This window comes from Trichomonas vaginalis (genome assembly GCF_026262505.1).
Source record: "Trichomonas vaginalis G3 chromosome Unknown ctg_88, whole genome shotgun sequence".
In the NCBI taxonomy this organism is placed as follows: Eukaryota; Parabasalia; order Trichomonadida; family Trichomonadidae; genus Trichomonas; species Trichomonas vaginalis.
Genome location: NW_026529175.1, coordinates 1 through 69,670, shown reverse-complemented (window position 1 = coordinate 69,670; position 69,670 = coordinate 1). Strand labels below are relative to the sequence as shown.

Sequence of the window (69,670 nt, the reverse complement as noted above, 5' to 3'; positions counted from 1 at the left end):
AGCCCAAAAGTACTTCGATAGGCAATGGAGGCATCATTTAGATCGTTGGAATAAGCGCTATCGCAACGGAGGTGACGCGACTAATAACGTCAGTGAGTCACATTTCAAAGTTCTCAAGCATTCTTATTTCCCAGAGAGAAGGAATATTCGATTAGACGATTTTGTTGTTGAATTATACACAACGGTTGTTCCAGCATTATTGATTAAATTTAAAGTTCAATTAATCAATAGTGATAAAGTTGTTCGTATATTACGAAAAGCTAATGACCATGAACAAATATTGGAAAACAAAAAAGTCGAATGTTTGAAAATGCTTGAAGCAATATATTCAAGTTTGCAACAAGGACCAATAGATTCAAATCTTGTTTATTGTACTTTAAAGGTACTTTTAAAAAAGAAACAATTAATGTAAAAGATTCAAATAATTTTTTATTATTATTTTATTAATTTTTTAAAATAAGGTTAATAAAAAAGTGACACTGGATAGTTTGTCCCACACTCGAACAAATCAGCATTGAAACTAAAAAATGCTGAAATATTATAATAAATTGAAGAAATACTGTGATAGAATACCTAGTTATACTAGATACTATTATAATATGAATTCATTTGTATTGAATATCGATAATAAAAAATCGATGAAATATTAAAATGAGAATAAATTAATAATGAGATTATAAATTAGAATTATTTCTCTTTTATTTAAAATAAAAACTTAGTTCTATTTAAATTCGATAAAGAAGTACGAAAAAGTTGTATTATACGTATGATGTTGCCCGATGTTTGGTAACACTATTGTAGAATATAAGCATATATGATAGAAAAGCAATATGCTTAATATCGAGTAATTCTAATTTTTTACGAAATTATTCAAATACGTTATTTTTTAGTTTCAATGCTGATTTGTTCCTTAGCTTGTAAACTATAGTTACTTTATATCTTCGGCTATTATCCTATTCAACTTAGACGTAAAAAAATTAAATAACGTATAAATATAATTTTAATGGTAAAAGATTAAATGTTTATTCCGTATGTAATGTGATTTGATTTGGATGGTAAGATAAGTTTCGGTATAGTTTTTGTTAATTGATTAAGAATTGTTGAATAAAATTCTGGAACTTCGTCAATTTCTTTGATTCCTTCTTGAAGCGTTGAAATTTCTTATTGACTCTCTTTTTATAACTTTTGAAAGAAACCGTAAAAATTGTGAAACATGCTTTTTAATAAAAAACAATTTTGATGAAAACCATAAATTAATTTAAAATTGAAATAAATTTTTGAAATCTATGATATTGAATAAAAAAATTTATAGTGTAGATATTGATATAGATATAGATGTTAATTTTAATATGATATTTGATAAATTTTTTTTATCAAAACATACTGATAATAGGTTGACATGTAATATGATATTTTGCCTTGTAAATATATTTGGTCGGCAAAATAACCTAATTACTCTTATTTTGAGTTCACTTCCACCATTTCGTCTTATGATACAACAAATTGATTTATCTTATAGAGAAGTACGCAGATACTTCAAAGAAAATCATTTCACCAAGACGCGATTAGAGCATGCCGGGCCAGAAACAGCAGTAAGATATTGGGCGCTTTCACCCAATCTTATCTGGCACGCAGATGTTCATTATTTTAGGGGTGTTCGTGGCCAGTATATTTATGGCATAATCGACGATTTTAGCCGCAAAGTCCTAGCGTGTATCCAAATACCAGATATGCTGGCAACGACGACAGCGAACGTTGCGGCTTCCGCCTTCATTGAATTTGGCGCCCCTTATTGTTTCTGGACCGACAACGGTTCAGAAAATAGGGGCGCCTTTCAAGATCTACTTGATCTTTGGGGCGTCCAATGGCGGCATACAGACTCTCATTCTCCCTACCAAAATGGGAAGATTGAGAGATTCTGGCCGACATTGGAGCGCTGCCAAAGCATTCAGGCTATTCCTGCCTTTATTTGGGAGTACAATAATAACACACCGCATGAAGATCTCCCAATTAATCCATTAACTGGAACAAATTACACGCCAAATCAAATGTATCAGCTGAAACCGAAATACACAAATGCAGATACAGAAAGGTTGTGGCAAATATGGGATACAGATACAGGCATGACCGCTGTTGACACATTCACAGCGTAATAATAAACATAATTTTTTAATTTCATTTTTAACAAGTTTTTTTAAATGTATGTAATGAATAATTCATTAGAATATGATAATGCACATTGTAACAGAATAGAACAATCACCAAATTTTTTTTTTGAAATTAAAAAATAAAAGTAAAAAGTATAAAGTAATCTAACCAAAAAAGATATTTAAAAGAATTTTGGAAAAAAACAGAATAAGGATAATGATATTATTTTAGATACACAATCGATGTACTGAAGAATAATCCGGTAAAATGATGATATAAAATTAGATTAGTTTACAAGTAGCTAAAAGAATAAAACTATAATATAAAATAAATGAAGTTTAATGAAACAATAAAGGTTAAATAAATAATAAAGATTTTTATTTTATATCAGTATTGAGAAGAAGTAACAGCTGACACTTGGTAGACAACTTCTTTATGTCTAGAAAATTCTATCTTGCCTTTTATTTTTTTCTCGCTGTGAAACGTATTCGGTCATTTTTTTAAAAATTAATTTTTTGTTAGAGATAAGAGCTAAAACTCGGTAAACAACTTCTTTATGTCTAGAAAATTCTATCTTGCCTTTTATTTTTTTCTCGCTGTGAAACGTATTCGGTCATTTTTTTTAAAAATTAATTTTTTGTTAGAGATAAGAGCTAAAACTCGGTAAACAACTTCTTTATGTCTAGAAAATTCTATCTTGCCTTTTATTTTTTTTCGCTGTGAAACGTATTCGGTCTCATTTTTTTAAAAATTAATTTTTTGTTAGAGATAAGAGCTAAAACTCGGTAAACAACTTCTTTATGTCTAGAAAATTCTATCTTGCCTTTTATTTTTTTCTCGCTGTGAAACGTATTCGGTCATTTTTTTAAAAATTAATTTTTTGTTAGAGATAAGAGCTAAAACTCGGTAAACAACTTCTTTATGTCTAGAAAATTCTATCTTGCCTTTTATTTTTTTCTCGCTGTGAAACGTATTCGGTCATTTTTTTAAAAATTAATTTTTTGTTAGAGATAAGAGCTAAAACTTTGCAGACAACTCCCCCATGTCTAGCAAATTTAACATTCGTCTCCCATTTTTATATATTTGGTTTAGAATGTTCGAAAATGCGTAATATGGTCATTAATATTAATTAAAAAGAACCTTGAATTAATTCAATCTGATCTCACAAAATATTTTAAATTACAAACTTTGTAGTTTGAATAGATAATTAGTATTAAACTCAAATAACTAGTTTATTTTTGAATAAAAATTATTTGAATTCATTCAATTTTGTGAATTTCCCTTCAAAAATCAAGTTTAAATATCTTATTTGCCATATAATTATAAATACAATGAAACATATTCGAAATTGAAAAGAATGACTTTTTCTGTTCTTTCAATCATTCAATTTGAATTTTGCAATATTGGATTTCTCATTAAATAGCTATTAAAAACAACAAGCAATTTAACTTACATTCAAATTTATTTGTGTTATATTCAATCTTCTCAAAACTTATAATTTTCGGCTATAGCATGAGTATATGCTATATAATATAATAAACCTATAATAGTATCATTCTTTCAATTATTTGAAGAGAAAACCGAAAAAATCTATTTTCGGTCTATAACAAAAAATAATTGTATTTTAAAAAACGATTAAATTATCCTTTCATTATTTTAAACTTGAATTAGTTTTTATGATTGACTAAAGCAATCATATTTATTCATCATTAAATAAACAAAAAAATAATATTTGAGAGTTATTTCAAAAAAACACATTGAATTTATTAATTTGTCTCAATTTCAGTATTATAAATTTTTATAATTTCAATATTTTGAAATACACTTTTTAATATTTCAATATTTATGATATTTCAATGTATTAAGTGGTCTCAAATTGAGCTTCTCAAATATAAGTTTGCCTATTCAAATAATAAAATTAAATAATATTTAAAATAATAAATAAAAGTGATTGAGGTTATAGCAAAACGGCTGTTTTATTCATTAATTCTTAAAAATAAAAAGGGTAAAAACTAAATAAAATGGGTAAAACTCAATAGTGTCTGTGCTATCATTCAATTTGAAGGTGTCTTTTGAAGCCGCAAGACACATTGAATTTTTGAATAGTGTATTATGGTTTGACAGACACCAATGAAAAAAATAAAATGATATTTATTTTAAATATATAAGATCCTTATATAAAATATAAATATTTTATCGTTTTATTTTCTTGTTTTAGAAATGTTTTTTATTGAAAAATCGATAAAACTAACTCGAAAATAAAATTATTGATTTAAAGACACTATGATGACACCAGGCAAATCTTCCAAGACACCTATCGTCGGGAATCTAGCAACCCTATTAAAATTCAAAAATCCCTTAATTCCTGAGGATTTTGGAAAAAAGTTTTTACATGAACATGTGTATATTATATGAAGTATATTGATAAGGTAAAAATCAAATTTTATTGCATATTCATCGAGAAATAAACTAACGAATCCCTCAAAATTGAGAGGGTAATCCTCCTCCTCTCAAATAAACGTATATACGGGTGCACCTTTAAATCATCTTGTTTCCTATTCCAAAAGAATGTCGTCGTTAGACTAAACAATTATTTTTTATTTAAACTAAAATTATTAATTGAATAGGTCAAAAATAAGAACGCGATTTTTGGGCTAAAATTCAAAAGTTTACAACATTTTGAACGGTTTTTTCCTCTCAATTTGCTTTTCTCGTCTCAATTTGTGTCCCTAGTATACTTAACTTGGCACGATTTGACATACACAGATCGAACATATTTTACAAACTCTATCATAATCCTTTCTAATAATTGTCGAAATAAAAATCGTTTATCAACAATCACATTATTTTTTTATTGTTTTCAAACTTCTTTTCATACCTTTTCTTTATTTAATAAAGTTCAGTTTTTTATTTTTATTAATTTTTCTTTTCAATTTCAAAAGATGTATTCAATTAATTGTGTTATTCGATATATTCAATTGGTTTAAGAATTAGATTAAAGTTTAATAAATTATCATAATTTTTCGGATTGTTTTTTTAGAAAATATGTGTATCGTTTTGAATGATTTTATAATGTGTATATACGAAGAATTAGAGGTGTGAGAAACTATTACAAACGATAGTACTCACACCTCCAATTCCTAGCCAAAATGGCTAAAAATTGGGTGCAATTTTTTACATTGCACCCATTTTTTAGCCATTTTGGCTGAGAACTACGGTCTGCGAGGCACATAAATAGAATCAGTACCTCGCAGACTATAGTTCTCTATATGGCGTCGAAAATTTTAATAATATATTTTTATATCTTGTATTATAACACAACATATTCACATATATAGCAATAGCAAATCTATATTAACTTAGCCTTAAACACCAAACTTCCTACTTGCATTCTCACTCACAAATGTTAAACACCCTTCTCCAAAAATATAAATTCTTCACAATTTTTTTTAAATTGAGAACATATAACTGTTATAATTCAATAGTTTCAGATATTAATTAATAATAACAAATTTAAAACATCACATATTAATGATTTTTTTTAAAAAAAAATAAAATTTTATTTTCACTTCAAATTTTCATCTCAAATAATTTTAATTAGTGTATACCTTACATCATTATTCTCCATTTTTCAAATATGACAAATAGATGTCAAACACTGTCAAATACTGTCACTTTTTATCAGAAGTGAAGTCATGCTATTTTTCATGCACAACAATTTTTAACCATTTTGGCTGGGGACTATAGCCTGCGAGGTACATAGATAGAATCAGTACCTCGCAGACTATAGTTCTCTATATGGCGTCGAGAAATTTTGGCGAAATGTCGTCGCATTTCACCAAAATTTTCTCGACGCCATAGGAAGAATTGAAGGGTGTGAGTACTATTGCATGAAATAGTATCTCACACCACCAATTCTTAGCTTAATATATTTCAATTTTGTCAAAAATTTTTTGACTCCTTATCAAAAATTAATTCAATAATTATACATATTTTTTTAAATATCATTTTATAATAAATATAGATTTATTAAATAGCCTTCTATAATATAATTATATTGATTATATATTTGTGATAAATACCTTATTTTCATAAAATCTGACACGTAAAGTTGTCACTATATCATACCGAAATGCATCACTAGCAAAAGTGACATTTGGCGCCAATTTTAAATTAGTGGATTTTGTGTTTATTATTTAAAAAATATAATTGATAAAATATAATTAACATTAATAGAATAATATGGATAAGATTTGATAAAAAACAATCATAAATTTTTTTTTGGGCGCCATATAGAGAACTATAGTCTGCGAGGTACTGATTCTATCCATGTACCTCGCAGACCATAGTTCTCAGCCAAAATGGCTGAAAATTGCTCACAATTGTTGAAATTGTGAGCAATTTTTAGCCGTTTTGGCTAAGAATTGGAGGGTGTGAGTACTATAGCATGTAATAGTATCTCACACCCTCCAATTCTTCCTATGGCGCCGAAAAATTTTTGGTGAAATGCGACGACATTTCACCAAAAATTTTCGGCGCCATATAGAGAACTATAGTCTGCGAGGTACTGATTCTATCTATGTACCTCGCAGACCATAGTTCTCAGCCAAAATGCCTCTAAAATTTGTATACCTATAAACTCAAACTTCAATATATTCAATTTTATTTTTATAATTAATTTAAATATATCCATATAATTCTAATGTTTTCTTTTAATTTAAAAAATAATAATAATAATTAAAAATAAAAATAAAAATAAACTTTTCTATAATATTTATAAAGCTGATTTGAAATATATAACATATTTAGCTTAACAAAATAACTTAGAAAAAATTGCCGCACAAAATAAGAGTAAGTGTCACTTTTTGTCACTTTTCTAGTGATGCATTTCGGTACGGAACAATCGAACTGTGCACAATTCATATCTTTTGAGGTTATCGTCCGGCCAAACACCACATATCGTTTTTATATAAGGTAGTCACCAAATCTAAGTATAGTGGTTTCGTCATCGTGTCATTTCGGTTCACGAAAAAAATCTGAATGAACTGTTGTAAACAGAAATTCATCAAAAGTGACACCTCAGAAAAGCTAAAATATTGAATTTTTGGAACTTTTGATAGAGCACGTTTTTAAATATTAATTAAAGTAAATGTATATTTTGTAAGGATTCTTTTGAATAAAAAAAATAAAATTTTGAATAAGAACACAAAATCTTCTGAAAAATAATATCACATAAACTCATATTATTTTCTAATATATAACTATTTTATGTAAAAATCAAATTCAATGATCTTAAAAGCGAAGATAAACCTTGTTATAGACCGAAAATAGATTTTTTCGGTTTTCTCTTCAAATAATTGAAAGAATGATACTATTATAGGTTTATTATATTATATAGCATATACTCATGCTATAGCCGAAAATTATAAGTTTTGAGAAGATTGAATATAACACAAATAAATTTGAATGTAAGTTAAATTGCTTGTTGTTTTTAATAGCTATTTAATGAGAAATCCAATATTGCAAAATTCAAATTGAATGATTGAAAGAACAGAAAAAGTCATTCTTTTCAATTTCGAATATGTTTCATTGTATTTATAATTATATGGCAAATAAGATATTTAAACTTGATTTTTGAAGGGAAATTCACAAAATTGAATGAATTCAAATAATTTTTATTCAAAAATAAACTAGTTATTTGAGTTTAATACTAATTATCTATTCAAACTACAAAGTTTGTAATTTAAAATATTTTGTGAGATCAGATTGAATTAATTCAAGGTTCTTTTTAATTAATATTAATGACCATATTACGCATTTTCGAACATTCTAAACCAAATATATAAAAATGGGAGACGAATGTTAAATTTGCTAGACATGGGGGAGTTGTCTGCAAAGTTTTAGCTCTTATCTCTAACAAAAAATTAATTTTTAAAAAAATGACCGAATACGTTTCACAGCGAGAAAAAAATAAAAGGCAAGATAGAATTTTCTAGACATAAAGAAGTTGTTTACCGAGTTTTAGCTCTTATCTCTAACAAAAAATTAATTTTTAAAAAAATGACCGAATACGTTTCACAGCGAGAAAAAAATAAAAGGCAAGATAGAATTTTCTAGACATAAAGAAGTTGTTTACCGAGTTTTAGCTCTTATCTCTAACAAAAAATTAATTTTTAAAAAAATGACCGAATACGTTTCACAGCGAGAAAAAAATAAAAGGCAAGATAGAATTTTCTAGACATAAAGAAGTTGTTTACCGAGTTTTAGCTCTTATCTCTAACAAAAAATTAATTTTTAAAAAAATGACCGAATACGTTTCACAGCGAGAAAAAAATAAAAGGCAAGATAGAATTTTCTAGACATAAAGAAGTTGTTTACCGAGTTTTAGCTCTTATCTCTAACAAAAAATTAATTTTTAAAAAAATGACCGAATACGTTTCACAGCGAGAAAAAAATAAAAGGCAAGATAGAATTTTCTAGACATAAAGAAGTTGTTTACCGAGTTTTAGCTCTTATCTCTAACAAAAAATTAATTTTTAAAAAAATGACCGAATACGTTTCACAGCGAGAAAAAAATAAAAGGCAAGATAGAATTTTCTAGACATAAAGAAGTTGTTTACCGAGTTTTAGCTCTTATCTCTAACAAAAAATTAATTTTTAAAAAAACCGAATACGTTTCACAGCGAGAAAAAAATAAAAGGCAAGATAGAATTTTCTAGACATAAAGAAGTTGTTTACCGAGTTTTAGCTCTTATCTCTAACAAAAAATTAATTTTTAAAAAAATGACCGAATACGTTTCACAGCGAGAAAAAAATAAAAGGCAAGATAGAATTTTCTAGACATAAAGAAGTTGTTTACCGAGTTTTAGCTCTTATCTCTAACAAAAAATTAATTTTTAAAAAAATGACCGAATACGTTTCACAGCGAGAAAAAAATAAAAGGCAAGATAGAATTTTCTAGACATAAAGAAGTTGTTTACCGAGTTTTAGCTCTTATCTCTAACAAAAAATTAATTTTTAAAAAAATGACCGAATACGTTTCACAGCGAGAAAAAAATAAAAGGCAAGATAGAATTTTCTAGACATAAAGAAGTTGTTTACCGAGTTTTAGCTCTTATCTCTAACAAAAAATTAATTTTTAAAAAAATGACCGAATACGTTTCACAGCGAGAAAAAAATAAAAGGCAAGATAGAATTTTCTAGACATAAAGAAGTTGTCTACCAAGTGTCAGCTGTTACTTCTTCTCAATACTGATATAAAATAAAAATCTTTATTATTTATTTAACCTTTATTGTTTCATTAAACTTCATTTATTTTATATTATAGTTTTATTCTTTTAGCTACTTGTAAACTAATCTAATTTTATATCATCATTTTACCGGATTATTCTTCAGTACATCGATTGTGTATCTAAAATAATATCATTATCCTTATTCTGTTTTTTCCAAAATTCTTTTAAATATCTTTTTTGGTTAGATTACTTTATACTTTTTACTTTTATTTTTTAATTTCAAAAAAAAAATTTGGTGATTGTTCTATTCTGTTACAATGTGCATTATCATATTCTAATGAATTATTCATTACATACATTTAAAAAAACTTGTTAAAAATGAAATTAAAAAATTATGTTTATTATTACGCTGTGAATGTGTCAACAGCGGTCATGCCTGTATCTGTATCCCATATTTGCCACAACCTTTCTGTATCTGCATTTGTGTATTTCGGTTTCAGCTGATACATTTGATTTGGCGTGTAATTTGTTCCAGTTAATGGATTAATTGGGAGATCTTCATGCGGTGTGTTATTATTGTACTCCCAAATAAAGGCAGGAATAGCCTGAATGCTTTGGCAGCGCTCCAATGTCGGCCAGAATCTCTCAATCTTCCCATTTTGGTAGGGAGAATGAGAGTCTGTATGCCGCCATTGGACGCCCCAAAGATCAAGTAGATCTTGAAAGGCGCCCCTATTTTCTGAACCGTTGTCGGTCCAGAAACAATAAGGGGCGCCAAATTCAATGAAGGCGGAAGCCGCAACGTTCGCTGTCGTCGCTGCCAGCATATCTGGTATTTGTATACACGCTAGGACTTTGCGGCTAAAATCGTCGATTATGCCATAAATATACTGGCCACGAACACCCCTAAAATAATGAACATCTGCGTGCCAGATAAGATTGGGTGAAAGCGCCCAATATCTTACTGCTGTTTCTGGCCCGGCATGCTCTAATCGCGTCTTGGTGAAATGATTTTCTTTGAAGTATCTGCGTACTTCTCTATAAGATAAATCAATTTGTTGTATCATAAGACGAAATGGTGGAAGTGAACTCAAAATAAGAGTAATTAGGTTATTTTGCCGACCAAATATATTTACAAGGCAAAATATCATATTACATGTCAACCTATTATCAGTATGTTTTGATAAAAAAATTTATCAAATATCATATTAAAATTAACATCTATATCTATATCAATATCTACACTATAAATTTTTTTATTCAATATCATAGATTTCAAAAATTTATTTCAATTTTAAATTAATTTATGGTTTTCATCAAAATTGTTTTTTATTAAAAAGCATGTTTCACAATTTTTACGGTTTCTTTCAAAAGTTATAAAAAGAGAGTCAATAAGAAATTTCAACGCTTCAAGAAGGAATCAAAGAAATTGACGAAGTTCCAGAATTTTATTCAACAATTCTTAATCAATTAAAAAAACTATACCGAAACTTATCTTACCATCCAAATCAAATCACATTACATACGGAATAAACATTTAATCTTTTACCATTAAAATTATATTTATACGTTATTTTTTTTTTACGTCTAAGTTGAATAGGATAATAGCCGAAGATATAAAGTAACTATAGTTTACAAGCTAAGGAACAAATCAGCATTGAAACTAAAAAATGCTGAAATATTATAATAAATTGAAGAAATACTGTGATAGAATACCTAGTTATACTAGATACTATTATAATATGAATTCATTTGTATTGAATATCGATAATAAAAAATCGATGAAATATTAAAATGAGAATAAATTAATAATGAGATTATAAATTAGAATTATTTCTCTTTTATTTAAAATAAAAACTTAGTTCTATTTAAATTCGATAAAGAAGTACGAAAAAGTTGTATTATACGTATGATGTTGCCCGATGTTTGGTAACACTATTGTAGAATATAAGCATATATGATAGAAAAGCAATATGCTTAATATCGAGTAATTCTAATTTTTTACGAAATTATTCAAATACGTTATTTTTTAGTTTCAATGCTGATTTGTTCCTTAGCTTGTAAACTATAGTTACTTTATATCTTCGGCTATTATCCTATTCAACTTAGACGTAAAAAAATTAAATAACGTATAAATATAATTTTAATGGTAAAAGATTAAATGTTTATTCCGTATGTAATGTGATTTGATTTGGATGGTAAGATAAGTTTCGGTATAGTTTTTGTTAATTGATTAAGAATTGTTGAATAAAATTCTGGAACTTCGTCAATTTCTTTGATTCCTTCTTGAAGCGTTGAAATTTCTTATTGACTCTCTTTTTATAACTTTTGAAAGAAACCGTAAAAATTGTGAAACATGCTTTTTAATAAAAAACAATTTTGATGAAAACCATAAATTAATTTAAAATTGAAATAAATTTTTGAAATCTATGATATTGAATAAAAAAATTTATAGTGTAGATATTGATATAGATATAGATGTTAATTTTAATATGATATTTGATAAATTTTTTTTATCAAAACATACTGATAATAGGTTGACATGTAATATGATATTTTGCCTTGTAAATATATTTGGTCGGCAAAATAACCTAATTACTCTTATTTTGAGTTCACTTCCACCATTTCGTCTTATGATACAACAAATTGATTTATCTTATAGAGAAGTACGCAGATACTTCAAAGAAAATCATTTCACCAAGACGCGATTAGAGCATGCCGGGCCAGAAACAGCAGTAAGATATTGGGCGCTTTCACCCAATCTTATCTGGCACGCAGATGTTCATTATTTTAGGGGTGTTCGTGGCCAGTATATTTATGGCATAATCGACGATTTTAGCCGCAAAGTCCTAGCGTGTATACAAATACCAGATATGCTGGCAGCGACGACAGCGAACGTTGCGGCTTCCGCCTTCATTGAATTTGGCGCCCCTTATTGTTTCTGGACCGACAACGGTTCAGAAAATAGGGGCGCCTTTCAAGATCTACTTGATCTTTGGGGCGTCCAATGGCGGCATACAGACTCTCATTCTCCCTACCAAAATGGGAAGATTGAGAGATTCTGGCCGACATTGGAGCGCTGCCAAAGCATTCAGGCTATTCCTGCCTTTATTTGGGAGTACAATAATAACACACCGCATGAAGATCTCCCAATTAATCCATTAACTGGAACAAATTACACGCCAAATCAAATGTATCAGCTGAAACCGAAATACACAAATGCAGATACAGAAAGGTTGTGGCAAATATGGGATACAGATACAGGCATGACCGCTGTTGACACATTCACAGCGTAATAATAAACATAATTTTTTAATTTCATTTTTAACAAGTTTTTTTAAATGTATGTAATGAATAATTCATTAGAATATGATAATGCACATTGTAACAGAATAGAACAATCACCAAATTTTTTTTTTGAAATTAAAAAATAAAAGTAAAAAGTATAAAGTAATCTAACCAAAAAAGATATTTAAAAGAATTTTGGAAAAAACAGAATAAGGATAATGATATATTTTAGATACACAATCGATGTACTGAAGAATAATCCGGTAAAATGATGATATAAAATTAGATTAGTTTACAAGTAGCTAAAAGAATAAAACTATAATATAAAATAAATGAAGTTTAATGAAACAATAAAGGTTAAATAAATAATAAAGATTTTTATTTTATATCAGTATTGAGAAGAAGTAACAGCTGACACTTGGTAGACAACTTCTTTATGTCTAGAAAATTCTATCTTGCCTTTTATTTTTTTCTCGCTGTGAAACGTATTCGGTCATTTTTTTAAAAATTAATTTTTTGTTAGAGATAAGAGCTAAAACTCGGTAAACAACTTCTTTATGTCTAGAAAATTCTATCTTGCCTTTTATTTTTTTCTCGCTGTGAAACGTATTCGGTCATTTTTTTAAAAATTAATTTTTTGTTAGAGATAAGAGCTAAAACTCGGTAAACAACTTCTTTATGTCTAGAAAATTCTATCTTGCCTTTTATTTTTTTCTCGCTGTGAAACGTATTCGGTCTTTTTTTAAAAATTAATTTTTTGTTAGAGATAAGAGCTAAAACTCGGTAAACAACTTCTTTATGTCTAGAAAATTCTATCTTGCCTTTTATTTTTTTCTCGCTGTGAAACGTATTCGGTCATTTTTTTAAAAATTAATTTTTTGTTAGAGATAAGAGCTAAAACTCGGTAAACAACTTCTTTATGTCTAGAAAATTCTATCTTGCCTTTTATTTTTTTCTCGCTGTGAAACGTATTCGGTCATTTTTTTAAAAATTAATTTTTTGTTAGAGATAAGAGCTAAAACTTTGCAGACAACTCCCCCATGTCTAGCAAATTTAACATTCGTCTCCCATTTTTATATATTTGGTTTAGAATGTTCGAAAATGCGTAATATGGTCATTAATATTAATTAAAAAGAACCTTGAATTAATTCAATCTGATCTCACAAAATATTTTAAATTACAAACTTTGTAGTTTGAATAGATAATTAGTATTAAACTCAAATAACTAGTTTATTTTTGAATAAAAATTATTTGAATTCATTCAATTTTGTGAATTTCCCTTCAAAAATCAAGTTTAAATATCTTATTTGCCATATAATTATAAATACAATGAAACATATTCGAAATTGAAAAGAATGACTTTTTCTGTTCTTTCAATCATTCAATTTGAATTTTGCAATATTGGATTTCTCATTAAATAGCTATTAAAAACAACAAGCAATTTAACTTACATTCAAATTTATTTGTGTTATATTCAATCTTCTCAAAACTTATAATTTTCGGCTATAGCATGAGTATATGCTATATAATATAATAAACCTATAATAGTATCATTCTTTCAATTATTTGAAGAGAAAACCGAAAAAATCTATTTTCGGTCTATAACAAAAAATAATTGTATTTTAAAAAACGATTAAATTATCCTTTCATTATTTTAAACTTGAATTAGTTTTTATGATTGACTAAAGCAATCATATTTATTCATCATTAAATAAACAAAAAAATAATATTTGAGAGTTATTTCAAAAAAACACATTGAATTTATTAATTTGTCTCAATTTCAGTATTATAAATTTTTATAATTTCAATATTTTGAAATACACTTTTTAATATTTCAATATTTATGATATTTCAATGTATTAAGTGGTCTCAAATTGAGCTTCTCAAATATAAGTTTGCCTATTCAAATAATAAAATTAAATAATATTTAAAATAATAAATAAAAGTGATTGAGGTTATAGCAAAACGGCTGTTTTATTCATTAATTCTTAAAAATAAAAAGGGTAAAAACTAAATAAAATGGGTAAAACTCAATAGTGTCTGTGCTATCATTCAATTTGAAGGTGTCTTTTGAAGCCGCAAGACACATTGAATTTTTGAATAGTGTATTATGGTTTGACAGACACCAATGAAAAAAATAAAATGATATTTATTTTAAATATATAAGATCCTTATATAAAATATAAATATTTTATCGTTTTATTTTCTTGTTTTAGAAATGTTTTTTATTGAAAAATCGATAAAACTAACTCGAAAATAAAATTATTGATTTAAAGACACTATGATGACACCAGGCAAATCTTCCAAGACACCTATCGTCGGGAATCTAGCAACCCTATTAAAATTCAAAAATCCCTTAATTCCTGAGGATTTTGGAAAAAAGTTTTTACATGAACATGTGTATATTATATGAAGTATATTGATAAGGTAAAAATCAAATTTTATTGCATATTCATCGAGAAAATAAACTAACGAATCCCTCAAAATTGAGAGGGTAATCCTCCTCCTCTCAAATAAACGTATATACGGGTGCACCTTTAAATCATCTTGTTTCCTATTCCAAAAGAATGTCGTCGTTAGACTAAACAATTATTTTTTATTTAAACTAAAATTATTAATTGAATAGGTCAAAAATAAGAACGCGATTTTTGGGCTAAAATTCAAAAGTTTACAACATTTTGAACGGTTTTTTCCTCTCAATTTGCTTTTCTCGTCTCAATTTGTGTCCCTAGTATACTTAACTTGGCACGATTTGACATACACAGATCGAACATATTTTACAAACTCTATCATAATCCTTTCTAATAATTGTCGAAATAAAAATCGTTTATCAACAATCACATTATTTTTTTATTGTTTTCAAACTTCTTTTCATACCTTTTCTTTATTTAATAAAGTTCAGTTTTTTATTTTTATTAATTTTTCTTTTCAATTTCAAAAGATGTATTCAATTAATTGTGTTATTCGATATATTCAATTGGTTTAAGAATTAGATTAAAGTTTAATAAATTATCATAATAAAATTTTCGGATTGTTTTTTAGAAAATATGTGTATCGTTTTGAATGATTTTATAATGTGTATATACGAAGAATTAGAGGGTGTGAGAAACTATTACAAACGATAGTACTCACACCCTCCAATTCCTAGCCAAAATGGCTAAAAATTGGGTGCAATTTTTTACATTGCACCCATTTTTTAGCCATTTTGGCTGAGAACTACGGTCTGCGAGGCACATAAATAGAATCAGTACCTCGCAGACTATAGTTCTCTATATGGCGTCGAAAATTTTAATAATATATTTTTATATCTTGTATTATAACACAACATATTCACATATATAGCAATAGCAAATCTATATTAACTTAGCCTTAAAACACCAAACTTCTACTTGCATTCTCACTCACAAATGTTAAACACCCTTCTCCAAAAATATAAATTCTTCACAATTTTTTTTAAATTGAGAACATATAAACTGTTATAATTCAATAGTTTCAGATATTAATTAATAATAACAAATTTAAAACATCACATATTAATGATTTTTTTTAAAAAAAATAAAATTTTATTTTCACTTCAAATTTTCATCTCAAATAATTTTAATTAGTGTATACCTTACATCATTATTCTCCATTTTTCAAATATGACAAATAGATGTCAAACACTGTCAAATACTGTCACTTTTTATCAGAAGTGAAGTCATGCTATTTTTCATGCACAACAATTTTTAACCATTTTGGCTGGGGACTATAGCCTGCGAGGTACATAGATAGAATCAGTACCTCGCAGACTATAGTTCTCTATATGGCGTCGAGAAATTTTGGCGAAATGTCGTCGCATTTCACCAAAATTTTCTCGACGCCATAGGAAGAATTGAAGGGTGTGAGTACTATTGCATGAAATAGTATCTCACACCACCAATTCTTAGCTTAAATATATTTCAATTTTGTCAAAAATTTTTTGACTCCTTATCAAAAATTAATTCAATAATTATACATATTTTTTTAAATATCATTTTATAATAAATATAGATTTATTAAATAGCCTTCTATAATATAATTATATTGATTATATATTTGTGATAAATACCTTATTTTCATAAAATCTGACACGTAAAGTTGTCACTATATCATACCGAAATGCATCACTAGCAAAAGTGACATTTGGCGCCAATTTTAAATTAGTGGATTTTGTGTTTATTATTTAAAAAAATATAATTGATAAAATATAATTAACATTAATAGAATAATATGGATAAGATTTGATAAAAAACAATCATAAATTTTTTTTTGGGCGCCATATAGAGAACTATAGTCTGCGAGGTACTGATTCTATCCATGTACCTCGCAGACCATAGTTCTCAGCCAAAATGGCTGAAAATTGCTCACAATTGTTGAAATTGTGAGCAATTTTTAGCCGTTTTGGCTAAGAATTGGAGGGTGTGAGTACTATAGCATGTAATAGTATCTCACACCCTCCAATTCTTCCTATGGCGCCGAAAAATTTTTGGTGAAATGCGACGACATTTCACCAAAAATTTTCGGCGCCATATAGAGAACTATAGTCTGCGAGGTACTGATTCTATCTATGTACCTCGCAGACCATAGTTCTCAGCCAAAATGCCTCTAAAATTTGTATACCTATAAACTCAAACTTCAATATATTCAATTTTATTTTTATAATTAATTTAAATATATCCATATAATTCTAATGTTTTCTTTTAATTTAAAAAATAATAATAATAATAATTAAAAATAAAAATAAAAATAAACTTTTCTATAATATTTATAAAGCTGATTTGATATATAACATATTTAGCTTAACAAAATAACTTAGAAAAATTGCCGCACAAAATAAGAGTAAGTGTCACTTTTTGTCACTTTTCTAGTGATGCATTTCGGTACGGAACAATCGAACCTGTGCACAATTCATATCTTTTGAGGTTATCGTCCGGCCAAACACCACATATCGTTTTTATATAAGGTAGTCACCAAATCTAAGTATAGTGGTTTCGTCATCGTGTCATTTCGGTTCACGAAAAAAATCTGAATGAACTGTTGTAAACAGAAATTCATCAAAAGTGACACCTCAGAAAAGCTAAAATATTGAATTTTTGGAACTTTTGATAGAGCACGTTTTTAAATATTAATTAAAGTAAATGTATATTTTGTAAGGATTCTTTTGAATAAAAAAAATAAAATTTTGAATAAGAACACAAAATCTTCTGAAAAATAATATCACATAAACTCATATTATTTTCTAATATATAACTATTTTATGTAAAAATCAAATTCAATGATCTTAAAAGCGAAGGATAAACCTTGTTATAGACCGAAAATAGATTTTTTCGGTTTTCTCTTCAAATAATTGAAAGAATGATACTATTATAGGTTTATTATATTATATAGCATATACTCATGCTATAGCCGAAAATTATAAGTTTTGAGAAGATTGAATATAACACAAATAAATTTGAATGTAAGTTAAATTGCTTGTTGTTTTTAATAGCTATTTAATGAGAAATCCAATATTGCAAAATTCAAATTGAATGATTGAAAGAACAGAAAAAGTCATTCTTTTCAATTTCGAATATGTTTCATTGTATTTATAATTATATGGCAAATAAGATATTTAAACTTGATTTTTGAAGGGAAATTCACAAAATTGAATGAATTCAAATAATTTTTATTCAAAAATAAACTAGTTATTTGAGTTTAATACTAATTATCTATTCAAACTACAAAGTTTGTAATTTAAAATATTTTGTGAGATCAGATTGAATTAATTCAAGGTTCTTTTTAATTAATATTAATGACCATATTACGCATTTTCGAACATTCTAAACCAAATATATAAAAATGGGAGACGAATGTTAAATTTGCTAGACATGGGGAGTTGTCTGCAAAGTTTTAGCTCTTATCTCTAACAAAAAATTAATTTTTAAAAAAATGACCGAATACGTTTCACAGCGAGAAAAAAATAAAAGGCAAGATAGAATTTTCTAGACATAAAGAAGTTGTTTACCGAGTTTTAGCTCTTATCTCTAACAAAAAATTAATTTTTAAAAAAATGACCGAATACGTTTCACAGCGAGAAAAAAATAAAAGGCAAGATAGAATTTTCTAGACATAAAGAAGTTGTTTACCGAGTTTTAGCTCTTATCTCTAACAAAAAATTAATTTTTAAAAAAATGACCGAATACGTTTCACAGCGAGAAAAAAATAAAAGGCAAGATAGAATTTTCTAGACATAAAGAAGTTGTTTACCGAGTTTTAGCTCTTATCTCTAACAAAAAATTAATTTTTAAAAAAATGACCGAATACGTTTCACAGCGAGAAAAAAATAAAAGGCAAGATAGAATTTTCTAGACATAAAGAAGTTGTTTACCGAGTTTTAGCTCTTATCTCTAACAAAAAATTAATTTTTAAAAAAATGACCGAATACGTTTCACAGCGAGAAAAAAATAAAAGGCAAGATAGAATTTTCTAGACATAAAGAAGTTGTTTACCGAGTTTTAGCTCTTATCTCTAACAAAAAATTAATTTTTAAAAAAATGACCGAATACGTTTCACAGCGAGAAAAAAATAAAAGGCAAGATAGAATTTTCTAGACATAAAGAAGTTGTTTACCGAGTTTTAGCTCTTATCTCTAACAAAAAATTAATTTTTAAAAAAATGACCGAATACGTTTCACAGCGAGAAAAAAATAAAAGGCAAGATAGAATTTTCTAGACATAAAGAAGTTGTTTACCGAGTTTTAGCTCTTATCTCTAACAAAAAATTAATTTTTAAAAAAATGACCGAATACGTTTCACAGCGAGAAAAAAATAAAAGGCAAGATAGAATTTTCTAGACATAAAGAAGTTGTTTACCGAGTTTTAGCTCTTATCTCTAACAAAAAATTAATTTTTAAAAAAATGACCGAATACGTTTCACAGCGAGAAAAAAATAAAAGGCAAGATAGAATTTTCTAGACATAAAGAAGTTGTTTACCGAGTTTTAGCTCTTATCTCTAACAAAAAATTAATTTTTAAAAAAATGACCGAATACGTTTCACAGCGAGAAAAAAATAAAAGGCAAGATAGAATTTTCTAGACATAAAGAAGTTGTTTACCGAGTTTTAGCTCTTATCTCTAACAAAAAATTAATTTTTAAAAAAATGACCGAATACGTTTCACAGCGAAAAAAATAAAAGGCAAGATAGAATTTTCTAGACATAAAGAAGTTGTTTACCGAGTTTTAGCTCTTATCTCTAACAAAAAATTAATTTTTAAAAAAATGACCGAATACGTTTCACAGCGAGAAAAAAATAAAAGGCAAGATAGAATTTTCTAGACATAAAGAAGTTGTTTACCGAGTTTTAGCTCTTATCTCTAACAAAAAATTAATTTTTAAAAAAATGACCGAATACGTTTCACAGCGAGAAAAAAATAAAAGGCAAGATAGAATTTTCTAGACATAAAGAAGTTGTTTACCGAGTTTTAGCTCTTATCTCTAACAAAAAATTAATTTTTAAAAAAATGACCGAATACGTTTCACAGCGAGAAAAAAATAAAAGGCAAGATAGAATTTTCTAGACATAAAGAAGTTGTTTACCGAGTTTTAGCTCTTATCTCTAACAAAAATTAATTTTTAAAAAAATGACCGAATACGTTTCACAGCGAGAAAAAAATAAAAGGCAAGATAGAATTTTCTAGACATAAAGAAGTTGTTTACCGAGTTTTAGCTCTTATCTCTAACAAAAAATTAATTTTAAAAAAATGACCGAATACGTTTCACAGCGAGAAAAAATAAAAGGCAAGATAGAATTTTCTAGACATAAAGAAGTTGTCTACCAAGTGTCAGCTGTTACTTCTTCTCAATACTGATATAAAATAAAAATCTTTATTATTTATTTAACCTTTATTGTTTCATTAAACTTCATTTATTTTATATTATAGTTTTATTCTTTTAGCTACTTGTAAACTAATCTAATTTTATATCATCATTTTACCGGATTATTCTTCAGTACATCGATTGTGTATCTAAAATAATATCATTATCCTTATTCTGTTTTTTTCCAAAATTCTTTTAAATATCTTTTTTGGTTAGATTACTTTATACTTTTTACTTTTATTTTTTAATTTCAAAAAAAAAATTTGGTGATTGTTCTATTCTGTTACAATGTGCATTATCATATTCTAATGAATTATTCATTACATACATTTAAAAAAACTTGTTAAAAATGAAATTAAAATTATGTTTATTATTACGCTGTGAATGTGTCAACAGCGGTCATGCCTGTATCTGTATCCCATATTTGCCACAACCTTTCTGTATCTGCATTTGTGTATTTCGGTTTCAGCTGATACATTTGATTTGGCGTGTAATTTGTTCCAGTTAATGGATTAATTGGGAGATCTTCATGCGGTGTGTTATTATTGTACTCCCAAATAAAGGCAGGAATAGCCTGAATGCTTTGGCAGCGCTCCAATGTCGGCCAGAATCTCTCAATCTTCCCATTTTGGTAGGGAGAATGAGAGTCTGTATGCCGCCATTGGACGCCCCAAAGATCAAGTAGATTTGAAAGGCGCCCTATTTTCTGAACCGTTGTCGGTCCAGAAACAATAAGGGGCGCCAAATTCAATGAAGGCGGAAGCCGCAACGTTCGCTGTCGTCGCTGCCAGCATATCTGGTATTTGTATACACGCTAGGACTTTGCGGCTAAAATCGTCGATTATGCCATAAATATACTGGCCACGAACACCCCTAAAATAATGAAATCTGCGTGCCAGATAAGATTGGGTGAAAGCGCCCAATATCTTACTGCTGTTTCTGGCCCGGCATGCTCTAATCGCGTCTTGGTGAAATGATTTTCTTTGAAGTATCTGCGTACTTCTCTATAAGATAAATCAATTTGTTGTATCATAAGACGAAATGGTGGAAGTGAACTCAAAATAAGAGTAATTAGGTTATTTTGCCGACCAAATATATTTACAAGGCAAAATATCATATTACATGTCAACCTATTATCAGTATGTTTTGATAAAAAAAAATTTATCAAATATCATATTAAAATTAACATCTTATATTATATTTCAATATCTACACTATAAATTTTTTTATTCAATATCATAGATTTCAAAAATTTATTTCAATTTTAAATTAATTTATGGTTTTCATCAAAATTGTTTTTTATTAAAAAGCATGTTTCACAATTTTTACGGTTTCTTTCAAAAGTTATAAAAAGAGAGTCAATAAGAAATTTCAACGCTTCAAGAAGGAATCAAAGAAATTGACGAAGTTCCAGAATTTTATTCAACAATTCTTAATCAATTAACAAAAACTATACCGAAACTTATCTTACCATCCAAATCAAATCACATTACATACGGAATAAACATTTAATCTTTTACCATTAAAATTATATTTATACGTTATTTAATTTTTTTACGTCTAAGTTGAATAGGATAATAGCCGAAGATATAAAGTAACTATAGTTTACAAGCTAAGGAACAAATCAGCATTGAAACTAAAAAATGCTGAAATATTATAATAAATTGAAGAAATACTGTGATAGAATACCTAGTTATACTAGATACTATTATAATATGAATTCATTTGTATTGAATATCGATAATAAAAAATCGATGAAATATTAAAATGAGAATAAATTAATAATGAGATTATAAATTAGAATTATTTCTCTTTTATTTAAAATAAAAACTTAGTTCTATTTAAATTCGATAAAGAAGTACGAAAAAGTTGTATTATACGTATGATGTTGCCCGATGTTTGGTAACACTATTGTAGAATATAAGCATATATGATAGAAAAGCAATATGCTTAATATCGAGTAATTCTAATTTTTTACGAAATTATTCAAATACGTTATTTTTTAGTTTCAATGCTGATTTGTTCCTTAGCTTGTAAACTATAGTTACTTTATATCTTCGGCTATTATCCTATTCAACTTAGACGTAAAAAAATTAAATAACGTATAAATATAATTTTAATGGTAAAAGATTAAATGTTTATTCCGTATGTAATGTGATTTGATTTGGATGGTAAGATAAGTTTCGGTATAGTTTTTGTTAATTGATTAAGAATTGTTGAATAAAATTCTGGAACTTCGTCAATTTCTTTGATTCCTTCTTGAAGCGTTGAAATTTCTTATTGACTCTCTTTTTATAACTTTTGAAAGAAACCGTAAAAATTGTGAAACATGCTTTTTAATAAAAAACAATTTTGATGAAAACCATAAATTAATTTAAAATTGAAATAAATTTTTGAAATCTATGATATTGAATAAAAAAATTTATAGTGTAGATATTGATATAGATATAGATGTTAATTTTAATATGATATTTGATAAATTTTTTTTATCAAAACATACTGATAATAGGTTGACATGTAATATGATATTTTGCCTTGTAAATATATTTGGTCGGCAAAATAACCTAATTACTCTTATTTTGAGTTCACTTCCACCATTTCGTCTTATGATACAACAAATTGATTTATCTTATAGAGAAGTACGCAGATACTTCAAAGAAAATCATTTCACCAAGACGCGATTAGAGCATGCCGGGCCAGAAACAGCAGTAAGATATTGGGCGCTTTCACCCAATCTTATCTGGCACGCAGATGTTCATTATTTTAGGGGTGTTCGTGGCCAGTATATTTATGGCATAATCGACGATTTTAGCCGCAAAGTCCTAGCGTGTATACAAATACCAGATATGCTGGCAGCGACGACAGCGAACGTTGCGGCTTCCGCCTTCATTGAATTTGGCGCCCCTTATTGTTTCTGGACCGACAACGGTTCAGAAAATAGGGGCGCCTTTCAAGATCTACTTGATCTTTGGGGCGTCCAATGGCGGCATACAGACTCTCATTCTCCCTACCAAAATGGGAAGATTGAGAGATTCTGGCCGACATTGGAGCGCTGCCAAAGCATTCAGGCTATTCCTGCCTTTATTTGGGAGTACAATAATAACACACCGCATGAAGATCTCCCAATTAATCCATTAACTGGAACAAATTACACGCCAAATCAAATGTATCAGCTGAAACCGAAATACACAAATGCAGATACAGAAAGGTTGTGGCAAATATGGGATACAGATACAGGCATGACCGCTGTTGACACATTCACAGCGTAATAATAAACATAATTTTTTAATTTCATTTTTAACAAGTTTTTTTAAATGTATGTAATGAATAATTCATTAGAATATGATAATGCACATTGTAACAGAATAGAACAATCACCAAATTTTTTTTTTGAAATTAAAAAATAAAAGTAAAAAGTATAAAGTAATCTAACCAAAAAAGATATTTAAAAGAATTTTGGAAAAAACAGAATAAGGATAATGATATTATTTTAGATACACAATCGATGTACTGAAGAATAATCCGGTAAAATGATGATATAAAATTAGATTAGTTTACAAGTAGCTAAAAGAATAAAACTATAATATAAAATAAATGAAGTTTAATGAAACAATAAAGGTTAAATAAATAATAAAGATTTTTATTTTATATCAGTATTGAGAAGAAGTAACAGCTGACACTTGGTAGACAACTTCTTTATGTCTAGAAAATTCTATCTTGCCTTTTATTTTTTCTCGCTGTGAAACGTATTCGGTCATTTTTTTAAAAATTAATTTTTTGTTAGAGATAAGAGCTAAAACTCGGTAAACAACTTCTTTATGTCTAGAAAATTCTATCTTGCCTTTTATTTTTTTCTCGCTGTGAAACGTATTCGGTCATTTTTTTAAAAATTAATTTTTTGTTAGAGATAAGAGCTAAAACTCGGTAAACAACTTCTTTATGTCTAGAAAATTCTATCTTGCCTTTTATTTTTTTCTCGCTGTGAAACGTATTCGGTCATTTTTTTTAAAAATTAATTTTTTGTTAGAGATAAGAGCTAAAACTCGGTAAACAACTTCTTTATGTCTAGAAAATTCTATCTTGCCTTTTATTTTTTTCTCGCTGTGAAACGTATTCGGTCATTTTTTTAAAAATTAATTTTTTGTTAGAGATAAGAGCTAAAACTCGGTAAACAACTTCTTTATGTCTAGAAAATTCTATCTTGCCTTTTATTTTTTTCTCGCTGTGAAACGTATTCGGTCATTTTTTTAAAAATTAATTTTTTGTTAGAGATAAGAGCTAAAACTTTGCAGACAACTCCCCCATGTCTAGCAAATTTAACATTCGTCTCCCATTTTTATATATTTGGTTTAGAATGTTCGAAAATGCGTAATATGGTCATTAATATTAATTAAAAAGAACCTTGAATTAATTCAATCTGATCTCACAAAATATTTTAAATTACAAACTTTGTAGTTTGAATAGATAATTAGTATTAAACTCAAATAACTAGTTTATTTTTGAATAAAAATTATTTGAATTCATTCAATTTTGTGAATTTCCCTTCAAAAATCAAGTTTAAATATCTTATTTGCCATATAATTATAAATACAATGAAACATATTCGAAATTGAAAAGAATGACTTTTTCTGTTCTTTCAATCATTCAATTTGAATTTTGCAATATTGGATTTCTCATTAAATAGCTATTAAAAACAACAAGCAATTTAACTTACATTCAAATTTATTTGTGTTATATTCAATCTTCTCAAAACTTATAATTTTCGGCTATAGCATGAGTATATGCTATATAATATAATAAACCTATAATAGTATCATTCTTTCAATTATTTGAAGAGAAAACCGAAAAAATCTATTTTCGGTCTATAACAAAAAATAATTGTATTTTAAAAAACGATTAAATTATCCTTTCATTATTTTAAACTTGAATTAGTTTTTATGATTGACTAAAGCAATCATATTTATTCATCATTAAATAAACAAAAAAATAATATTTGAGAGTTATTTCAAAAAAACACATTGAATTTATTAATTTGTCTCAATTTCAGTATTATAAATTTTTATAATTTCAATATTTTGAAATACACTTTTTAATATTTCAATATTTATGATATTTCAATGTATTAAGTGGTCTCAAATTGAGCTTCTCAAATATAAGTTTGCCTATTCAAATAATAAAATTAAATAATATTTAAAATAATAAATAAAAGTGATTGAGGTTATAGCAAAACGGCTGTTTTATTCATTAATTCTTAAAAATAAAAAGGGTAAAAACTAAATAAAATGGGTAAAACTCAATAGTGTCTGTGCTATCATTCAATTTGAAGGTGTCTTTTGAAGCCGCAAGACACATTGAATTTTTGAATAGTGTATTATGGTTTGACAGACACCAATGAAAAAAATAAAATGATATTTATTTTAAATATATAAGATCCTTATATAAAATATAAATATTTTATCGTTTTATTTTCTTGTTTTAGAAATGTTTTTTATTGAAAAATCGATAAAACTAACTCGAAAATAAAATTATTGATTTAAAGACACTATGATGACACCAGGCAAATCTTCCAAGACACCTATCGTCGGGAATCTAGCAACCCTATTAAAATTCAAAAATCCCTTAATTCCTGAGGATTTTGGAAAAAAGTTTTTACATGAACATGTGTATATTATATGAAGTATATTGATAAGGTAAAAATCAAATTTTATTGCATATTCATCGAGAAAATAAACTAACGAATCCCTCAAAATTGAGAGGGTAATCCTCCTCCTCTCAAATAAACGTATATACGGGTGCACCTTTAAATCATCTTGTTTCCTATTCCAAAAGAATGTCGTCGTTAGACTAAACAATTATTTTTTATTTAAACTAAAATTATTAATTGAATAGGTCAAAAATAAGAACGCGATTTTTGGGCTAAAATTCAAAAGTTTACAACATTTTGAACGGTTTTTTCCTCTCAATTTGCTTTTCTCGTCTCAATTTGTGTCCCTAGTATACTTAACTTGGCACGATTTGACATACACAGATCGAACATATTTTACAAACTCTATCATAATCCTTTCTAATAATTGTCGAAATAAAAATCGTTTATCAACAATCACATTATTTTTTTATTGTTTTCAAACTTCTTTTCATACCTTTTCTTTATTTAATAAAGTTCAGTTTTTTATTTTTATTAATTTTTCTTTTCAATTTCAAAAGATGTATTCAATTAATTGTGTTATTCGATATATTCAATTGGTTTAAGAATTAGATTAAAGTTTAATAAATTATCATAATAAAATTTTCGGATTGTTTTTTAGAAAATATGTGTATCGTTTTGAATGATTTTATAATGTGTATATACGAAGAATTAGAGGGTGTGAGAAACTATTACAAACGATAGTACTCACACCCTCCAATTCCTAGCCAAAATGGCTAAAAATTGGGTGCAATTTTTTACATTGCACCCATTTTTTAGCCATTTTGGCTGAGAACTACGGTCTGCGAGGCACATAAATAGAATCAGTACCTCGCAGACTATAGTTCTCTATATGGCGTCGAAAATTTTAATAATATATTTTTATATCTTGTATTATAACACAACATATTCACATATATAGCAATAGCAAATCTATATTAACTTAGCCTTAAAACACCAAACTTCTACTTGCATTCTCACTCACAAATGTTAAACACCCTTCTCCAAAAATATAAATTCTTCACAATTTTTTTTAAATTGAGAACATATAAACTGTTATAATTCAATAGTTTCAGATATTAATTAATAATAACAAATTTAAAACATCACATATTAATGATTTTTTTTAAAAAAAATAAAATTTTATTTTCACTTCAAATTTTCATCTCAAATAATTTTAATTAGTGTATACCTTACATCATTATTCTCCATTTTTCAAATATGACAAATAGATGTCAAACACTGTCAAATACTGTCACTTTTTATCAGAAGTGAAGTCATGCTATTTTTCATGCACAACAATTTTTAACCATTTTGGCTGGGGACTATAGCCTGCGAGGTACATAGATAGAATCAGTACCTCGCAGACTATAGTTCTCTATATGGCGTCGAGAAATTTTGGCGAAATGTCGTCGCATTTCACCAAAATTTTCTCGACGCCATAGGAAGAATTGAAGGGTGTGAGTACTATTGCATGAAATAGTATCTCACACCACCAATTCTTAGCTTAAATATATTTCAATTTTGTCAAAAATTTTTTGACTCCTTATCAAAAATTAATTCAATAATTATACATATTTTTTTAAATATCATTTTATAATAAATATAGATTTATTAAATAGCCTTCTATAATATAATTATATTGATTATATATTTGTGATAAATACCTTATTTTCATAAAATCTGACACGTAAAGTTGTCACTATATCATACCGAAATGCATCACTAGCAAAAGTGACATTTGGCGCCAATTTTAAATTAGTGGATTTTGTGTTTATTATTTAAAAAAATATAATTGATAAAATATAATTAACATTAATAGAATAATATGGATAAGATTTGATAAAAAACAATCATAAATTTTTTTTTGGGCGCCATATAGAGAACTATAGTCTGCGAGGTACTGATTCTATCCATGTACCTCGCAGACCATAGTTCTCAGCCAAAATGGCTGAAAATTGCTCACAATTGTTGAAATTGTGAGCAATTTTTAGCCGTTTTGGCTAAGAATTGGAGGGTGTGAGTACTATAGCATGTAATAGTATCTCACACCCTCCAATTCTTCCTATGGCGCCGAAAAATTTTTGGTGAAATGCGACGACATTTCACCAAAAATTTTCGGCGCCATATAGAGAACTATAGTCTGCGAGGTACTGATTCTATCTATGTACCTCGCAGACCATAGTTCTCAGCCAAAATGCCTCTAAAATTTGTATACCTATAAACTCAAACTTCAATATATTCAATTTTATTTTTATAATTAATTTAAATATATCCATATAATTCTAATGTTTTCTTTTAATTTAAAAATAATAATAATAATAATTAAAAATAAAAATAAAAATAAACTTTTCTATAATATTTATAAAGCTGATTTGATATATAACATATTTAGCTTAACAAAATAACTTAGAAAAATTGCCGCACAAAATAAGAGTAAGTGTCACTTTTTGTCACTTTTCTAGTGATGCATTTCGGTACGGAACAATCGAACCTGTGCACAATTCATATCTTTTGAGGTTATCGTCCGGCCAAACACCACATATCGTTTTTATATAAGGTAGTCACCAAATCTAAGTATAGTGGTTTCGTCATCGTGTCATTTCGGTTCACGAAAAAAATCTGAATGAACTGTTGTAAACAGAAATTCATCAAAAGTGACACCTCAGAAAAGCTAAAATATTGAATTTTTGGAACTTTTGATAGAGCACGTTTTTAAATATTAATTAAAGTAAATGTATATTTTGTAAGGATTCTTTTGAATAAAAAAAATAAAATTTTGAATAAGAACACAAAATCTTCTGAAAAATAATATCACATAAACTCATATTATTTTCTAATATATAACTATTTTATGTAAAAATCAAATTCAATGATCTTAAAAGCGAAGGATAAACCTTGTTATAGACCGAAAATAGATTTTTTCGGTTTTCTCTTCAAATAATTGAAAGAATGATACTATTATAGGTTTATTATATTATATAGCATATACTCATGCTATAGCCGAAAATTATAAGTTTTGAGAAGATTGAATATAACACAAATAAATTTGAATGTAAGTTAAATTGCTTGTTGTTTTTAATAGCTATTTAATGAGAAATCCAATATTGCAAAATTCAAATTGAATGATTGAAAGAACAGAAAAAGTCATTCTTTTCAATTTCGAATATGTTTCATTGTATTTATAATTATATGGCAAATAAGATATTTAAACTTGATTTTTGAAGGGAAATTCACAAAATTGAATGAATTCAAATAATTTTTATTCAAAAATAAACTAGTTATTTGAGTTTAATACTAATTATCTATTCAAACTACAAAGTTTGTAATTTAAAATATTTTGTGAGATCAGATTGAATTAATTCAAGGTTCTTTTTAATTAATATTAATGACCATATTACGCATTTTCGAACATTCTAAACCAAATATATAAAAATGGGAGACGAATGTTAAATTTGCTAGACATGGGGAGTTGTCTGCAAAGTTTTAGCTCTTATCTCTAACAAAAAATTAATTTTTAAAAAAATGACCGAATACGTTTCACAGCGAGAAAAAAATAAAAGGCAAGATAGAATTTTCTAGACATAAAGAAGTTGTTTACCGAGTTTTAGCTCTTATCTCTAACAAAAAATTAATTTTTAAAAAAATGACCGAATACGTTTCACAGCGAGAAAAAAATAAAAGGCAAGATAGAATTTTCTAGACATAAAGAAGTTGTTTACCGAGTTTTAGCTCTTATCTCTAACAAAAAATTAATTTTTAAAAAAATGACCGAATACGTTTCACAGCGAGAAAAAAATAAAAGGCAAGATAGAATTTTCTAGACATAAAGAAGTTGTTTACCGAGTTTTAGCTCTTATCTCTAACAAAAAATTAATTTTTAAAAAAATGACCGAATACGTTTCACAGCGAGAAAAAAATAAAAGGCAAGATAGAATTTTCTAGACATAAAGAAGTTGTTTACCGAGTTTTAGCTCTTATCTCTAACAAAAAATTAATTTTTAAAAAAATGACCGAATACGTTTCACAGCGAGAAAAAAATAAAAGGCAAGATAGAATTTTCTAGACATAAAGAAGTTGTTTACCGAGTTTTAGCTCTTATCTCTAACAAAAAATTAATTTTTAAAAAAATGACCGAATACGTTTCACAGCGAGAAAAAAATAAAAGGCAAGATAGAATTTTCTAGACATAAAGAAGTTGTTTACCGAGTTTTAGCTCTTATCTCTAACAAAAAATTAATTTTTAAAAAAATGACCGAATACGTTTCACAGCGAGAAAAAAATAAAAGGCAAGATAGAATTTTCTAGACATAAAGAAGTTGTTTACCGAGTTTTAGCTCTTATCTCTAACAAAAAATTAATTTTTAAAAAAATGACCGAATACGTTTCACAGCGAGAAAAAAATAAAAGGCAAGATAGAATTTTCTAGACATAAAGAAGTTGTTTACCGAGTTTTAGCTCTTATCTCTAACAAAAAATTAATTTTTAAAAAAATGACCGAATACGTTTCACAGCGAGAAAAAAATAAAAGGCAAGATAGAATTTTCTAGACATAAAGAAGTTGTTTACCGAGTTTTAGCTCTTATCTCTAACAAAAAATTAATTTTTAAAAAAATGACCGAATACGTTTCACAGCGAGAAAAAAATAAAAGGCAAGATAGAATTTTCTAGACATAAAGAAGTTGTTTACCGAGTTTTAGCTCTTATCTCTAACAAAAAATTAATTTTTAAAAAAATGACCGAATACGTTTCACAGCGAGAAAAAATAAAAGGCAAGATAGAATTTTCTAGACATAAAGAAGTTGTCTACCAAGTGTCAGCTGTTACTTCTTCTCAATACTGATATAAAATAAAAATCTTTATTATTTATTTAACCTTTATTGTTTCATTAAACTTCATTTATTTTATATTATAGTTTTATTCTTTTAGCTACTTGTAAACTAATCTAATTTTATATCATCATTTTACCGGATTATTCTTCAGTACATCGATTGTGTATCTAAAATAATATCATTATCCTTATTCTGTTTTTTCCAAAATTCTTTTAAATATCTTTTTTGGTTAGATTACTTTATACTTTTTACTTTTTTTTTTAATTTCAAAAAAAAAATTTGGTGATTGTTCTATTCTGTTACAATGTGCATTATCATATTCTAATGAATTATTCATTACATACATTTAAAAAAACTTGTTAAAAATGAAATTAAAAATTATGTTTATTATTACGCTGTGAATGTGTCAACAGCGGTCATGCCTGTATCTGTATCCATATTTGCCACAACCTTTCTGTATCTGCATTTGTGTATTTCGGTTTCAGCTGATACATTTGATTTGGCGTGTAATTTGTTCCAGTTAATGGATTAATTGGGAGATCTTCATGCGGTGTGTTATTATTGTACTCCCAAATAAAGGCAGGAATAGCCTGAATGCTTTGGCAGCGCTCCAATGTCGGCCAGAATCTCTCAATCTTCCCATTTTGGTAGGGAGAATGAGAGTCTGTATGGCCGGGCCCCCCCAAATTCAAGTAGATCTTGAAAGGCGCCCCTATTTTCTGAACCGTTGTCGGTCCAGAAACAATAAGGGGCGCCAAATTCAATGAAGGCGGAAGCCGCAACGTTCGCTGTCGTCGCTGCCAGCATATCTGGTATTTGTATACACGCTAGGACTTTGCGGCTAAAATCGTCGATTATGCCATAAATATACTGGCCACGAACACCCCTAAAATAATGAACATCTGCGTGCCAGATAAGATTGGGTGAAAGCGCCCAATATCTTACTGCTGTTTCTGGCCCGGCATGCTCTAATCGCGTCTTGGTGAAATGATTTTCTTTGAAGTATCTGCGTACTTCTCTATAAGATAAATCAATTTGTTGTATCATAAGACGAAATGGTGGAAGTGAACTCAAAATAAGAGTAATTAGGTTATTTTGCCGACCAAATATATTTACAAGGCAAAATATCATATTACATGTCAACCTATTATCAGTATGTTTTGATAAAAAAATTTATCAAATATCATATTAAAATTAACATCTATATCTATATCAATATCTACACTATAAATTTTTTTATTCAATATCATAGATTTCAAAAATTTATTTCAATTTTAAATTAATTTATGGTTTTCATCAAAATTGTTTTTTATTAAAAAGCATGTTTCACAATTTTTACGGTTTCTTTCAAAAGTTATAAAAAGAGAGTCAATAAGAAATTTCAACGCTTCAAGAAGGAATCAAAGAAATTGACGAAGTTCCAGAATTTTATTCAACAATTCTTAATCAATTAACAAAAACTATACCGAAACTTATCTTACCATCCAAATCAAATCACATTACATACGGAATAAACATTTAATCTTTTACCATTAAAATTATATTTATACGTTATTTAATTTTTTTACGTCTAAGTTGAATAGGATAATAGCCGAAGATATAAAGTAACTATAGTTTACAAGCTAAGGAACAAATCAGCATTGAAACTAAAAAATGCTGAAATATTATAATAAATTGAAGAAATACTGTGATAGAATACCTAGTTATACTAGATACTATTATAATATGAATTCATTTGTATTGAATATCGATAATAAAAAATCGATGAAATATTAAAATGAGAATAAATTAATAATGAGATTATAAATTAGAATTATTTCTCTTTTATTTAAAATAAAAACTTAGTTCTATTTAAATTCGATAAAGAAGTACGAAAAAGTTGTATTATACGTATGATGTTGCCCGATGTTTGGTAACACTATTGTAGAATATAAGCATATATGATAGAAAAGCAATATGCTTAATATCGAGTAATTCTAATTTTTTACGAAATTATTCAAATACGTTATTTTTTAGTTTCAATGCTGATTTGTTCCTTAGCTTGTAAACTATAGTTACTTTATATCTTCGGCTATTATCCTATTCAACTTAGACGTAAAAAAATTAAATAACGTATAAATATAATTTTAATGGTAAAAGATTAAATGTTTATTCCGTATGTAATGTGATTTGATTTGGATGGTAAGATAAGTTTCGGTATAGTTTTTGTTAATTGATTAAGAATTGTTGAATAAAATTCTGGAACTTCGTCAATTTCTTTGATTCCTTCTTGAAGCGTTGAAATTTCTTATTGACTCTCTTTTTATAACTTTTGAAAGAAACCGTAAAAATTGTGAAACATGCTTTTTAATAAAAAACAATTTTGATGAAAACCATAAATTAATTTAAAATTGAAATAAATTTTTGAAATCTATGATATTGAATAAAAAAATTTATAGTGTAGATATTGATATAGATATAGATGTTAATTTTAATATGATATTTGATAAATTTTTTTTATCAAAACATACTGATAATAGGTTGACATGTAATATGATATTTTGCCTTGTAAATATATTTGGTCGGCAAAATAACCTAATTACTCTTATTTTGAGTTCACTTCCACCATTTCGTCTTATGATACAACAAATTGATTTATCTTATAGAGAAGTACGCAGATACTTCAAAGAAAATCATTTCACCAAGACGCGATTAGAGCATGCCGGGCCAGAAACAGCAGTAAGATATTGGGCGCTTTCACCCAATCTTATCTGGCACGCAGATGTTCATTATTTTAGGGGTGTTCGTGGCCAGTATATTTATGGCATAATCGACGATTTTAGCCGCAAAGTCCTAGCGTGTATACAAATACCAGATATGCTGGCAGCGACGACAGCGAACGTTGCGGCTTCCGCCTTCATTGAATTTGGCGCCCCTTATTGTTTCTGGACCGACAACGGTTCAGAAAATAGGGGCGCCTTTCAAGATCTACTTGATCTTTGGGGCGTCCAATGGCGGCATACAGACTCTCATTCTCCCTACCAAAATGGGAAGATTGAGAGATTCTGGCCGACATTGGAGCGCTGCCAAAGCATTCAGGCTATTCCTGCCTTTATTTGGGAGTACAATAATAACACACCGCATGAAGATCTCCCAATTAATCCATTAACTGGAACAAATTACACGCCAAATCAAATGTATCAGCTGAAACCGAAATACACAAATGCAGATACAGAAAGGTTGTGGCAAATATGGGATACAGATACAGGCATGACCGCTGTTGACACATTCACAGCGTAATAATAAACATAATTTTTTAATTTCATTTTTAACAAGTTTTTTTAAATGTATGTAATGAATAATTCATTAGAATATGATAATGCACATTGTAACAGAATAGAACAATCACCAAATTTTTTTTTTGAAATTAAAAAATAAAAGTAAAAAGTATAAAGTAATCTAACCAAAAAAGATATTTAAAAGAATTTTGGAAAAAACAGAATAAGGATAATGATATTATTTTAGATACACAATCGATGTACTGAAGAATAATCCGGTAAAATGATGATATAAAATTAGATTAGTTTACAAGTAGCTAAAAGAATAAAACTATAATATAAAATAAATGAAGTTTAATGAAACAATAAAGGTTAAATAAATAATAAAGATTTTTATTTTATATCAGTATTGAGAAGAAGTAACAGCTGACACTTGGTAGACAACTTCTTTATGTCTAGAAAATTCTATCTTGCCTTTTATTTTTTTCTCGCTGTGAAACGTATTCGGTCATTTTTTTAAAAATTAATTTTTTGTTAGAGATAAGAGCTAAAACTCGGTAAACAACTTCTTTATGTCTAGAAAATTCTATCTTGCCTTTTATTTTTTTCTCGCTGTGAAACGTATTCGGTCATTTTTTTAAAAATTAATTTTTTGTTAGAGATAAGAGCTAAAACTCGGTAAACAACTTCTTTATGTCTAGAAAATTCTATCTTGCCTTTTATTTTTTTCTCGCTGTGAAACGTATTCGGTCATTTTTTTAAAAATTAATTTTTTGTTAGAGATAAGAGCTAAAACTCGGTAAACAACTTCTTTATGTCTAGAAAATTCTATCTTGCCTTTTATTTTTTTCTCGCTGTGAAACGTATTCGGTCATTTTTTTAAAAATTAATTTTTTGTTAGAGATAAGAGCTAAAACTCGGTAAACAACTTCTTTATGTCTAGAAAATTCTATCTTGCCTTTTATTTTTTTCTCGCTGTGAAACGTATTCGGTCATTTTTTTAAAAATTAATTTTTTGTTAGAGATAAGAGCTAAAACTTTGCAGACAACTCCCCCATGTCTAGCAAATTTAACATTCGTCTCCCATTTTTATATATTTGGTTTAGAATGTTCGAAAATGCGTAATATGGTCATTAATATTAATTAAAAAGAACCTTGAATTAATTCAATCTGATCTCACAAAATATTTTAAATTACAAACTTTGTAGTTTGAATAGATAATTAGTATTAAACTCAAATAACTAGTTTATTTTTGAATAAAAATTATTTGAATTCATTCAATTTTGTGAATTTCCCTTCAAAAATCAAGTTTAAATATCTTATTTGCCATATAATTATAAATACAATGAAACATATTCGAAATTGAAAAGAATGACTTTTTCTGTTCTTTCAATCATTCAATTTGAATTTTGCAATATTGGATTTCTCATTAAATAGCTATTAAAAACAACAAGCAATTTAACTTACATTCAAATTTATTTGTGTTATATTCAATCTTCTCAAAACTTATAATTTTCGGCTATAGCATGAGTATATGCTATATAATATAATAAACCTATAATAGTATCATTCTTTCAATTATTTGAAGAGAAAACCGAAAAAATCTATTTTCGGTCTATAACAAAAAATAATTGTATTTTAAAAAACGATTAAATTATCCTTTCATTATTTTAAACTTGAATTAGTTTTTATGATTGACTAAAGCAATCATATTTATTCATCATTAAATAAACAAAAAAATAATATTTGAGAGTTATTTCAAAAAAACACATTGAATTTATTAATTTGTCTCAATTTCAGTATTATAAATTTTTATAATTTCAATATTTTGAAATACACTTTTTAATATTTCAATATTTATGATATTTCAATGTATTAAGTGGTCTCAAATTGAGCTTCTCAAATATAAGTTTGCCTATTCAAATAATAAAATTAAATAATATTTAAAATAATAAATAAAAGTGATTGAGGTTATAGCAAAACGGCTGTTTTATTCATTAATTCTTAAAAATAAAAAGGGTAAAAACTAAATAAAATGGGTAAAACTCAATAGTGTCTGTGCTATCATTCAATTTGAAGGTGTCTTTTGAAGCCGCAAGACACATTGAATTTTTGAATAGTGTATTATGGTTTGACAGACACCAATGAAAAAAATAAAATGATATTTATTTTAAATATATAAGATCCTTATATAAAATATAAATATTTTATCGTTTTATTTTCTTGTTTTAGAAATGTTTTTTATTGAAAAATCGATAAAACTAACTCGAAAATAAAATTATTGATTTAAAGACACTATGATGACACCAGGCAAATCTTCCAAGACACCTATCGTCGGGAATCTAGCAACCCTATTAAAATTCAAAAATCCCTTAATTCCTGAGGATTTTGGAAAAAAGTTTTTACATGAACATGTGTATATTATATGAAGTATATTGATAAGGTAAAAATCAAATTTTATTGCATATTCATCGAGAAAATAAACTAACGAATCCCTCAAAATTGAGAGGGTAATCCTCCTCCTCTCAAATAAACGTATATACGGGTGCACCTTTAAATCATCTTGTTTCCTATTCCAAAAGAATGTCGTCGTTAGACTAAACAATTATTTTTTATTTAAACTAAAATTATTAATTGAATAGGTCAAAAATAAGAACGCGATTTTTGGGCTAAAATTCAAAAGTTTACAACATTTTGAACGGTTTTTTCCTCTCAATTTGCTTTTCTCGTCTCAATTTGTGTCCCTAGTATACTTAACTTGGCACGATTTGACATACACAGATCGAACATATTTTACAAACTCTATCATAATCCTTTCTAATAATTGTCGAAATAAAAATCGTTTATCAACAATCACATTATTTTTTTATTGTTTTCAAACTTCTTTTCATACCTTTTCTTTATTTAATAAAGTTCAGTTTTTTATTTTTATTAATTTTTCTTTTCAATTTCAAAAGATGTATTCAATTAATTGTGTTATTCGATATATTCAATTGGTTTAAGAATTAGATTAAAGTTTAATAAATTATCATAATAAAATTTTCGGATTGTTTTTTAGAAAATATGTGTATCGTTTTGAATGATTTTATAATGTGTATATACGAAGAATTAGAGGGTGTGAGAAACTATTACAAACGATAGTACTCACACCCTCCAATTCCTAGCCAAAATGGCTAAAAATTGGGTGCAATTTTTTACATTGCACCCATTTTTTAGCCATTTTGGCTGAGAACTACGGTCTGCGAGGCACATAAATAGAATCAGTACCTCGCAGACTATAGTTCTCTATATGGCGTCGAAAATTTTAATAATATATTTTTATATCTTGTATTATAACACATATTCACATATATAGCAATAGCAAATCTATATTAACTTAGCCTTAAAACACCAAACTTCTACTTGCATTCTCACTCACAAATGTTAAACACCCTTCTCCAAAAATATAAATTCTTCACAATTTTTTTTAAATTGAGAACATATAAACTGTTATAATTCAATAGTTTCAGATATTAATTAATAATAACAAATTTAAAACATCACATATTAATGATTTTTTTTAAAAAAAATAAAATTTTATTTTCACTTCAAATTTTCATCTCAAATAATTTTAATTAGTGTATACCTTACATCATTATTCTCCATTTTTCAAATATGACAAATAGATGTCAAACACTGTCAAATACTGTCACTTTTTATCAGAAGTGAAGTCATGCTATTTTTCATGCACAACAATTTTTAACCATTTTGGCTGGGGACTATAGCCTGCGAGGTACATAGATAGAATCAGTACCTCGCAGACTATAGTTCTCTATATGGCGTCGAGAAATTTTGGCGAAATGTCGTCGCATTTCACCAAAATTTTCTCGACGCCATAGGAAGAATTGAAGGGTGTGAGTACTATTGCATGAAATAGTATCTCACACCACCAATTCTTAGCTTAAATATATTTCAATTTTGTCAAAAATTTTTTGACTCCTTATCAAAAATTAATTCAATAATTATACATATTTTTTTAAATATCATTTTATAATAAATATAGATTTATTAAATAGCCTTCTATAATATAATTATATTGATTATATATTTGTGATAAATACCTTATTTTCATAAAATCTGACACGTAAAGTTGTCACTATATCATACCGAAATGCATCACTAGCAAAAGTGACATTTGGCGCCAATTTTAAATTAGTGGATTTTGTGTTTATTATTTAAAAAAATATAATTGATAAAATATAATTAACATTAATAGAATAATATGGATAAGATTTGATAAAAAACAATCATAAATTTTTTTTTGGGCGCCATATAGAGAACTATAGTCTGCGAGGTACTGATTCTATCCATGTACCTCGCAGACCATAGTTCTCAGCCAAAATGGCTGAAAATTGCTCACAATTGTTGAAATTGTGAGCAATTTTTAGCCGTTTTGGCTAAGAATTGGAGGGTGTGAGTACTATAGCATGTAATAGTATCTCACACCCTCCAATTCTTCCTATGGCGCCGAAAAATTTTTGGTGAAATGCGACGACATTTCACCAAAAATTTTCGGCGCCATATAGAGAACTATAGTCTGCGAGGTACTGATTCTATCTATGTACCTCGCAGACCATAGTTCTCAGCCAAAATGCCTCTAAAATTTGTATACCTATAAACTCAAACTTCAATATATTCAATTTTATTTTTATAATTAATTTAAATATATCCATATAATTCTAATGTTTTCTTTTAATTTAAAAAATAATAATAATAATAATTAAAAATAAAAATAAAAATAAACTTTTCTATAATATTTATAAAGCTGATTTGATATATAACATATTTAGCTTAACAAAATAACTTAGAAAAATTGCCGCACAAAATAAGAGTAAGTGTCACTTTTTGTCACTTTTCTAGTGATGCATTTCGGTACGGAACAATCGAACCTGTGCACAATTCATATCTTTTGAGGTTATCGTCCGGCCAAACACCACATATCGTTTTTATATAAGGTAGTCACCAAATCTAAGTATAGTGGTTTCGTCATCGTGTCATTTCGGTTCACGAAAAAAATCTGAATGAACTGTTGTAAACAGAAATTCATCAAAAGTGACACCTCAGAAAAGCTAAAATATTGAATTTTTGGAACTTTTGATAGAGCACGTTTTTAAATATTAATTAAAGTAAATGTATATTTTGTAAGGATTCTTTTGAATAAAAAAAATAAAATTTTGAATAAGAACACAAAATCTTCTGAAAATAATATCACATAAACTCATATTATTTTCTAATATATAACTATTTTATGTAAAAATCAAATTCAATGATCTTAAAAGCGAAGGATAAACCTTGTTATAGACCGAAAATAGATTTTTTCGGTTTTCTCTTCAAATAATTGAAAGAATGATACTATTATAGGTTTATTATATTATATAGCATATACTCATGCTATAGCCGAAAATTATAAGTTTTGAGAAGATTGAATATAACACAAATAAATTTGAATGTAAGTTAAATTGCTTGTTGTTTTTAATAGCTATTTAATGAGAAATCCAATATTGCAAAATTCAAATTGAATGATTGAAAGAACAGAAAAAGTCATTCTTTTCAATTTCGAATATGTTTCATTGTATTTATAATTATATGGCAAATAAGATATTTAAACTTGATTTTTGAAGGGAAATTCACAAAATTGAATGAATTCAAATAATTTTTATTCAAAAATAAACTAGTTATTTGAGTTTAATACTAATTATCTATTCAAACTACAAAGTTTGTAATTTAAAATATTTTGTGAGATCAGATTGAATTAATTCAAGGTTCTTTTTAATTAATATTAATGACCATATTACGCATTTTCGAACATTCTAAACCAAATATATAAAAATGGGAGACGAATGTTAAATTTGCTAGACATGGGGGAGTTGTCTGCAAAGTTTTAGCTCTTATCTCTAACAAAAATTAATTTTTAAAAAAATGACCGAATACGTTTCACAGCGAGAAAAAAATAAAAGGCAAGATAGAATTTTCTAGACATAAAGAAGTTGTTTACCGAGTTTTAGCTCTTATCTCTAACAAAAAATTAATTTTTAAAAAAATGACCGAATACGTTTCACAGCGAGAAAAAAATAAAAGGCAAGATAGAATTTTCTAGACATAAAGAAGTTGTTTACCGAGTTTTAGCTCTTATCTCTAACAAAAAATTAATTTTTAAAAAAATGACCGAATACGTTTCACAGCGAGAAAAAAATAAAAGGCAAGATAGAATTTTCTAGACATAAAGAAGTTGTTTACCGAGTTTTAGCTCTTATCTCTAACAAAAAATTAATTTTTAAAAAAATACCGAATACGTTTCACAGCGAGAAAAAAATAAAAGGCAAGATAGAATTTTCTAGACATAAAGAAGTTGTTTACCGAGTTTTAGCTCTTATCTCTAACAAAAAATTAATTTTTAAAAAAATGACCGAATACGTTTCACAGCGAGAAAAAAATAAAAGGCAAGATAGAATTTTCTAGACATAAAGAAGTTGTTTACCGAGTTTTAGCTCTTATCTCTAACAAAAAATTAATTTTTAAAAAAATGACCGAATACGTTTCACAGCGAGAAAAAAATAAAAGGCAAGATAGAATTTTCTAGACATAAAGAAGTTGTTTACCGAGTTTTAGCTCTTATCTCTAACAAAAAATTAATTTTTAAAAAAATGACCGAATACGTTTCACAGCGAGAAAAAAATAAAAGGCAAGATAGAATTTTCTAGACATAAAGAAGTTGTTTACCGAGTTTTAGCTCTTATCTCTAACAAAAAATTAATTTTTAAAAAAATGACCGAATACGTTTCACAGCGAGAAAAAAATAAAAGGCAAGATAGAATTTTCTAGACATAAAGAAGTTGTTTACCGAGTTTTAGCTCTTATCTCTAACAAAAAATTAATTTTTAAAAAAATGACCGAATACGTTTCACAGCGAGAAAAAAATAAAAGGCAAGATAGAATTTTCTAGACATAAAGAAGTTGTTTACCGAGTTTTAGCTCTTATCTCTAACAAAAAATTAATTTTTAAAAAAATGACCGAATACGTTTCACAGCGAGAAAAAAATAAAAGGCAAGATAGAATTTTCTAGACATAAAGAAGTTGTCTACCAAGTGTCAGCTGTTACTTCTTCTCAATACTGATATAAAATAAAAATCTTTATTATTTATTTAACCTTTATTGTTTCATTAAACTTCATTTATTTTATATTATAGTTTTATTCTTTTAGCTACTTGTAAACTAATCTAATTTTATATCATCATTTTACCGGATTATTCTTCAGTACATCGATTGTGTATCTAAAATAATATCATTATCCTTATTCTGTTTTTTCCAAAATTCTTTTAAATATCTTTTTTGGTTAGATTACTTTATACTTTTTACTTTTATTTTTTAATTTCAAAAAAAAAATTTGGTGATTGTTCTATTCTGTTACAATGTGCATTATCATATTCTAATGAATTATTCATTACATACATTTAAAAAAACTTGTTAAAAATGAAATTAAAAAATTATGTTTATTATTACGCTGTGAATGTGTCAACAGCGGTCATGCCTGTATCTGTATCCCATATTTGCCACAACCTTTCTGTATCTGCATTTGTGTATTTCGGTTTCAGCTGATACATTTGATTTGGCGTGTAATTTGTTCCAGTTAATGGATTAATTGGGAGATCTTCATGCGGTGTGTTATTATTGTACTCCCAAATAAAGGCAGGAATAGCCTGAATGCTTTGGCAGCGCTCCAATGTCGGCCAGAATCTCTCAATCTTCCCATTTTGGTAGGGAGAATGAGAGTCTGTATGCCGCCATTGGACGCCCCAAAGATCAAGTAGATCTTGAAAGGCGCCCCTATTTTCTGAACCGTTGTCGGTCCAGAATAAGGGGCGCCAAATTCAATGAAGGCGGAAGCCGCAACGTTCGCTGTCGTCGCTGCCAGCATATCTGGTATTTGTATACACGCTAGGACTTTGCGGCTAAAATCGTCGATTATGCCATAAATATACTGGCCACGAACACCCCTAAAATAATGAACATCTGCGTGCCAGATAAGATTGGGTGAAAGCGCCCAATATCTTACTGCTGTTTCTGGCCCGGCATGCTCTAATCGCGTCTTGGTGAAATGATTTTCTTTGAAGTATCTGCGTACTTCTCTATAAGATAAATCAATTTGTTGTATCATAAGACGAAATGGTGGAAGTGAACTCAAAATAAGAGTAATTAGGTTATTTTGCCGACCAAATATATTTACAAGGCAAAATATCATATTACATGTCAACCTATTATCAGTATGTTTTGATAAAAAAAATTTATCAAATATCATATTAAAATTAACATCTATATCTATATCAATATCTACACTATAAATTTTTTTATTCAATATCATAGATTTCAAAAATTTATTTCAATTTTAAATTAATTTATGGTTTTCATCAAAATTGTTTTTTATTAAAAAGCATGTTTCACAATTTTTACGGTTTCTTTCAAAAGTTATAAAAAGAGAGTCAATAAGAAATTTCAACGCTTCAAGAAGGAATCAAAGAAAAAAAAAAAAAAAAAAAAAAAAAAAAGGTAGTGGGGCTTCCAGGGGCTGCGCCCCTTCTAGCCCCGAAGATGTTTTGTATAAATGAAGTCTTAGAGGACAAACATGACTATGAGTTTTGATATGACAAGATAGAATATGAGAGAGGTCCTATAAACCGGAGAAAGTGTTATATAAACATCTGTCATATTACTCAGAATATTATACAGAATTCAATAAAAATATATTTTAGGTGAAGAGGTGAGATTTCACCTGTTTTTTCACCTCATTTTTCACCTCTTGAATTTTCATGAATTTCATCGTAAAGACTTTGTCAAGATTTCATCGTAAAGACTTTGTCAAGATTTCATCGTAAAGACTTTGTCAAGATTTCATCGTAAAGACTTTGTCAAAACTTCATCGTAAAGACTTTGTCAAAACTTCATCGTAAAGACTTTGTCAAGATTTCTTCGTAAAGACTTTGTCAAGATTTCTTCGTAAAGACTTTGTCAAGACTTCTTCGTAAATGTTTTGTCAAGACTTCTTCGTAAATGTTTTGTCAAGACTTCTTCTTCGTAAATGTTTTGTCAAGACTTCTTCTTCGTAAATGTTTTGTCAAGACTTCTTCGTAAAATCAGACAAAAATATATTTTAGGTGAAGAGGTGAGATTTCACCTGTTTTTTCACCTAATTTTTCACCCTCTTGAATTTTCATGAATTTTACACCAAAAATATATTTTAGGTGAAGAGGTGAGATTTCACCTGTTTTTTCACCTAATTTTTCACCCTCTTGAATTTTCATGAATTTTACACCAAAAATATATTTTAGGTGAAGAGGTGAGATTTCACCTGTTTTTTCACCTAATTTTTCACCCTCTTGAATTTTCATGAATTTTACACCAAAAATATACTACTAGGGTCATTTACGAAGAAATCTCAACAAAGTCTTTACGATGAAATCTTGACAAAACATAGACAAGAAAGTTCATGAGAAATTAGATGAAGAAGTCTTAACAAAGTCTTTACGAAGAAATTCATGAAAATTCAAGAGGTGAGAAATGAGGTGAAAAAAGAGGTGAAATCTCACCTCTTCACCTAAAATATATTTTTGGTCATTTACACTCATTTACGAAGAAATCTCAACAAAGTCTTTACGAAGAAGTCACAATAAACATCTGTCAAAAACCTTAACCGAGTAGTTTTCATGTTTTGTCACTTTTCTGTCACTTTTCAGGGAAAAAACATTTTTATTGTATATAAAATGAATTTTACAAAACCACCGTTACCCTTCTTTGGAAATAAGAGTAGATGTAAAGATATTCTATTGAGAGAACTTAAGAAACTACCGAATGGTCTAACATTTGTAGATTTGTTCGGTGGAAGTTTCTATATATCTCATTTGTGCCATACTGTATTTCCTGACTCAAAGATTATATGCAATGACTTCGACAACTATATGAACCGTCTCAAACATATACCAGACACAAACAAAATATTGAGTGAGTTGAAAGAAAAGATACCTATAGGCAAGATGGAACGTATACCATTAGATAAGAAAAATATTGTAAGAGAGGTTTTGAAAAAAGCAGAGTATATTGACTGGGATAGTATATCTTCTAGACTATTATATAGTGGTTCTATAAGAGTTCATGACATTGAAACACTTATGTCAAACGTTTTTATATCTTAACTATACAAAGGTTTTCAAAGAGGACATAGAAAAATATACTGAGGGTATAGAGTTTGTGAGATGTCGTTGGACAGAGTTGTATGAAAAATATAAAAACAAGGAAAATGTTTTCTTTATAGTAGACCCGCCGTTCTTTAACACATACGATTTTCAATACCAAGCAGACTGGACTTTGAGAGACTCTTTAGAAACTTTAGACGTTTTACATAACCATCCATGCTTTTACTTTACATCCGATAAAAGTGGTTTGGAAACCGTTATGAGATGGTTAGAGGACATACATGACTATGAGTTTATATATGACAAGATAGAATATGAGAGAGGTCCTATAAACTGGAGAAAGTGTCATAACAAAGAAATTTTATTGGTAAGTAAATGTGGTTTGAAATAGGACTACTTGTTTTAGGTTTTTTCCATTGTGTCATTTACTTATTTGACGTGGCAGAAAGATATAGAGAATATGAAGATGAACCAATACCAGCAAATGTTCAGCATATGTACTCGTAAGAGATATTTTTATCTAATATTAAATGGACGCACAGAACTTAGCGAATGCACAGCAACCTGGACAACCAAACCCAGAGAATATTCCAAATGAAGTTAGAATACAAACTGCAATGGCAAACTATGGTCAAGTGCCAACAGATGTACAAATGCAAACTGCCATGTCAAATGACGCTGCGTTATGTTTGCCACCATGGTATGCAAATATGAGATGGAAAGAGTTTTATACAAACCCTGAAGTGGGATATAAACAACTCTATGCAGATGACGCGAACACAGGAGTTGACCCAGAATATGTTTTCTACCAGAGGAGAAACAGAATGTATGAGCTCCAGTTAAAAAATGCAATGGAACTCAACAGGAAACGTAAGAGACTAGGCGGACATTAGATTTTTACATATAGTAAAATGGGTTTCTTTGGAAGAATAGGAAACTTCTTTCGAAATGTTGGAAGAGGTATATGGAATGGAATAAAATCTGTCGGAAAAGGAATTTGGAACGGAGTCAAAAATATTGGTAAAAGAGTAGGTCAGTTTGTTGGTATTATACCTAAAGACCCTGAACCAGAAGAACAAGCTCCTGTTATACAACAGCCTGAACCTGCACCACAGTCTAGTTGGCAACCAAATCCAACACCTCAACCGTATTAAAAAATTATATTTTTATCGTTCGATAGTAGTTGTATATGAAACTAAGTTCTAAGTAAAACGCATGGTATAATGGAATTATTCTTTTTCTTCCATCTGTAGTAACCATACTTGAAAGTCTGAAATACTTCCACTTGGTGGTTCGTATAACTTTGTAGGTTTTTCGTAAAAGTCATTTTGCCAAGCATAAGAAAGAGTTTTGGGCGCCAGAAAATGAAGCATGAACAATAATAGCAGCTGGGTCGAAAACATCTTTAAATAAATATGGTTCATCTCTTGCATATCGACTGTAAATATTTGCTAAAGGAAGTTCGACTTTCTGATTTAACATTCTTTGCAAATAATACCATGACATTGCAGTGAATTCTGTATATATTTGTTCGTCTTTCTTTGGATTGTCTTCGTAGATTTGAAATGACACTTGTGAATTTTGTTTGTCATATACAATTCTCACATAAAGTGTGCTCTCGGTATTTGCATATTCATCAGCATATTTTGCATAACATGAATTTATTTTATCTTCTATATTTTTTAACGCAGTCTGTAGAGAAGATGAAAGGTCAACTTGTATTAGCTCAATTTCTTCCCACATTTTTCGTTTCCCTTCAGATATATAATCTATATGAAACCTTACAATAAATGGAAAACTTTTATCTTCTACAGACACAAACTTCATTCTACGAAAGCCAATAGCTTTTGTGACAGATGGGTCTCTTAGCCATCTAAGTGGGTAGTCAAAACGATAGCCTTCATGCTTTTACGGTCTCTGTCTCAAACTTTTGACCGACATTCGTAAAAAGTTCATCTAATGGTTTAGTTGTAGCAACTCTTGAATTTTCTTTTCTATTGGAAGCATATTTTTATCTAGAATAAAAATGTCGAAAGAAACAGCGTCTATGAGAGAAATACAACACAACCGACAACTCATTATGCAAGCTCTAAATAAGAACACAACAACTTTTCAAACTATTCTAAGATATCTGAGTCATTGAAAGAAGGAAACTTAAAACTGACGATAAACCCAATGACAGACGAGTTTCTGTTTCAAGACAGTAAGAACCATACTGTTTGTATAAATCCAACAAAAAGAACTTTAAACGAGAAACCTATAGATGAACTTCTTTTGAAGGCAGATATTGACAACAAAGCTGACAAAGAGTATGTCATTGAAAAAGTTCAAGAAGAACATGACAGAGCAGATGCAACATATGCAACGAAAGAACATACTCATCCTGACTAGCAGATAAAACATATGTTGACAATAAAATGTCAAGTGAAGTGACAAGAGCTGACAAAGAATATTTCTAAAAAGACTCATACACATACCATTGCAAATATTACAAACTTACAAGAAACCTTAAACAGGAAAAGTGACGTTGGACATACACACGATTTCTTCGCAACTGTTGGTATAGAAAATATTGCAGAACGGTTGAAGAACCTGATGGAACTGGTGGGGATGTATTAAATTGGAAACCTCCTAACTTTCCACAAGGTTTAACATCGGAGGATGACATAACAACGATGAAAGACATTAAATGTAGAAATGTCTATGTCATGGAGGATGAAAACAAAGTTAAATTCACTGCTCAAGATTTATATGATAAAAAAGCTGACAAAACATATGTTAACGATGAGTTAGATAAAAAAAGCTGACAAAACATATGTTAACGATGAGTTAGATAAAAAAGCTGACAAAACAGAGCTTCAAACGTTAAAGACAGAAATACTTCAAACACTATATCCTATAGGCTCTATTTATACGTCAATGAACTCTACCAGACCAGAAGTAGTACTTGGTTTTGGAACTTGGACTCAAATAGTCGACAGGTTTTTGTATTGTGCAAACTCTTCAAAGGAAACAGGTGGAAGTAAAACGATTTCAGGTGCAAATTTACCTGCGCACAGTCACTACATAAATTTAAGTACATCTGAAGCAGGTTTGCATAGTCATAGATTTTGGGATTGGTCAGGAATGACAAAAGGTAAAGGATATGATGTTAAAGAGGACGTTAAGTTGCTATAAATTGTTACTGGAGTAACACTGAGGTAGGAGGAAGCCATACACATCGCGTTTCAGGGTATACGCAAACAACGGGACAGAGTAAAGACTACATGCCACCTTACATGACAGTTTACGCATGGTATAGAAATGCTTAGTCGTCATTTTCAACTTCTTTAGCATATTCGTCAGGAGTTGTCTTATATTTGTTAGGAACTGTCTTTGAAAGTATATACCACCTTGAACTTTGACAAGTTTGAAACGAGGTCTGACAATAGTAGTTTTATCTTCTGCTTGCAGTGTGTACATTTTTGCCATGTTTGCCTAAAACTTCATTATTCTCTTGTATACTTTCTTCTATTTTTACGAACACGAATGCGAGTACCTGTCGAGTTCCCATTGTTGTCATAGTCAATAGTATTTTCATATGGGTCGCGTTTAGGTATTTCTATTTTTACTTTGTCACCTTTCTTAAGTTTGAAGCCTGGCATTCTTTCTTGTTTGTCTCTTTTGACTAAACTATTAAATATATAGTCTTTCTCTAAGTCGGGTTTTTCATTTCTTCGGGGGAGTGGTTTCCCAAACCTTTTTGTTTACGGCTATTGTAAATATTTAAAACTTGTCTCATCTTTGCCATGGAGAAGTGTCTATATTTGTCGTCATATGACATTTCATCTACCTCACCACCTTGTGGTTGATTTAAGTCTCTTAAGATTTTTATACAACTGTCAATGACACCAAGAGCAGAATGGTTTTGGTCGACAATGAAATATTGGTTTACATTTTTTTGAACGCAGATAGTTTTTAATATCGTCTGATTTGAAAGAACGTTCACAGTCAGATGTCAGTTTTGTTGGATGGTATTTGTCAACAAATATTGTCAAAGCAGTTTTCACATCTAAAATATTTTTGGACTGTAATGGTATGGCTTCACAGTATCTTGTGTTTTGACCGACAAATATTAGCCAGTATGGTGGTCCATCTTCTCTATACCTCGGAATGTTTTCCAAGATATCCATAAACCAAGCATTTGGTGTTGAACTAAAGATTTTTATCATGAGTGCTTTCTTTGTTGCCTTAGAAACATAGGGGTCCTTGTTTGGATTCGTCATTTTTACCCTATAAGAAATGGGTTTATTTGGCGCATTAGCAGGAGTTGCATCCAGATTTTTGCCCGCAGTGGGAACAATAGCCAGAGGTGCATTTGGAATTGGAAGGAAGATTTTGAGTACATTAGGTATACTTAAAGAGAAAGCACAACCTATTATACAAACTGTACAGAAAGGTTGGGATGTAGCACGAGATGCAGCAAATCTTATTCCAAATCCTGAAACAAGAGGAAAAGTTCAAGGATGGATGGACAATGTAGGAAGACAAGCAGGAAACTACTATAACAAAGCAAATGACTACTATAACCAAGCAGGGCACTACATGGACCAAGGGTGAAAGATTCTTTAACAGAGGATATAACCATGCACAACAGTGGGTAAACAACAACCAACCGCAACCGCCTCAAACGTGGGGAATGTAAATTTTTTTACTGAGATGAAATGAACAATACAGCATTGAGACAAATGGGCTCAAGATGGATTTGTCGGCTTCCAGCAGTTACACAACCACGTGTTTGTCAAGTTCTTCCTATACCTCAAGAAGTTTTAGACCGACTTAAAAAACCTAAACAACCAGTTGAAACAAACCAAACTAAAATTTTTTACTGAGATGAAATGACCGAAGAAGTTGAAACGGTAGATTTGACACCACAAACAAAAAGTTCAGAACCATTGTCAAAACCTGTCAAAGAACTTACAGATGAAGAGAAAAATTCAATAATAGAAAGTGCCAGGTCTGGAAATACAAACCCTAACTACAAAGTCACTTTTCATAGAAATGGAACGGCTAGTATCTCAAAAAGAAACAGACTCTCACAAATAAAATATTGAAGTCTGAAGGAGCTTTCGAGACAACAGATGGAAAAGTTTACTTCACTGACCAACAGTTCATTATAGAACATCTCATTGACTTAGAGTCGAAAATATTCTAAACTTTACAACAAACACAAAAAGTTGAAAGGAAACAAAAACAAATGGCATATGATATTTATGAAGATGTTGACGACACAACCATACCTGCAAGTGAGGTAAAGTCAGAGGAACCAAAAGTGACGAAAAACCGATAGAAGAAGGGAAGCCAAAAACTGAAGATAAACCAAAACCAAAGGTTAGTCAACCTTCATTAGCTGGTATGGTTGGCGTCAAAGACTTATGGCAGCCGGTGGTTACGTAAAGTAAAGAAAAAAAACATTTTTTTTATTTTTATAAAAATGCCCCCATATAGAATGGATAGAAAGTCTGCTAGAATAAAAGCAGAGTTAGAAAGATATGGTTGGAAAGTTTCGAAGAATTTTAAATATAGGAAGGGAAGACCCATAAAAGTCTATGACAAACTGTCTGGTCTTCGCTATGAAATGACTTGGAAACAGCGCGCGCCAATTATCCAAACAGACTAGAGAGGTTAGAAGAAGAACGTCTTATGGACATGCCTTTCGATGTTTCTGAACCTCAAGTTGAAGGACACGACGGCTTTGCCAGATTCTACTGGAAACACGACGAACAATTGCATCCTTTGAGAAGGAAAAAAGGAAAAGGTGAAGACAAACATGCTCCCATGGAAAGAACAAGATATGCATATGAAAAGTACGTGAAGTTAGAAGTCAAATTACATCTGGTCGAACCTTTACAGTAAACTTTGACGAAGGAAAGAACAAAGAAGGCTTCATGGGAGTACTTGCTGCCATACAAGACGGAAATAAGAAAGGATACAATCTCAGACTAACCGTAACAGATTTGGACGGTCATATATACTATGCACATGGCAATGTCACAACAGCTGCAATGCTTCTTGACGCTTTCAAGACTACAAAGAGAGAACAAATGGTTGACTCCGACTCAGACATTTTGAATGCAATTGAAGGAATTGCAAGTGTAAAATTTGAATGGTACCAACCTAACCCTCAAGCAGTCAGACAACATGCTGGATACTTCCCGTTCATAAATAAGTCTGACATTGACTTGACAAGGTATGGAATTTACAATTCAATTGAAACAATTGTCAATGAACCTTGTATTCTTACATGTCTCAGGAACTCTGGTCTTGTTACAGATGAGAAGATGAAGTATCTTGAGTCATGTGTGAAGACAAGGTACATTCTCAGAGGTCAATTGGCAAAAGTTGCACCGTTGGCAAATGTCAATATCCGAGTCAACATACCTACAGCTAAAGGTTCTTCACATGACGACTATGTTGTTGACAAAGACTTACCATGGTTGAAGATTGTAATTGTCCACAACCACTTCATGTTGAACGAAAGTCTTACAAACCCATTGTTCGGAAAAGGCAAGTGCAACATTGTCAGAGCTGTAAACATTCTTTTCGAGAAAGGTTTGTTGGAACCAATTCCAGATGACAAGCTGACAGAAACTTTTGTACCAAAAGACGAAACAAACTTTTCATTGTTAGCAAGACCAAAAGTTGTTCCAGACAAAGTTCTAGCACAAAAGAAGTACACAGTTCCAAAAGGAGTTGGATTGTTCGGATACCAACCTGAACCAGAAGAACTTCCAATGAGGTTGCAAGAACTTCAAGATGCTATAAACAAACTTCCATTGAGACATCCAATTGACGTCAAATTGTATTGGAGAGCATCTGAGTTAGGTCAGAAGGTTTTATATGAAACAGGTTGCTTCGACGATGTTTATGAGATAGCAGGCGAAGTTTCTCAGAAGATAAGAGACTCACTTGAATTTCCACGAACTGGACCCATTGGTTGCGACAAGTTCGACTCAGATGAAAAGATATACTATGTCGACCTTAACGCTGCGTACATGAGGTTCGTCCAATATATCCCGACTGGAATTCCAAACGAAGACGGTGAGTTCCCAGGAAGGAACTATACAGTTGGAAAAGTCATACAACAACTGTATGATATTAGGAAAGCTTCAAACCCCAAACTTGCAATGACACTCAAATTGCTTATGAATTCGACATGGGGATATTCCATTAAGAAACCTCAAAAGATGAAGAGTAAACACTATGAGAAGGTCGACAACTTTGTTGAAAGGTTCTCCCCTTTTGTTTTGAAATACGAATTTACTCAAGGTCAAGGTGGCTTAGTAACCACAGTAAAACCTATTGTCGAACATTGGTCTTACCCTCAGTTCGCAAAGGCAGTCCTTGACAACTACAACAAATTCTTCTCCGAAGTCAAATCCAAAGTGAAGGTTTACTATGAGAACATCGATGCGCTCATGACGAACGAAGAAGGCTATAACAAACTCATTGAAATGGGCATGGTCGGTGAAAAGATGGGTCAATTCAAATTGGACAAAATTTTCACCGAAGTTCATGTCCTCTCCAAGCGTAAGTACTGGGGCATACTTGAAGACGGCACAGAAATAAAACATTGCATGAAATAAAAAATTTTTATTCGAATTTGAATCGGACAGGTCGAGTTACACCATTCTTGGTCTCAAACTCATATATAACCTGTTTGTCTGTATTTTCGTCGACTATGGCACGAGACACGAACATTGACCAAACGGACAAAAAGTGTCATTTCGATGGTCCCGCAGCCAATCGCATTCGAGCACTTCGAAGAAGCCTTACGTTCCAAGGGAGAGGGTGTCTGGTGCAAGGCAGAGGTCATGAGACTCTACGAGCAGTACATCCTCAATGCCTGGGAGGACAAATCGTCCTTGGAATGGCAATTCTACCAACTCCTCTGGGACGACCTCCTACGCAACTGGGATGACGAAAGAGTCCAATTCAGAGGTCAGGAACTACTTGTCCAAATTATCCTTAATTTAAGCCGCTTACGCAACTAAAACTTAAATTTACTCGGGGTTTCCCCCTAAAATAAAATTTTTTTACTCTTAGAACCACTCGAGGTTCTCCTTACGGTTGTTGAGCTTGTCACCGTCAATGTGTCTGACCTTCGTCTCTTGTTTGGATTTGGAACCCATTGAATTGCGACAAGCTTGCCCATGGAGATTGAACCGTAATTCCGAAGGGTAAGGTTCAAGTGTCCCAAGTTGTTGAGAACTGGGGTAAGAACCTTGCCGGTCTCCTTGTTGCGGATTTGGTATGGGTAGGGTTGGGAAATTTCGTAAGTGTCATCGGCAACAAGGGTTGCCCAAACTTCCTCTTCTTCGTGTTTCTCTTCTTCCTCTTCTTCCTCTTCCTCTTCTTCGTGTTTCTCTTCTTCCTCGACAATTCCTTCGGCAATTCTGTGTTCACGAAGTACGGTGTTGGAGGTTCTGTCCTTTCCGAGTACCTTCCAGATGGCGTCTATCTCTTCGAAGAAACGGTAGATGAGTCTGGCAAGGTCTCGGTTCTCTCTCGCGTAAATGCGCAAGGTTTCCGTCAAATCGTTCAGGACTTTCTCATTGGAAGCTTGGTTCATGAGGAACTCACCTTTAAGTCCCTTCATCTCTTCCATAAGACTACTTTGGAGAGTCTTAACGGTGTTTGTCAGATGAGCTTTCAAATTCAAAATTTGAATTTGAACTGGGCGCTTGTCTGGCAACATTGAAAGGACATCTGCCATTGTGTTCGGCTTCGGTGCTTGTTCGGACATCGAAAAAATGAAGTGGTTTGAGAATGACGGTTTTACTTCAAAAAGCTTGTTATGACGGTTAAGTCATACAACAAGTTTAAAATAATATCTTGTTCTTCTTCTGAACGTTTGTTGTCTCTTCCGATAAAAGTTTCGAACATGAGAACCAAAAAACGTTTTTTGAGATTGCGGAAGAGTTCAGGCAAACGTTCATATTCTGGATATGTTGGGAGCAGTTCAAAACATCTGAGCTGACTTTCGGACAAAATTGGGACAATGTCAGAAAATTCATCTTTGGTCGGATTGCTTGAAGGTAAGTCCCTTACATGTAAGTAGCTCTGGTAAAGTCTTCTCATTTCTGCTAACTTTTGGAGTATAGCTTCGTAGTTTAGAAGTTTTAATTTTAATTGTCTTATTCCACTCTTTACTTCTAAACGGTAAGTATCCATGAGGTCAAGAGTAGCTTTGGTAGCTTTAAGTGGAGCTATTTGTTCCTTGACTTCTGCAATTTTGGTTGCAATTGTGGTTTGAGCTCCTTCAAGTTCGCCGTCTATGTCGTTCTCAACACCTTCAACCATAGCTTGAAACTCTTCATCGGTCCATTGAGTTTGGTGTGGGACGAATTTAACTTGCTTCATTCAAAAAATGAAAAAAATGTTTTTACTCAAAGCGTGCCATGTATATGGCTATAAGAAACTTACCAGAAGGCTTCTTCTTCACATGAGTCTTCGGCAACTTGAGAGTTCTTGTTGGAGTTGGGTCTGGAATTTCAATTCTCTCTCGAGCGCAACAACAGATGTCAGAATAACATTCCCCACTGTCTTTCTTGCCACCATAAATTGTGTATTGACCGAACTTGCATTTGCAGGAAGACCGGTCAATACAAGGTTCACAGTTGAAATAGTTGTACACAAACCTGTTGAGTACGAGTGTGAGTAAAAACATAAAAAAAGTGAAGTTAAAATGAGATGTTTACTGAATTGGTTGGATGTCGCCTTCTGAGGTTATGAAGAACGGCTGTCCAGAGTAGTGAAGTAGTGCTCTGAGAATTTGTGTAATTCGTGGAATTGGGCTCTCACGATATGGAAGTAGTATCCAAGGACGTTTCATGAAGAACTTCAAGAGGGCTTCTTTCTTCACATCCTTAATATCATCGAATGCAGTGCCTTCTGGAACTTGAATTGCAACACCTGTTTCAATTTCCAACTTTAAGACACTATTCTTGGACAACCAGAAGCCAATGGACTTGCTTGGTTTGCACTTGCTGAGATATTCCTTCACGGTTTCATTTACCTCAATTAGATAAATTGCTTCGTCTAAGGGGTCAAGCTCCATACTGAGTCAGTACAATATTGTACTTTTTCAAGACAATGTTGTACTTTTTCAAGACAATGTTGTACTTTTTCAAGACAATGTTGTACTTTTTCAAGACAATGTTGTACTTTTTCAGAACAATGTTGTATAAATTCAGTACAATGTCTCTCAAATTTGAGTACGGCTGTACTTTTTCAGAACAAGTCTTGAACTTTTTCAGAACAATGTTGTACTTTTTCAGAACAATGTTGTACTTTTTCAGACAATGTTGTACTTTTTCAAGACAATGTTGTACTTTTTCAAGACAATGTTGTACTTTTTCAAGACAATATTGTACTTTTTCAAGACAATATTGTACTTTTTCAAGACAATATTATATTGTTTCAGAACAAAGACGGTTAAGACACAAACGAATGTCCGACGTCCCACCTACTGAACCCGTTCCACAGCCAGAAGAACAGCATGCTCCAGCACCACAACAGGTTCCACCTCCACAAGGCTCCCACAGCAACCTCAGTTCCAACAAGGACCTCCGAATTACTACCAATTTCCACCTCAAGGTTACTACCCACCACAAGGCTTTCCAAACTACCCACCACAAGGCTTTCCAAACTACCCTCCTCAACCCATGCCTTACTTCCCTAACCCTTGGATGTTCATGTCAAACCCTCCACCCCAATTCAAATTCCAATCTCAGTCCAAGAGAGACCAAGAGTTCGAAGAAGGTCTGAACCGTTTACGCAAAGAGTATGCCACAGCCCCTATGGAAGAAGACAGGCTCTCACTCTCTTCCCTCAAATCGACCGATTCGACTCGTACCACAGATTCGGTTCGTGACCGTGAAGACTACCTCAAGCAGTCTGAGAGACTCTTCATCCTACAACCATTTACAACTGGAGCTCTCAAGAACATGCGCAATTACGAAGGTCAGACACCAGCTGGAGACCGTAAAACAGACGTACTCGCAAGAGCAGTCCAACTGGTCAAGACAAAGACCGAGATAGTCGACTTCATTCTTGCAGCTTGCCCATACAAGTAAAAAAATAAACAATTACGAGTTAAACTTTTTATCTTTCTTTTCTGAGTTGTTTAGAGCTGGTTTCTCTTGTAGAAACCTTTCGTACTCTTCCATGGTCATGTAATTGCGAATTTGGTACGCAATTCCAGGTTCGTTGTTTTTGAACCTTACGTATGTAACGCTTCCATCCTCCTCAGGGAAGTAAGCTGCTAACATCTGACCAAGTTTTCTCGGTGACTCGGAGCTCATAAAAATGTCACTTTTTAAACGTTAAGTTTTTAGTCTTATTTTACCCTTTGTTTACCCTTTGTTTGTCAAGGTAGTATTGGAGTGCAATTTCTCCAAATTCTCTGTGTCGGAGTTCTTCAGCATTTTCCAAGGTGTGCCTGGAGAACTCAAAGAAGTTGTCAAGAAGATACTGCCATGCTGCTCTTCTGAGTTCGTCGGTATTTTGGAAGTGTTGCACCTTCGAGTCTTCGGACATGAAAAAATAACACTTTTTCAGCAAAAATAATGTTTATGTTAGAATGTTAGATCTAACATGTTTTCTAACACGTTTTCTAACATGGTCTAAAACTCTTGAATTTTCATGAGTTTTCCCGAAATAAAAAATAAAGTTGGTTTTTTTAAAAAAATATTTTTTTATTTTGTATAAAAAATATGATTTCAACAATCGGCACAACAACAGTTCAAACAACTACAGCACCAAACTCGTTAGTTATGAATCCAACATCTATGTTGGTAGAGATGAAAAACTTCATTCCTTCTTCATATACTTTCGAAACAAAAATCCAGAAGATAAAGCAAGAACTTTTAACAAGTAATTTAGACTGTAGTGCGAAAGATGAAACAAATGAACAGTATCTTTATGAAATGCAGGACATTATTGACCATTTACCCAAATTGCCTGAAATCCAACAACAAAAACTCACTATTCCTGAATTCGACGAAATTGAAGTTAAAGTTACTGACTCAGTAGAAATAAAGAAGTTCATACGAAAGGTAAACTATGAGTTTCTAGGATTTCATTGCAACCATAAGGTTATGGACAAAGATTGCGACATGGTATATAAGAACATCTCTGACCTTTACAAATCCGAAGAATTTAAGACCTACGACAACTTTGTTTCATTAGTTGCAAAATGTGTTTGGGAAATAAGAGATAAAGATAGAAGAGGTAAGGTATGGAACGAACAAATAAGACCCGCTATGTTCGAGATGAAGAGAGCAATTGACGCCTTAGTTGTTTTAGCAGGTAAGGTTTCAGAATATAACGCAAAAATGAACCCGCAATGTTCTAAATGTAAAGCAGCAATGAGGAAATATAACTACTCAGTCAAAGAGATAGAAAGAATGAGAAACGACTATGCAGACTTAAAGAAAGAAGCAGAAAAGCCAGCAGAAGATAAAATGAACATGTTAGCATTTCTGAACAAAAACTATCCAACTGCTGACGATTTCCTTCTATCTGACGTCAAGAAGAAGTATAAAGAAACTTTCGGTATCGTTAAAACATTCGATGTACTGACAGAAGAAATAGAAGCTACGAAATTGTTTAGAGTCATGAACCATCGCAACATATACCATGTAAAACGCTTGTAAATAGTTATGTTAGAAAACATGTTAGAAAACATGTTAGATCTAACATTCTAACATAAACATTATTTTTATTGAATTCCGTATGAAATTTCATGAATTTTGTATGTTTTAGACCATGTTAGAAAACATGTTAGAAAACATGTTAGATCTAACATTCTAACATAAACATTATTTTTATTGAATTCCGTATGAAATTTCATGAAGAACAGCGAGTAGTGAAAAAACCCTGGTCGCCAAAACTCTTTATTTTTCAAGCTTGACTTTTTACAATTTGAACTTTGTTTGCGTAGATATGAATTCTGAAAGAAGTATGAGGGTCTTGTATGACTTTGTACTTCTCCCATAGTTCATGTCTGTCAAACTTACCTGCCATGGACTCTTTCATAAGTTCCATGAAATCGTCTTCGGACAATCCAGGGAAAAGTATGATATCAGTAAGTATTCTCTTTACATCCTTACTTAAACTCTTGGCTGTCTGTACACAAATGACAACTGAAATGTTAAAGTGTCTGAGCTTCTTGAGAATTCGACACATGTCTTGTTCTCTGTTCTTTAACAAAGGATGAGAAGCAAAGTCATCTAAGATAAGAAGACATCTATGAGGGTAAGTCTTCCAATCGTAAGATTGCAATTTCTTCGAAATGTATTCTATCTCTTTCTGTTTGTTTCTGAAGTGTTTCTTCTCTAATATTCTCTGCATTTCCTCATTTGGGTCTTTAAACTTCGAATTGACATACTCATTTATAGCATTGTACTTCAAAACTCTTCTTTGGTACTTCTTTATCCAATCTAACAACTCAGAGTCTTTTATACATACTAACTTAGACTTCTTTATAATATCTTTGAACGAATTGACGGTTTGGTCAAATTGACCAGAAGTACTACAAATGACAACTAACTCATAGAATGGGTTCTTCTCATCTAGTTCTTGTTGTTGTGCAGCCATTTTAAGATAAGTGAAAGTCTTACCCGACCCAGGTGGTGCAATTAGACCTGTTATACCATTCTGAGCAAATAAGAACTTGTCATGTATAGGCTTTATCTGAGCATTTTCTAACTTCCTCTTGTTCTTGTTTAAAACATTCTCAAATTTCTTGTCAATGTCAGCAAACTTTTTTTCTAACATATTTTTAGAAAAATTAAAAATTTTATCTTTTAGAAAATGTCTAGCGATTTCGCTATCTATATTCGAGACAAACTTTTCGACAGCAAAACATCTGTCGACCATAAAATCTTACATAGTGTCAACAAGAAAGGTGAATTTGTTCTAAAGTTCTGTTTCTGGGAATATGACAAGAACCATAAAACATTAAGCAGAGAAGTCTTTAAGTTTGTCAATGACAGACTTGTTGACAGAGATGACGCCGATTGGAAAGATGAAGTCCAACAAAAGTTCTTAGAATGCAAAGAAGACACATGCGCTGTTCTTGAAGATGAAATAGAAAACAGAATAGAAGAGCTATTAAAGGACAAAGACCTTTTACATAAATATGGTTGCGCCAAATTTGACATAACTCCACCAGAGAAGAAGAAGAAGAAGAGAGAAAAGAAAGAAAAGAAAGTAGAAGAAGAGAAGAAAGAGCCAGAGCCAGAGCCAGAGAAAAAGAAATTTGACATGTAAAAATAAAATTTTATTTTTAGAACATTTCTGGGTCAATGTCAATGTTCTCTTCCTCTTTAGGAGCAAACACTGGTTTAGACTCTAAAATCTTTTTACCCAATTTACCTTGAACTTCAACTATCTTAGACTCATAATATTCATAGTCGTCTGCTTTCTTTGGTTCATAAGGTATAACAAGTTTGTATGCTTTGCCTTCTTTAAGGTTTGAAAACCTTCTGTCAAAATTTTCTTTGACTGCTAACAAACCTTCTATGTCTAAGTCTTCAAATTTCGCACCATTTTTAGTCACAATAGCAAACTTAACTGGTTCGATGTTCCAAACTTTGTCAAATGTAGACTTTTCAAAATGGTAGAAGTAAACATTCAAATACGAATGGGTCTAGTTCTTCTTTGTCTGTCATGTACTTGTTGACTGAAATATATTTCGTCATCTTTTCTATCGGATAAAAAAATATTTTTTTAAAAACGTTTTAAAATGGTATGCCATATAGCTTCTTGAATTTGTTAAGAAATAGTCTAACGTATTTTCCATCTGTATCTCTAGCGTATACATAAGCATAGTCTGCCTTAGTAAAACATACTTGTAATTTTCTATAGTTTACGCCGGTATAAAAGTAGAAAGAGTCCTGTTCTTCGCTGTAGTAGTAAAACTCAAACGTATGCTTGCCATAGTCTGTAATTTCAATTGCTTCATCTTCTAGTTCGTCGACAAATTCGAATACTATATCTCCAAATTTGCTTTTGTTCTTATTGTTTTCAGAACCAGTGACCCAACGTAAGTTTTCAAGTCTATTGTCGTTTCTTATACGGTTTATATGGTCTACAAAAGGTAAATTGTTAGGATTCAGTATAAAATGAGTTGCAATGACAACATGTTTAAGATAGTGTTTTCCACCCATCTTCATATCAGCATATCCGTCATTTCGCTCCCATTCGCTTAAAACTCTTTTTGTCTTTTTGTTTCTGACTTCAAATGACTCACAACAGTGAATTTCATATTTCTCATCTAACAAACAAGTTTCCCAACGGTCTTCTCCAACAAACTCAGCGTACATTTCAAATAAAATAAAAATATTTTTTTTAAAATTTACTCAAAAAATTTTTCTTTGTATATACGCCATTCTGAACATCTAAAAGACTTTTGACATTTGCCAAGAATGTTCGTTTAGAGCTGTCATATAACCATACTCTTGACAATATTGTTTATGAATCGTACAATGACCTTTCATCTAAACACTCAAAGTAGTTCATCTATAAACAGTTCATATACACTCTTGTTTGCTTCTAACAATGTTTGTCTCTCTTCGGTATGTGGAATTTGTCTTGGATTGAACTTTGAAATATCTAATGTCATGAAATATGAGAACAAGTGGTTGTAAAAGTAGTGTCAAAGTTTCTGCTAAGTCGTCAAAATATTCTGTATCTTGCATATGAGAATCTGACGTTCTGACAACTACATATCTTCTGTCAGAACTTTCTAACTTCATCGGAACAACATTGTTTGAAACCATGATGAAGTTTGCAACATTTTCACAAACTCTTTGGTCTTTATATTTTCTTTCAACAACTCCAACTTTGTCTGTTATAAGACTCTTCAAAGCATCTGAGTTAAAACTTTTGTTGTATCTATACTTTGAAGTTCGTTACATACTATAAGTTTCATATTCTCTATTGAGAGTTAAATTTACCGCAGATGTTTTCTAAGTTTGTCATATTCGGTTCGAATAGCCCTCTAACAGTTTGCAAAGATATCTGTAAAGAAAGTGTTCTTACCTGTTCCTTGTTTTCCAATTATGATGAGAGCAGTTTCATTTTTAGCACTTGGATGTTGTAAGATGTTTGCAAACCAACATAAGATATACTCATAGACTCTTTCGTTTCCATTGCATATAATTTCTTTGACATGGTCTAACCAAGCTTCTATAACATTTTCTTTCCATTCTACTTGTTCGTATTTATATCCAGTGAAGATAGAATAGAAGTTTGGAGATGGTGTATAGAACTTTATACCACGAACTGAAAAATCTTCTAACTTTGACAATAAGATATCCCAAGCATCTAACATCTTCATACCAACTTGTACGACTTTTATTTTCTTAAGTTTCTGTCTACATTCTTGTTCTGAAACTATTGTTGCTCTTGGTTTGTTAAAGACAACATCCCATTCTTTCATGACATAACATTCTGGGGCAGAGTCGACATAAATGACTAAACGTTTCAAATTCTCGACTGCTTTGTTATAGTCTCTAAATGGACACATATTTCTGAACGCTTGGAAGTCATAAAAATCTGAAACGTCTATTCTGTACATTTTTATAAAAATAAAAAAAATATTTTTTTTATTCTTGACTTTGTTGTTGCATTTGTTCCATTTGTTGCATTTGTTGCATTTGTTGTTCTTGAGCTATTTGTTGTTGAAGTTGTTCTTGTAGTACAATACTTTCACCAGTTGCATCTTCCAATTCGAAACTTTCTGCCGTCATTGACAAATACATAGGACATAAAAGTTTTACAGGAACAAAGTTTGCGTCAACTAAGGTTAAGTTTATGTTTGCTAAAGTGTTTGAGTTTACTAAAGCTGAAAACTCTGCATTCGAATGAACAATAGGCAAACCAGCAGAGAAAGTGTTGTTTATACGCATGAGTATCTTTTGGTCATAGTAGTTTCTGTCGACATTCGAATACACTTTGAACCTAAGTTTGAAACAATATATAAAATAGGTGTACTTAAAGTCAATGGAACAGAACCTTGTATGACACCTTTTCCTGTTATAGGAAACTGTTGGTAGTAAAAACCAGATATAAGTTTTGTATTATAGCTCATATCGTTTATACTAAACTCAGTCGGACATCCAAACATAATGAAACCTGCTCTAGTTGCAGCACATGTTACATCCGTCCTTAAAGTATTAAATAAGTCAACAAAACCTGTTGGTGGTATATCTGAGTAAGTATCTTCAAAGAAGTATTTTTTACCATTCACAACAACAAAGTCTTCTGGTGTCAAAAGAGCAAAACAGGCTTTAGTCGTCATCGTGTTTAAGGTCAGTTTACAATATCGTCCTTGAGGACTTTGTAAGTTTGTTGTTATAGAATTATATGACTCAGGGTTTTTAGTCGTAATAGTATAAACCACTATGTCTTCTGCCATTTACTTAGCAAGTAAATTTTAATGAAATGTTGTGGTCGTCAAATATTTTTATGACGTCTGGGAAACTATATTTTAAGTTCAACGTTTCACCTCCTTTCATAACGTATATCTTGTCAATGACATTATATGAAACACCACAGCAACAATGTCGGGTTCTATTTCTTTGATGTTTATATCGTCTGCCTCTGTCAAAAGTTTCAATAGTTCTTTCAAAATTTCATGAGGTGCGATGACATATGAGTTCACTTTTACAGGGTTGTGTTCAACCAAGTTTAACATTATACCCAAAGCTTGACAAATCTTCTCCTGAGTTTTAAGTTTGTCTTTAAGTTGTTGGTAGTCGTTTCGAATATCTGCAACAGAACTTAAGTCTCTGCTAACTTCAGGGTATGTTGGTTGTTCTTTTACAGGAACTATTGTTATACCATCTTCGTCTTCGTATGGTTTCCCCACTTCAACATCTCTTTCTTTGACATTGACAACAACACTTTGACTGTTTGTTTGAGTTGGTGAATTTAACTTCACATCTGCCACCGCCATTAAACCTTTTGAAACACTTACGCTTCTATTTTTCGGAAATGACATTTTACTTAGAATAAAAAGATGGACGTATTGAGTATCTCTTCGAATTGAAGCAGAACAAAGTTTACACACACAAACAATACAAATACATTGACAGAATAGTTCTTTATACAAACAATGGAAAATGTTATAGAATAGCAGTCTTTGCTGAACCAAAATATTTTCATAAAGCAAAGAAAGTTGGTATAACGAAATGGTGAAAGTTCTTGAAGCAGACAAAAATATAACAACAAAACTGACCGATATTTCTAAAGGTAAGTTTATAATACAATATTATGTCAAAACTGGCGTACTGTCAATATTTGACGGAGAGAAGTCAGTTCAAGAACAACTTACTGACCTGCTGCCAAAATCTGCTCGATGGAAGCTGTCGTTATACCAATCTGAGGAGCCCCAGCAGGTTTCATCGAACGAATCTTCAAAAGAGCATCTTCCGTGAAAAGTGCTATTGGTTTTGTAAACTTCTTTGCTTTCATTCATCTGGACCGTCTCTGTCACCAGTATATTGTATTTGAACAGTACCAACAGTTGAAATACCACCCATAAAGTCTTCTGAGTCAGCAAATGGAATGCCAAGCCAAAAGTTTGAACGGTCTCCATTTGTATATTGAGTTTTTTGAGCTCCTGTATGAGTCCATACTTTCACATATGGCATAATAGAACTTTGCATTTCAGGGTTAATGGTTGTTGTGAAGTTGTTGTTAAAGTTCATAGCATCTAATGTCAAGTTGTATGACCTCATATCCTCAACTGTAGAATATTCTTCTCTTGGATAATATTTGCCATCTATGTTTATATGGTATTTAATACCAGGGTTGTAGAAGCAAGAATAGTCATTTATAGTTCGTCTGAACAGTACAAACATAGTATCTGCATGTTTCATTGCAGTTGTTAAAGCAATATCTGTTCTTGCACCTGGGTCAGCACTTTGGTTTCCAACTTCACCTGCAAAGTCTTTGACAGATATTTGGTGTATAGGGAACATAAGTGGAACTGCAATATATTTGGCAGCTAAAGCATTTGAAATATCTGGGTCCAACATATAGACTGCAAGTCTGCTTTCTATTCTCTTGCATTCAAATTTTTCGCATGTGAACTTAACTGGGTCCCAAGCATCTCCAGCAGCATTGAAATAATAGTTTACTTCAGTGTTGAGGTTTGAGAAACCAAAGTCTAAGTCAACTTTGTTTTTGCAAAAGTCGGCGAATGACATTTTATTTGTTCCCACTACTTCTGTAAGAGTGAATGGGTCTTGTGTTGGTGCAATGACTAAGTTATTTTTGCTTGGAGTAAGTTCGATAGAAATTTTTCCTGCCCAGTTTGGCAAGTATCTTAAAAACCTGAAGATGAGGAAAGATGACAAAGGAACTCTAAGTTTCAGTTTTACTTTGGTTACTGCTGCTGCAGTTTGTCCAGAAAGGTTAACATAAACTCCTGGAACGTTAGGGTCAAGTCTTCTTATTTTCTCAATAGTTGCATACTGGTCTGTTTGTTCTCTAGCTTGTGGTTGTACTGAGTTTCTCAAAGCGAACCATTCATAGTTTGCCCATGTTACTGTTTGAACTAAGTCAGAGTTAGAATATATCTTATATCCCATGAAAACTTCTGGAGCATATTGGTATCCGACATAGAAAATTCCATTGCAACCTTTCTTGTCAGACAACTTGGCAGAAGGTTTTATTTCAATGTCTTGTTCCACGTATAAGAAAGAGTTGTCAATAGAAATTATATGAAACCTGTCGCAAGCAATATCTACTGTTGTTGAAGAACCTTCTCCAAACTCACCTACGTTTCCATAAGAAACAGCAGTTGTATATTCGTAAGTTCCAGGAACTATTTCTGACCTTCTAATGGCATTGTCGCATTCGTTATACCATTCGGAAACATTTCCGTTCATGGCATCCAAAACTGTTGGCGTTATATTCTGAGCGGCGTACATTTCATATGAGTAAAAATATAGAATAGTTGGATTTATATGTCATAATAGAACCCACTCCGACCAAGCTTTACTTTCTTCCTGACTGAGTTTTTAACTCTTCTTTTTCCTTCATTGCCCTCTGCTTGAAGTTGTTGCATCTTTGCATTATGTTCATCTAGTATGTTGCAAATTTCCCATGTCCTTTTTGCCTTTTGGCTCTGGTCGCCCATCTCAGGTAACCTATATCCTAGAAAGAGTTTGTCATAGTCTGTATTTGAGTCTTCGCGTATTGTTTGCATGACTCTTTCCTGAGTTTCAGGTTCAAGCTCTTCAAACAGTGCCTGTCCATATGGAATAAGCTCGTTTCCAAATATATGTTTTTGTAGCCATTCTGGTTTTCTTTCCATGTTACCAACAATATCTTTTGTGAATGGGAAAGCTTTTACCCAATCTTTCAGTCTTTCGTCATTTATTTCTGTAGTTGGTTTTATTTTGTCAAGGAACATGTTTTTCAATACTAACATTTCATTTGGTACTGTCCATTTGAGTTTTCTTAAATATTCATCCCTTCTCGGTTCATTGTCTGCAAAGTAAGTTTTTATGACATTTTGTAAACTTTCGTTTGCAAGGTCATGTACAATAGGTTCTCTTCCTTCTCTCTCCCTAACTTTCTTTCTAAACTCTTCACCAAATATACCATCTCTATGGTTCTGTGTAGTTCTTTGAGATAAATGTTCTAGAACGTCAGGTGTTATATTTCCATCAGCCATGTTCATTTCATACTGGTCCAAAATATCTGCATCTTTCATATCTTTCAATGGCATTAAAGCCGCGCTGAAAATACCAGCTATATCTCGTTCACCATTCGCTTCCATTGCGTCTACAACTTCTTGGAATTGAGGTTGTAAGTTTATGAACCACCTATCCGAATTAGCTTTATGACCCCATCTCATTGTAGTTCCATCGTCTGCAGAAACAAAAGTAGGTTTGTTTCCATATTGGCTAGGTTCTGAATGAACTTTAAACAATGTTTCATTTCTATATGTTTTCTTGAAATTTAACCTTTTATCTTCACCGAGTTCATCCGAAGATTGAACGTTAAATGCTCGTAAGTAAAAAGGGTTGTTGTATTTGTGTACATTTTTTTTCAGTACTTCCATTCTATGCTGAATATTTTCATCTGGTGTTGGAGTCTTTTGTATGTCGGCAAACATTTTTCGATATTCTTCTACTATGTCAGCCGAATCTTTCTTAGACTCTTGGAAAGATTCCATATTCACCTCATGCTCTTGTTGAGGGTCAAGATTTTTCGGCTGTTCCAAATCTTCATCTAGTTCTGTGAAGTTAGTTTCCAAAGGAGTGACTTGTTCGTTTCCTTCAGGCTCTTCTAGCTGTTGTTGCTGAACTATTTCTTCCATGTCTGGTTGTATCTGAACTTCTTCCTGTGGAGTTTCTTGTACCTCATCTGCTGGCATTTCATATATTCCGAGACCGTTTTCAACAATTTCCCTATCTACGTCATCCGCATTCATAAGCTTTTGTTCTTTCGTTCCGTCTCTATTTTTTACGCGTTTCATGACGAAAGTTGTATTGTCATTTAGCTCTGACATCAAATATCTCGGAGTAAATTCGTTCATGTCATTTGGATGATATGCTATTAAATCATATCCCTTAGCGAGCTTGTATTTTCCAGGTTTGAAATTATATCCCATTTGGTGCTGAGTCATAAAGCTAAATAGGTTCGGGTCAGTATTTCCATCCTTGAACTTTCAATAGCTTCTTTATATCTGTCACTAAAGTCAATAGTATCTGGGAAACCACACTCTTCTTTAAGCATTTTTAAGAATTCTTGGTTTCCTTGTTCTCTACTTCTTTTATGTCCTTGCTCTGTTTGTGGTTGTTGTGCTGGTTGTGGAGGTGGTTGCTGTGCTGGTTGTTGTTGTTGTGCTGGATTTTGAACTGTTGGTTGTTGTGCAGGGTTTTGAACTGTTGGTTGTTGTGTTGGTTTTGGTGCATGCCTGTGTCTGTGTCCATGTGACGATGTAAATGTTCTAGGTAGTCCTGGTGCAGGTGCTTCTCTTGGAGGGTTTGGTGGTATATAAGTTCCACCAGCTGGCACATATGTTCCATCTGCAGCGTAATGTCCTACCTGACTTTTCGTTCTTAAGAAAGCATTTACTAGGTCTGTTTTGGTCTGTTGTAACTCTTTTTCTTGACTTTTCACAACAGTTGCTCTAACGGCGTCATAGGCACTTTGAACTGCCTGTCTCGTTGCTGCATCTGTTATTTTCGTCATATTTTGTGCTACTTCTTTTAACTCGTTGTCGAAACCTTCAGACTTCAGTTTCTTTCCAGATGAGAAGTCGTTCACTTGTTTCACCTTACTATGAAGAGCTTCGAAGGCGTTCTTAAAGTCAGCATTTGTTAAAGCTTCATTTGAACTGTCTTCATCCGCTTGTATTTTTGTCCTTATTGACCCTATGAGTTGGGCTGCTTTAGCGTTGGCTTGGGCATCTAACCAGTCATTGTTAGCTTTTATATATTCTGAGCTTTTCATTGCCTTTTGCATAGCCGCGTCGTTATTTTTACTTTCTTGTGCTAAGTTTTCATACTGTACGGTTTGGTTTTGCAACTGTAAAAGTTTTTCTGCCTTTACATTTGCTTCAACTTCTTTTTTATACTCATCGCTATCCATATATGTCTTCAGGGCTTTTTGTTTTATTTCTTCATCTTTCAGTACTTTATATTGAGTAGTATGGTTTTTCAAATTTATGACATCTTGTTCCATTTTTGCTACTTCTGCTGCTTTTTCTGACACTTTTTTCGCATATTCCTCTGTACTTAGTTCTTTCAGTTGTTCTTCTTTCTTCTTTTTCTCTACGTTTAACTCATTGAGTTTCTTTGTGTGTCTGTCATATTCTAGTTTCTTTTCGTTTTCACTTATTTGTTTCTGTATGTCTATGTTTGACTTTTTGACATCTGTTATTTGATTTTTGAGTGAACTCAAATTCATTTGACTTTGAGGGTTATAAGCTGTTCCGTCTGCAGCTCCACCATAGCCTGCCATTTTCGCTAAAAGTGCCGCTCTTAAACCTCCACTCTGTGCACCAATAACTCGGTTTAAAAGCATAGGGTTGCTTGACATTTGTTGCAACATAGTGGGGTCATTCAGCATTTGTTGTTGCAACTGTTGTTGTGGTGTCAGTTTTACTATTGGATGTTTCAATGCTCCCTTCCTCTTACGTATATTCTTACGTAGCTTACGTGGCATTTTAAGTGAAGTTAAAAACATTTACGATGAAGAAGTTTCGACAAAACATTTACGATGAAGAAGTCTTGACAAAACATTTACGAAGAAGTCTTGACAAAACATTTACGAAGAAGTCTTGACAAAACATTTACGAAGAAGTCTTGAAATTTCATGAAATTTACAGCAAAAAAAAAGTTTATGTTAGAATGTTAGATCTAACATGTTTTCTAACACGTTTTCTAACATCGTAGAAAACTCTTGAAATTTGGTCATTTACGCTCATTACGAAGAAGTCTTGACAAAACATTTACGATGAAATCTTGACAAAACATTTACGATGAAGAAGTTTCGACAAAGCATTTACGATGAAATCATGAGTTTTCTACGATGTTAGAAAACATGTTAGAAAACGTGTTAGATCTAACATTCTAACATAAACTTTTTTTTTGGTCATTTACGCTCATTACGAAGAAGTCTTGACAAAACATTTACGAAGAAGTCTTGACAAAAAAGTCAACGGCTGGTCGGCTGGGGTTCGGTCCTCCTCTTGGGTCTTGGGAAAAATTTCTTATGGGCTGGAAGCCCTCCGAATAAAAACTTCATTTATACTAAACATCTTCAGGGCTAGAAGGCACGAAGTGCCTGGAAGCCCCACTACCTTTTTTTTTTTTCTTTTTTTTTTTTTTTTTTTTTTTTTTTTTTTTTTTTTTTTATTTTAACTTGGGTGAGTGATCACAATTACATCTTTAACTTGGTGATATAATCATATTTTCAGAATATATTATGAAATTTAAGCCATTAAGCAATTTTAATACTATGTAACGCATGTACATACAATACATACTCTATTATAGTCACTCATATTTCATTTTCTTTTCTTTCAAATTAGGATATTAACGAAAAATATATAAAATACTGATTTGAATACCGATTAATAATTTGCAATATTCATATAATATCATTATTATAAAATTAATGAATAATTTTAGATAATCTGGAATTCCATAAATCTCTTATAGATTTCTAAGTAGACTCAATAACAATCCATGGTATATCTGCAATTTAATCAGAAATCTGTCGAGCAGATATTTCTGGCGTGCACATTTTCTTGGGCCATGGAATAAAATAAACTATTCAAAATATCTTCCAAAATGAATTTCTTAAATTCAAAATTTTCAATGATTCTGAAAATATATATATTCCTTATATGATTATGAATGATTTTACATTAAAAAACATTTTGCCTTGAAAAAACTTCTTCTTCTATTCAAACCTTTATAATGATTTTTTTAATGAATACAGCCTTCACATTTAATTCGAGCATATTTTTATTAACTTCCAAAAAGTGGTTATTAATTTCTTTCTTTCATAAAATCTCTTAATTCAATTCAATTTTGAGAAAGTTGGAAATTACGGAGTCTCATCACACTTTTCAATGCTCGATTTTTAAAAACTGTTTAAAAATGGAGCTTATATTGAAATAGTGTAGAGACTAAAAATTACCACAGACTATTTCAGAGGATTGAGTTGCCACTCAATCCTCTGAAAAGTCTGAGGTAATTTGCAAAATTCCCGAAAGAAATTTCCAGGTGACGATTATGTATGTATCATTGCTATATATATATCTTAGAAAAGGTATGAAAATACATCTAAGGGTATAATCACATATTTTGGCAGTGAAGAAATAGGAGTAAAAAAATCCAAAAAAGTTTCATTTGACAAATTTTAAATCAAAAAAATATTTTTTTTAATCGTCTTCAAGAAGTTTAATTTTTTAGAATCTGGAAATTCCGCACTTTTCTTCCAAGATTGCAACCCTATAGATAGTTTTATTATTTCATCATTTAAGGCTCCACGTTCATAAATTGAGAGGGTCGTAATCCTCCTTTTTTTTAATGGCCCATAACTCCACGAATA

The 69,670-nt window shown here is 30.5% G+C and overlaps 15 protein-coding genes and 13 pseudogenes across 28 annotated transcripts in view, besides 34 other annotated features; 13 read left to right on the top strand and 15 right to left on the bottom strand.

Annotated features, from left to right (window-relative positions):
* Positions 1-412, top strand: part of TVAGG3_1072230 — a 498-nt pseudogene extending 86 nt beyond the window's left edge. Inside the window, exon 1 of the mRNA in view lies at positions 1-412. This exon is cut by the window's left edge and continues 86 nt beyond it. Coding sequence covers positions 1-412 — 412 coding nt within the window.
* Positions 1-501: part of a mobile genetic element that runs on past the window's edge.
* A 16-nt stretch (positions 502-517) lies between these two features.
* Positions 518-567: a mobile genetic element.
* A 347-nt stretch (positions 568-914) lies between these two features.
* Positions 915-943: a mobile genetic element.
* Positions 944-1,286: 343 nt separating this feature from the next.
* Positions 1,287-2,153: a mobile genetic element.
* A 264-nt stretch (positions 2,154-2,417) lies between these two features.
* Positions 2,418-2,446: a mobile genetic element.
* Positions 2,447-2,917: 471 nt separating this feature from the next.
* Positions 2,918-3,755: a mobile genetic element.
* Positions 3,756-7,194: 3,439 nt separating this feature from the next.
* Positions 7,195-7,232: a mobile genetic element.
* Positions 7,233-7,461: 229 nt separating this feature from the next.
* Positions 7,462-8,302: a mobile genetic element.
* A 1,482-nt stretch (positions 8,303-9,784) lies between these two features.
* Positions 9,785-10,207, bottom strand: TVAGG3_1072140 (gag-polypeptide of LTR copia-type retrotransposon (UBN2 2) family; the record flags this gene model as incomplete). The annotated part of the gene is made up of 1 exon (XM_051256412.1): positions 9,785-10,207. The coding sequence occupies one exon, from the start codon at positions 10,205-10,207 to the stop codon at positions 9,785-9,787; it is 423 nt and encodes a 140-aa protein (XP_051076379.1).
* Positions 9,785-10,693: a mobile genetic element.
* Positions 10,694-11,040: 347 nt separating this feature from the next.
* Positions 11,041-11,090: a mobile genetic element.
* A 347-nt stretch (positions 11,091-11,437) lies between these two features.
* Positions 11,438-11,466: a mobile genetic element.
* Positions 11,467-11,809: 343 nt separating this feature from the next.
* Positions 11,810-12,676: a mobile genetic element.
* On the top strand, positions 12,254-12,676 carry TVAGG3_1072100 (gag-polypeptide of LTR copia-type retrotransposon (UBN2 2) family; the record flags this gene model as incomplete). Its single annotated transcript, XM_051256411.1, has 1 exon — positions 12,254-12,676. The coding sequence occupies one exon, from the start codon at positions 12,254-12,256 to the stop codon at positions 12,674-12,676; it is 423 nt and encodes a 140-aa protein (XP_051076378.1).
* Positions 12,677-12,938: 262 nt separating this feature from the next.
* Positions 12,939-12,967: a mobile genetic element.
* Positions 12,968-13,435: 468 nt separating this feature from the next.
* Positions 13,436-14,273: a mobile genetic element.
* Positions 14,274-17,721: 3,448 nt separating this feature from the next.
* Positions 17,722-17,759: a mobile genetic element.
* A 230-nt stretch (positions 17,760-17,989) lies between these two features.
* Positions 17,990-18,829: a mobile genetic element.
* Positions 18,830-20,913: 2,084 nt separating this feature from the next.
* Positions 20,914-21,823: a mobile genetic element.
* Positions 21,824-22,173: 350 nt separating this feature from the next.
* Positions 22,174-22,223: a mobile genetic element.
* A 347-nt stretch (positions 22,224-22,570) lies between these two features.
* Positions 22,571-22,599: a mobile genetic element.
* A 343-nt stretch (positions 22,600-22,942) lies between these two features.
* Positions 22,943-23,809: a mobile genetic element.
* Positions 23,387-23,809, top strand: TVAGG3_1072010 (gag-polypeptide of LTR copia-type retrotransposon (UBN2 2) family; the record flags this gene model as incomplete). Its single annotated transcript, XM_051256410.1, has 1 exon — positions 23,387-23,809. One exon carries the CDS (start codon positions 23,387-23,389, stop codon positions 23,807-23,809), a length of 423 nt encoding a protein of 140 aa, XP_051076377.1.
* Positions 23,810-24,072: 263 nt separating this feature from the next.
* Positions 24,073-24,101: a mobile genetic element.
* A 469-nt stretch (positions 24,102-24,570) lies between these two features.
* Positions 24,571-25,408: a mobile genetic element.
* Positions 25,409-28,855: 3,447 nt separating this feature from the next.
* Positions 28,856-28,893: a mobile genetic element.
* Positions 28,894-29,123: 230 nt separating this feature from the next.
* Positions 29,124-29,963: a mobile genetic element.
* A 1,482-nt stretch (positions 29,964-31,445) lies between these two features.
* Positions 31,446-32,348: a mobile genetic element.
* Positions 32,349-32,698: 350 nt separating this feature from the next.
* Positions 32,699-32,748: a mobile genetic element.
* Positions 32,749-33,095: 347 nt separating this feature from the next.
* Positions 33,096-33,124: a mobile genetic element.
* Positions 33,125-33,467: 343 nt separating this feature from the next.
* Positions 33,468-34,334: a mobile genetic element.
* Positions 33,912-34,334, top strand: TVAGG3_1071920 (gag-polypeptide of LTR copia-type retrotransposon (UBN2 2) family; the record flags this gene model as incomplete). Its single annotated transcript, XM_051256409.1, has 1 exon — positions 33,912-34,334. One exon carries the CDS (start codon positions 33,912-33,914, stop codon positions 34,332-34,334), a length of 423 nt encoding a protein of 140 aa, XP_051076376.1.
* A 263-nt stretch (positions 34,335-34,597) lies between these two features.
* Positions 34,598-34,626: a mobile genetic element.
* Positions 34,627-35,095: 469 nt separating this feature from the next.
* Positions 35,096-35,933: a mobile genetic element.
* A 3,445-nt stretch (positions 35,934-39,378) lies between these two features.
* Positions 39,379-39,416: a mobile genetic element.
* A 229-nt stretch (positions 39,417-39,645) lies between these two features.
* Positions 39,646-40,485: a mobile genetic element.
* Positions 40,486-41,848: 1,363 nt separating this feature from the next.
* Positions 41,849-42,754: a mobile genetic element.
* Positions 42,755-42,867: 113 nt separating this feature from the next.
* Positions 42,868-68,443: a mobile genetic element.
* Positions 45,067-45,429, top strand: TVAGG3_1071850 (uncharacterized protein; the record flags this gene model as incomplete). The annotated part of the gene is made up of 1 exon (XM_051256408.1): positions 45,067-45,429. One exon carries the CDS (start codon positions 45,067-45,069, stop codon positions 45,427-45,429), a length of 363 nt encoding a protein of 120 aa, XP_051076375.1.
* On the top strand, positions 45,448-45,690 carry TVAGG3_1071840 (serine threonine-protein phosphatase family; the record flags this gene model as incomplete). The annotated part of the gene is made up of 1 exon (XM_051256407.1): positions 45,448-45,690. The coding sequence occupies one exon, from the start codon at positions 45,448-45,450 to the stop codon at positions 45,688-45,690; it is 243 nt and encodes an 80-aa protein (XP_051076374.1).
* TVAGG3_1071830 lies at positions 48,818-49,115 on the top strand (annotated as a pseudogene). Its single transcript has one exon. A coding segment is annotated over exon 1 (298 nt).
* On the top strand, positions 49,240-49,394 carry TVAGG3_1071820 (annotated as a pseudogene). Its single transcript has one exon. A coding segment is annotated over exon 1 (155 nt).
* Positions 51,043-51,923, top strand: TVAGG3_1071810 (annotated as a pseudogene). The gene has a single exon. A coding segment is annotated over exon 1 (881 nt).
* Positions 52,306-52,569, top strand: TVAGG3_1071800 (uncharacterized protein; the record flags this gene model as incomplete). Its single annotated transcript, XM_051256406.1, has 1 exon — positions 52,306-52,569. One exon carries the CDS (start codon positions 52,306-52,308, stop codon positions 52,567-52,569), a length of 264 nt encoding a protein of 87 aa, XP_051076373.1.
* On the bottom strand, positions 52,957-53,321 carry TVAGG3_1071790 (annotated as a pseudogene). The gene has a single exon. A coding segment is annotated over exon 1 (365 nt).
* TVAGG3_1071780 lies at positions 53,627-53,938 on the bottom strand (annotated as a pseudogene). The gene has a single exon. A coding segment is annotated over exon 1 (312 nt).
* On the bottom strand, positions 53,961-54,245 carry TVAGG3_1071770 (uncharacterized protein; the record flags this gene model as incomplete). Its single annotated transcript, XM_051256405.1, has 1 exon — positions 53,961-54,245. The coding sequence occupies one exon, from the start codon at positions 54,243-54,245 to the stop codon at positions 53,961-53,963; it is 285 nt and encodes a 94-aa protein (XP_051076372.1).
* TVAGG3_1071760 (uncharacterized protein) lies at positions 54,273-54,635 on the bottom strand (the record flags this gene model as incomplete). The annotated part of the gene is made up of 1 exon (XM_051256404.1): positions 54,273-54,635. The coding sequence occupies one exon, from the start codon at positions 54,633-54,635 to the stop codon at positions 54,273-54,275; it is 363 nt and encodes a 120-aa protein (XP_051076371.1).
* On the top strand, positions 55,378-55,653 carry TVAGG3_1071750 (uncharacterized protein; the record flags this gene model as incomplete). Its single annotated transcript, XM_051256403.1, has 1 exon — positions 55,378-55,653. One exon carries the CDS (start codon positions 55,378-55,380, stop codon positions 55,651-55,653), a length of 276 nt encoding a protein of 91 aa, XP_051076370.1.
* On the top strand, positions 56,368-57,234 carry TVAGG3_1071740 (organellar and viral DNA polymerase type B; the record flags this gene model as incomplete). Its single annotated transcript, XM_051256402.1, has 1 exon — positions 56,368-57,234. One exon carries the CDS (start codon positions 56,368-56,370, stop codon positions 57,232-57,234), a length of 867 nt encoding a protein of 288 aa, XP_051076369.1.
* Positions 57,500-58,357, bottom strand: TVAGG3_1071730 (annotated as a pseudogene). The gene has a single exon. A coding segment is annotated over exon 1 (858 nt).
* TVAGG3_1071720 (uncharacterized protein) lies at positions 58,394-58,852 on the top strand (the record flags this gene model as incomplete). The annotated part of the gene is made up of 1 exon (XM_051256401.1): positions 58,394-58,852. One exon carries the CDS (start codon positions 58,394-58,396, stop codon positions 58,850-58,852), a length of 459 nt encoding a protein of 152 aa, XP_051076368.1.
* TVAGG3_1071710 (His-Me finger endonucleases family) lies at positions 59,323-59,907 on the bottom strand (the record flags this gene model as incomplete). The annotated part of the gene is made up of 1 exon (XM_051256400.1): positions 59,323-59,907. One exon carries the CDS (start codon positions 59,905-59,907, stop codon positions 59,323-59,325), a length of 585 nt encoding a protein of 194 aa, XP_051076367.1.
* TVAGG3_1071700 lies at positions 60,626-61,163 on the bottom strand (annotated as a pseudogene). Its single transcript has one exon. A coding segment is annotated over exon 1 (538 nt).
* On the bottom strand, positions 61,192-61,347 carry TVAGG3_1071690 (uncharacterized protein; the record flags this gene model as incomplete). Its single annotated transcript, XM_051256399.1, has 1 exon — positions 61,192-61,347. The coding sequence occupies one exon, from the start codon at positions 61,345-61,347 to the stop codon at positions 61,192-61,194; it is 156 nt and encodes a 51-aa protein (XP_051076366.1).
* Positions 62,329-62,543, bottom strand: TVAGG3_1071680 (annotated as a pseudogene). Its single transcript has one exon. A coding segment is annotated over exon 1 (215 nt).
* TVAGG3_1071670 lies at positions 63,449-64,182 on the bottom strand (annotated as a pseudogene). The gene has a single exon. A coding segment is annotated over exon 1 (734 nt).
* TVAGG3_1071660 (protein of unknown function, DUF4106 family) lies at positions 64,557-64,802 on the bottom strand (the record flags this gene model as incomplete). Its single annotated transcript, XM_051256398.1, has 1 exon — positions 64,557-64,802. The coding sequence occupies one exon, from the start codon at positions 64,800-64,802 to the stop codon at positions 64,557-64,559; it is 246 nt and encodes an 81-aa protein (XP_051076365.1).
* TVAGG3_1071650 lies at positions 64,950-65,777 on the bottom strand (annotated as a pseudogene). The gene has a single exon. A coding segment is annotated over exon 1 (828 nt).
* On the bottom strand, positions 66,373-67,291 carry TVAGG3_1071640 (annotated as a pseudogene). Its single transcript has one exon. A coding segment is annotated over exon 1 (919 nt).
* TVAGG3_1071630 lies at positions 67,320-67,774 on the bottom strand (annotated as a pseudogene). Its single transcript has one exon. A coding segment is annotated over exon 1 (455 nt).
* Positions 68,444-69,670: the final 1,227 nt, after the last annotated feature.